We start from the raw sequence: 71,892 nt of genomic DNA on the forward strand, positions 1-71,892 counted from the left end.
GCATATGGAATCCTATACATCAAGTTCATGAAGCCGAGAGAGACAAATTAGAAGAATGTAATGGAGCTAAACACTATGAAGACAAAAAAAAAAAAATACAAATTACTTCAGAAGATCACGGACTTGGAAGATAAACTGGTGGATGCACAGCTACAATTGAAGAAGTTCTCAAACAACAAGCTAGCCCAAATGTTGACAAGACAGAAGTGCTCATCTGACAAAACTAATCTCGAGTATGTAGCTACTACTGATGCCTCCGACATTGCCTCTACTTCAAAAACTGTGTTTGTGAAGCCCTTAATTCCAAAGCCTCAAAATGCCTGTGAAGACAAAGGTAAGGCAATTGTGATTTCGTTTGAGAATGCTAACATTACACCTGCAGGACCTAAGCATTCCACAACAAAAAGCTTACTTACATGTCATCATTGTAAGATGGTGGGACACATCAGACCAAATTGTGGTCAGTTAAATTCTTCGAAGACTTGGAATAAGAAGGATGCTCCTAAGAAGGAAAAAGATGTTGAAAAGCTTTCCAAGCCAAAAAATGTCCCTCCACATAGGAGACAACCCACTCAAAGGTTTGTCCTTACCTGTCATCATTGTGGTATCTCTAGGCACATCATACCACAGTGTCCTCAGTTTCATTCTCAGAAGTCTCAAATCAAGAAGCAAGAGCCAAAGACAAGTAAGACTAGCTCTAATCCTTCCAAGCCTCATCATGCTCCTCGGCAAAAGCGGCAATTCCCCCAAAGGGCTCATCCTTCATGCTGCCATTGTGGCAAGATTGGCCACACTAAAGCTGAATGTTTCAAGTTGAAGCCTTGCAAGCCCAAGGAAAATCATATTTTTGAAGGGATTATCAGCATAATGAAGAGTGTCCTAGTTAGGTTGGACGAATTAGACAAGGCTCTCAAACATGACCCAAAGGTAAATAAGGTATGGGTAAGGAAGGATGAGACCATTCACCCCTTGAGAGGGAGTGGACTCACCTAGTTGGTGAGTACATGACATACCTAGGATTATAGTTCCTAATTCTAGGGCATGTCAGCATTTATGCATTGCATCATTCTATCACTGTCATTTTTTTGCCTATGCTTTGCATTCTTGGTTGAAACTATTTTATCCTCATTATTCTCTAGTTTTCTTTAGAGAATCTTCTGCAGATACTTATGAGGATGACAGAATAAACACGTCGAGCAGCTGCTTTTTTGTCTTGGTAATTTCAAACCTCTATATGAGGACAGCTTTGCTCTTACCTCACATGCTAGAATTAGATTTTATCTTTTTCCCTGATAGCATGTTTTTCTTTTTTTCTCAACAAAGAAAAAAAAACAAAAAAATTGAGGAGAAAGATGTAGTAATATTTATTTTTCCTTTGTGAACTTTTCAGATATCACATGTACTTTTACTTGATTTCTCAGTTCATTGTGCTTTGATAAAATATGTTTATATATGATTGAGATTTTGAGTCTAATATCTGCTAAGTTTCTTTGCTGCATCTAAATGCTAGATAGTCTATTTTTCTCATGCGATGAAATTGTGTACTATCCAAAGCTCCCCTAAGGTATTTTTTTTATATATGATTTTTAACTTTTGAAAATTCTTGTGAGATAGATTTTTTTTTTTTTTTTTTTTTTTTTTTTTGTGCAAAGATGGTCAAATTGACCAACTCGCTAGTTGAACTTAGAACCCATAAATTATGGCATTCTTTCTGGGTTGCAACACTAATAATGAAAAGCATTAAAATTCTCTAAAAAATTGGATTTAAAAGATCCACTGCTAAATGTGCTGTTAAGTAAATTCTTACATTTGTCCCTATAGAAAGAGTCAGTGACAAAATCATTGCGGAAATAGATGGTCACTAACGGACTAAGTAAAAAAAAAAGTGTTGCTTTTTAGGGGGAGTGTATCAGATGAGGGTGACTAGGCCCTAGTAAAATAAAGTTTCACTTTTGACTGATCTAACATTGAATATTTCTCTTGTTTAGAAAATTCAGTTGTTTTAAATCATATTAGCGAACATCATACCTTACTGAGAAAGCTTTCACATACAAACACGCACGCATAGCATGAGTTGAGTAAGCTATTTAAAATTTCTGTCTGCAGGGAAATTCATGCTCATTGATTACTTAATTTTCAATTATATGTTTGCATATTTTTGATTTGCTATTTGACTTTGATATCAGTTTTAAATACATGCGTGTTTTGAAGCTAACATTGGAAAAAAAAAAAGAAAAATTACTTTGCTATTTTTTCCTAAAAAAAAAAAAGAAAATTGGTTAGCTATTTAGTGTGTCAATTTTTGCTTAAACTACTCATTGTTTTTATTTGATAAACAGTTTTTTTCTTGATAGTTTTTTTTTTGGGACAACTATGATTTTTTTTCTCTGTTTGCTCTTTGTGGCCGTGATTTTTTTTGTCCCAAAATGGCCAAAGGGAGAGTTTCTTAGATCTTGGTTCTACAATATTCAAGGTTGCATATCAAGTGTTCTACTGTTCATGGTATTGCATGCATGGGTCACTGTTTTTATTACTAGCCACTGCGTTTGGTCTTCCTTTGTCATTTCATGACAAAAAGGGGGAGATTGTGTGAGTTAGTCTGATAGGTGGAGTAATTACTTTGATTGATCCATATAATGTTAATGTGTTCAATGATCCATCTTTATGGCAATCTAAGGTTTGCTACTTCAAAGCTCTATGCGTTTAATTGTTTGTTCATGTTTTAGAGAACAGGTTAGACTCAGAGATTGCCAGTTTTTGTTGGATCTTAATTGTTCTTAACTTGAGCTTCTTGTAATAATTAGTTTTGTCACCAAACTGCCAAAGGGGGAGTTTGTTGGGTTTTTAATAATTGGCAAATTCGATGTCAAAACTTAATTGGTTTATTCAAGAAAGGAAAGAGCTAAGTAAGGAAGAATATTGCAGAGTATTCCTCAAGAAAAGGAAAGAGCCAAGGAAGAAAGAATATTGCAGAATATTCTTCAAAAAAAAAAGGAAAGAGCTGAATGGTGAAAATATTGCAGAATATATTAATCAAGAAAGGAAAGATATGTGATGTGCAAAATATTCTGCATAATTAATTGTTGCTAATTGGTTCTTATTCTGCTGACAAAAAGATTCCTTATCTGTGCATTGATTAATCAGGGACACCGTATTTCAAAAGATATTCAGATATTATTGCAGAATTAATTCTCCAACATGGAAAGGACTGGTCGAGGCAAGATTTGCAATATACTGCTCAAGAAATGAAGGTTTCTGATACAGGGAAGATTCTGAAGACTTTACAGCTTAGAAAAGGTGATTTTCCCTAGTGACAGTCCGGACGGCCAGAGCAATTGTCTGGACGCTCACCAGTGTTCAAAGAAGTGTCCGACCACCTCAGCAGACACCAACCACAGGGAGCACATGTCCGTACAGATGTCCGGACAGCCCAGCGGACACCTAGACCCAAGAACTCCTGTTCGATGAGGAGTCCGAAAAGCAAACTAAAGGCTGTGAATAGTGAAGACATCATGCAACAGTCCAGACGTGCTATTGAAGACTTATGAAGAAAAGCGTGTTATTGGAAGTCGGTTGCTACTTGACGTCCGGACGTCCTCTGTCATAGTCCAGACACCGCCTAGGGAAATCCGAGTCTGTGTCAAATTAGGTTTTTCAAAGTCCATTTAAAGGGTCTTCTAAGCTATTGTTTTGTAAGAATTCGGTACTAAATTCCATTGTACTAAGAGATGGTGTTTAGGCAGAGATTGTGAGATCAGCTAGCTCTCTTAAAGTTTTATTTGTGTGATTTGATCAACCCATTGAAGTCTAGTTTAGAGAGGAGCCCTAAGCTAAATTCAACATCCATGTAAAAATCTCCCTCATCAAGGTCGAAGTCCACGAGTATATGGACAAGTTATTCTTTGAACAAGAAAGAAAAAAAAAAAAAAAAAAAAAAAAAAAAACAACAACAACAACAACAACAACAACAATGGTAGAAGAAGAAAAAGAAAAAAGAAGCACCAATGCATGGAGACATACTAAAGGCTATTATGTCGCACACCCCTGCATGTCACGTGTCCATCGCCTGGAAACGTGTCGTTGTCTCATCTCTTGGACGCTTCAACAAAATCAAGCACTGACTCATTGTCCACGCGCAGAGCAACTTGCACTCATACGAGACGACCGTGCACGCGTACGAGCCAAGCTCGCATGTGTGGGTGGAGATCCAACAGCCCTTGATTGACTACGTCTTCGCCCTCCGATTGTCTCACTTGACCCTCCTCTACATGCACTCGCCCTACACATTCGCCTACTCCATCGACCAGCTCCGCTAGGCGTGGCACCGAGTTAGTGCTCCGATCATGTGGCTGTCCAACCCGATCGTCGCACTAGAGGATCACTGCGCCGTGTTTGCATGTAGTACAAGCAACTTTGGGGACGAGCCTATCCCAATGGAGACCTACGACCTAAGATTTGTGAACCACTTGGTCAGAGCAACCGGACGGTGTCGGAGCAACTGGACAGTCGGGTTGGGTTGAATGGTTTTTTTTTTTTTTAATGCATGTGCAGGTATGAAGGTTGACAAGGACGAGGGCATTTTTGGATGGTGAAATGTCTTGCACGTGACTGACTTTCCGTCCAAACTAACGGGTAAGTGGACGGATGAAATTTATTGCAACAGGTTGACAAGTTCGGATGGGTCATCTACCAAGTTTTGTACATCGGGCACCAAATCGCTATGGGGTGGATACTTCAGGGGTAAAAGGTAATTTTCCCAAGTATTATTAACTATTTACTACTTCAAGTTGTGAGTCCACAATCACAGTCATTTCAGTCATCAAAGAGAAGATCTAGAGGTTGAATCAAGAACACAAAGAACACGTTCTTCACCATTCAACATGTAAGGAACAAATCAACCAAAATCAACTAGCCCTAGTGATGAGTGCCAAATATTGTGTATTTGGACCCCTTGATTTGCACTAGTTAGACCTTTAGCCTTGTTATTTTCTGATGTTTTGGTTAGTTTTTGTGTTTTTCTGTTTCTGTAGGTCAATAAGAAAGGAATGGCAAATTTCATAAGGAAATGACTGGAAATTCGGAGGTCCTGAAAAGTCGATCGATCGAACTTAAAAATCGATCGATCGAAACTTTGTCCGAAGTCGATCGATCGAAATAAAAGTCGATCGATCGAAATTTCCCAAAACCTGCTTTTGCAGAGCGCGCCAGAACGCCCAATCAGAAGCTCCTCCATGACAAAAAGCAGCTCTCCCTCTGATTTTCGCAACAGAATACGCTGGTTTCGTGTTCTTGGTTGTCTCTAGCAAGAGAGGAACCCTAGAGGAGGGTAGAAGAGTCATTCTACATGGGTTTCTAGCACTAGTTTTCTTCTATAAAAGCCATAGCCATGCCTCCTTGTAGGAGGAGGGAGAGAACAGTAGATAGGTTTAATTTCGTGCATTTTGTAGTGTATTTCAGTAGCTTTTGTTCTCAGACACTTCCTCTTTGTAAAGCTTTTCTTTTATTTCCATGGTTGTTCTTCATTCTCTTGTGGTGTTCTTAGTCATGGAAGGCTAGTAACCTCAACTAAGGTTGAGGATGAAACCTTTCCACTAATGACACTCACACTCTTGTTGTACCACTTGCATATTTAATGATATATCATATTTGTTGTTCAAGTTCCATTCATTTAATGCTTTAACTTTTGCAATGAATGTGGTTAGTGGTGGAAATAGGACATTTGATGTGTTTCAACCGATGGATACATTGTTTTATCGGTTTGAATGATGATATCCATTGTGATTGAATGATAGATTGGATGATTTGATTTCAAATTGGTACTCTTTGTGATTTGTCTTTGTGTTGGATTCATTTAATGGTTCTAGGGTTTATGGTTGAGAAACTTGAATGACACCCTAAGCTTAATGTTCTTTGGGTGTTCAAGTGGAAAACCAAGAGTGTGAGTTGTTGGATTTGGTTGGGTGGATTCCTTAGCCTTAGTTCCTTTTAATTTGCATATTTCATTCCATCTCTTTTATTTAGTCTTTTGTTCTTGAATCAATCCTCAAACCTTTGGAACTAGGTTAAAATGAAGTTGATTAAACAAGACACTAATATTTGACCATTTCCCTGTGGGATCGACCTCGCACTTGCATAACACTATGTTGCAAAACGATTCGTGCACTTGCGAGTAACATATTAAAATTTGCACATCACCTAGTAGACTAGGAGAGGTCGATTTCGATTGTAAGTACCCTAAACATGTTAGTTTAATAAATCTAGCCTCTTTACCTTGAAGAAATTTTATCTGGGATCGGTATTCCGCTACACATACTTTGATTAGTGCATTATCCCAACAAGTGGTATCACAGCCAATTTCAAGAAAACCTGGTTTAAATTTTATACATGTTCTTTGTATTTATCGGCTTTATGATTTATTACTTATTGAAAAATTGAATTGACTTCTAAAAATAAAGTGTGTGCATAAGTGTCAACAAAAATTAAAGCACAGCGGAAAGTAAATGACACACAGATTTTTGTTGACGAAGTGGAAACTCAGTTAAGAGAAAAACCACTCCAGGGCAGCCAAACCCAGGAATTCCACTATTCAGAAGACATAGCTAGATACAAGACAGTAACACTCACATGTATCGATGCAGTGGTCGTACCTTGATCTCTGACGTGTAACCCAACACGAATGCTTCCCAACCAGGTTCACCTACCTGAAGGGGTCTTCAATGGAACTCCTTACCTTAGAGCTGACCTCTAAGACAGACTTCGATTTACAGCACACCACACTTGTAAAACAGCTTCAGAGGGATTGATGACTTCTTTGAGCTCTAATGGAATTCACACCGAATTCTTGCAGTTCTCAGTGCCTAGGGGCCTCTATTTATAGGCTTGGGGCTCAAATGAGCATCAGGCAAAATATACCTGGGCACCGTCCGAACGGTGGACATGGGCCGTCCGGACAGACAACTGTGCAACAAGATTTTCTGAAAATTTTGCAGAGAAATCTTTCCTGTTTAAGGACGTCGTCCGGACAGGATGGCACATCGTCCGGACGGTCGCACATCCTCTGCAAGTAATTTCCTTATTAGGCTCTCGAGCGTCCGGGCCATGGGGGATGAGCATCCGGACAGCTATTCTTCAACACGTAATTTCCATATCAGTAATGCGTGCGTCCGGACCATGATAGGCAGTCGTCCAGACGGTTGAAGTCGAATCGGCAATTTCCTTCTTTGATGCACGCGCATCTGGACCATAGCTGTCAGACGTCCGGACGGTCATATTTGAATTGCAATTCTTGCCTTACGGAGACGGGCGTCCGGACGGGATACCACATCGTCCGGACGGTTGATTGATCTTCCCTTTCTTGGAACTTGGAAAGAAATCAGAAACTGATCGAGTACTGGGAGGGGTTTGGACATGCTGCTGAAACGTCCGGACGGATGCAAGCTAGCACAGAAACTTCTCGATACAGTATGTGTAATGCCTGGGAAAGACACCATACTTAAGTTATTGATATATGTGCATAATAAGTACAAGGTTTAAGAATTACTAATAGTCTAATAAAATTATATAGTTATGTAGAGAGTTAGATCAGTGAAGTTAAAATCGATCGAGCGACTTTCTGGTCGATCGAGCGATTATAGGTCGAAGTCGATCGAGCAACTTTATTATCGATCGAGCGACTTCACCCAGTGCAGTGCAGTTTCCGTTAAGTGCAAAAATTGATTTTTCCACCTAATAATTTGGGACCCACACGTTGTACTTGATACCAAATGATCATACCCATATTTAGTTAGCCTAGTTAGTCCATTTTGGTTGAAACCCAACTAGATTTCCTTGGATATCATGTAATCATAGACTAAGATATGGAATAGTCACCTATGAGATTTGAGCTATAAATTTGAGGTATTGGCTTGCTCAAATCCGGCCATTGAGGTGTTGATTTGTTGGTTTGATCTCAGCCCTTCAAGAGTACTATATATAGGATGCATGGGGAGTTGATTTTCATGAAGAAGAAACCAAATTTTAGCCTAAACTCTCTCTTGTTCTAGTGCTGAAGAATTAGCACGAAAATCCTCCCATTTCACCTCACTTTCCAGCACCTAGCAAGCCAAATTTAAGCTCCAAACCACCCTCATTCCCCCACAAAATCAGTAGTGAAATGTGAGTAGAAACCATCTTTGATTTGAGACTAAGAAGCCAAGCTTTACAAGTGGAGTTCTCTTGGACAGCAACTCTCCTTCACTCTTTAAGTCATTAGAAAACTTTGGGTGAGTATTTTCTCCCTTAAACTTCTCATAGAACAAGTAGTCCAATTGTTATTTTGAAATTATGAGTTACTCTTGCTTTTAATTATGCACATATATGTATGTTGTATGAAAAGTTGGTTAACTTATATTATGAATATATGGATATATGTGTAAGCATGTGGGTGAGTGTTTACTACATGAGATTAGTAATTTGGAATGAGTAAATTGTGCTCTAAAATGGATCAAGAAATGTAAGTGTGAGAGTATATGTGTTGAGGTTTTGATAAATATATAATAAGAAATAGGTGTTTAACTTTGTAGGAATAAATAAATAAATAAATAAATAAATATATATATATATATATATATATATATATATATATATATGTGTGTGTGTGTGTGTGTGTGTGTGTGTGTGTGTGTGTGTGTATGTGTGTGTTTGGATTTACTAACTTATAATGTGTAGATATATATTTATATAGAGAGGGAGAGAGAGAGAGAGAGAGAAAGAGATATATGTGAGTGTAAATATTAAGAGGAAAAAAAGATGAATTTGTATTTAAAGAAAGGAATGTGTTTCAAATATTTATGTATGTGTTATAAGGATGTGTGAATTAAAGGAAGGCAAATTCATATGTGTACTTGATTAAATGACATTTGTATTCTTGTTTTTAAGGTATGTTGTGTGTTAAATGATGCCCTAAAGAATGGATAATTATGGTAGTACTAATATAAGAATTGGTAAGTAAGCACTAAAATAAATAAATAAATACGAGATCATGTGTAAATCTGTGGCCGTTGTAATATCTAGGAAGAGATATGGTAATAATAATGTTTTCATAAATGCTTTATTAATCTATTATTATCACATGATGATTATTATGCAGTTGTAAAAGAAAATATTTGGAGCAGAAACTAGTAAGTATCTCTATACTTACTGAGGACGAAGCTGGTTGACTTTTCCTATAATATTATGCTTACTGTTTTATTTACTTGTTTGCGCATGTGGCTTTGCATATTTTATTATTTTTAATAATCTGTCTAATAACAAGCTGCTGGATCTAGATCCACAGTGGGTACATGAGGCTTCACATGAGTTCCTAGATTCTCAGTGAATGAGGAGGTACCTGAAAAGAGAATAATAAATACAAAAACTGGTGTACCTAGGTCACCAGGGAAACCGAGGTTTCCAGGAGCCTAGGCTCCCAAAGATTATAATTAAAAGTTAAAGGGATGAAGCCAAGGTTTCAAATAACACACTAACCGTGCCAAGGCCAACAGAGTAGTGGAAAGGGAAATACCCAAAACTCTACACTTAATACTATCATTGCTTTATGATTACGTTTATGTTCATTTTATGTCTATGATTCGCGGTCATAGATTATATTTTGTATATACATGTGATTATATGGCCATTGCATTGTGTTGCATTAATTAAATAAATCAGCACTCATATTATTATTGGAAACAGTGGACTCACTTTAGTGTTTATGTTGTTGTCTTCTCTTTGTATGGTATCTTGTAATGATTCAGGCTATAAAGAGGAAGAAGAATATCAGGACTATCCCGACTCATAGATGGTCTCTGGTTCAGTCTTTTTGCAAGGCTGGATAGCCTTTCTTTTTGGGACTACCCTGTTGTAGTTCACCCTACCTAGCTTAAGATAATACTTATGATCCTTCAGTTATATGTATATATTTGGCTTGTATGACTATCTTGCCCTGTGAGGCATGACTGTTATCACTGTTTGTATAATTATACTTACTGACTTAATATATATTTTGAGGTATTTCAGTAGTAGCTCTGAGGTGTCAATCTACTCCCAAATCTTTATTACATTTACATATATTCCGTTGCCAACATGTACCTCTGATAAGTTAGTAATGTCACGTGGAAATTCGAAAATTTTCACTTACGCTTTTTGTAAAAGCGGGGCGTTACAGTATGGGGTCCGGACGGAATGAACACTTCGTTCGAACGGATGATGCTGGTCTGTCTAGCGTCCGGACGGGATGACACGTCGTCCGGACGGATGGAACAGTGGACATATGGGTGTCCGGACGGGATGGCTCGATCGTCCGGACGGCTGACAGGGAACTTGAATTTCTTCTGACTTGCAGACTCTGAATAGTGGAATCCCTGTTTACAGCATCTTTACACTTAAATGATTTTGTCCAAACACAGAATGAGGCCAAAATACTAACACTTATATTGAATTTTAATTCAACTGCTCCGAGGATTTTTGATTGATCGTTCTCGATCCTAAAATATGTTTTTGATCATGTAAGGATTTGATTTGGAATGTTTCAATTAAATAGGAGCAAGTTTGGTATTTTTTTCATTACTTATATTGTACCAAACTGTTTTGCTGTCATTTTAATTTTAGGCATGTTGTAATTACGAATTTTTAAGGATATTTTAGACAAGTCCAAAAATTGTTTTTTAGTTTTTTAATGCATTTAAAAATCATGTTTGACGTAATGGTTCAAAGGGATTCAAGTTTCGATGAGAATCGAAAGAGATATGATCCGTTCTTCATTCGTAGACAGATTTGGAAATTTCTGAACTTCAGCAGCAGCTGCTGTAAGTTCAATTTTTTAAAGATGCTTTAAACAAATCCTAAAATTATTTTGAATTGTTTTCTGCATGTAAAACTCTTGACTGACACAATGGTTCAAACAGATTCAATTTTCGATGAGAATCGAAAGAGATATGATCCGTTTTTCGTTCGTCAATGAATCTGGAATTTTATGAAATCCAACAGCAACTATTTGATTTCAAATTTTTTAGCATGAATTGTGATTGTTTAAAAATTGAAGTGACAATTGATTTCACATTGAAAAAGGTTGGTTAACACATTAGAAAAGTTTTTTTTAATAAGTAAAAAATTCATTAGAAAGCGCAGAGGGGCGCAACCCTAGTACACAGGAAGTATACAAAAGTGCCCGTAATCAGAAGAAAGAAACGAACAAGAAAGTTAAAAATCAGCGAACGACATACAACCCGGGCTATGCGCCGACACCTAAAGATATAACATATTAAGTACATTTTTACAAAGAGCCCCAACCGGTACCTCCACATCCTCAAAAAGCCTAGAATTTCTCTCACGCCACAAGCCTCACAAAACACAAAAAGAAACCTGCTACCAAATACAGAAAACAGGACCACGACCCAGCAAAGTGCCCCAACCACTCAATAAATCCAAGACACTACTAGGCATAACCCACTCCACCCCGAACAAGCTATAAAAAGAACTCCAAACAACCAGTGCCACGTCACAATGAAGAAGAAGGTGATCAACGGATTCTCCATACTTCTTACACATAACACACTACTCTACCACCACAATACCACGCCTACGTAAATTGTCATGAGTTAAAATCTTTCCTGAAGTTGCTGTCCAAACAAAAAATGCCACCCGCTTCAGAGCTTTAACACGCCATATACCCTTCCAAGGAAAAGAAACCGCCTCGTGACAAACTAAAGCTTTATAGAAAGTCTTCACATCAAAATTCCTCCTCTTAGAAAGATTCCACACCACCCTATCAACCTCCCCATGCCGAACCCGAATAGAGTATAATTGTTCAAAGAAGGACATCACCATCTCCACCTCCCAATCCTGAGCAAAGCACGTAAAGAGAACATTCCAATGAACCACACCTCCTACCACAGACATATCATCCACCACCCAAGCATCAGGAGAACACGCAATAGTGTACAAAGCTGGATAACAGAGCTTGAGAGGCTTGTCCCCACACCATAAATCATGCCAAAAGCGAATATGAGACCCATCACCCATCTCAAAACGCAAATACTTGGCAACATTATCCCACCCCCTTCGAATAAACTTCCAAACACTAACATCATAAGGCCCCGTCACCGGTAATGAACACCAACCTCCCCTCACACTCCCATACTTCACCTCAATCAACGATCTCCACAAAACCTCCAAATCCACTTCCCCAATAAGGCTTGATTAAAATTAATAACATTACGAACTCCCAGTCCACCAGCCTTAATTGGAGTACAAACTCAATGCCAATTGACTAAATGAAATTTAGTCTCATCACCCATACCACTCCACATAAACTCCCTTTGAAGCCGCTCTAGTTTCTTAGCTACACTCACAGGAATAGGGAATAGAGATAAATAATAAGTAGGAATGCTAGAAAGAGTACTATGAATCAACGTCACCCTACCACCCTTGGATAAATAAAGTTTCTTCCAACTAGCCAACCTCTGTTCCACTTTCTCAATAACCCCATTCCAAATAGAAATAGATTTGAAAGATGCCCCCAACGGCATACCCAAATAAGTCATTGGTAGAGACCCAATTCTACAACCCAGAATATGTGCCAAAGACTCCACATCTTCCACCTTGCCAGTAGGAACCAATTTTGATTTGCCTAAATTGATCCTCAATCCTAACACAACTTTGAAACATAAGTAGGTACACTTCAAATTTCGAACATGCTCGGCCTGTGCTCCACAAAAAATTAAGGTATCATCCGCAAACAGCAAATGATTCACCACTAAAGCTTCATTATCCCCGAAGCCCACCGAGAAACCTGACAGCAAGCCTTAGAGCATAGATGCATTCAACATCCTACTAAGCACTTCCATAACACCACAAATAGCAAACGAGAAAGATGATCACCTTGCCTAATCCCCCGTGAGCTCTGAAAGAAACCTGTAGAGGCGCCATTAACCAAAATGGAAAATTTTACTGTAGAAACGCAAAATTTAATCCATTTCCTCCACCTCTCCCTAAACCCACACCTCTGAAGCATGTACAGTAAGATGCTTTCTCCAAATCCAGTTTGCATAATAACCTGGCCTCCCTTGACTGAATTTGGCTATCCATACATTCATTGGCTATAAGAACCGAATCCAAGATTTGCCGTCCACCAATGAAAGCATTCTGAGAGCTCGAAATAATTTTCCCCAACACTGATTTGAGCCTGTTGGCAAGGACCTTAGAAATAATTTTATAGACCTCTCCCACCAAACTGATAGGCCTAAAGTCCTTAACCTCCGCCGCGTCTACCTTCTTAGGAATTAGGAAAACAAAAGTTGCATTCAAACTCCTCTCAAATTGGCAACTATTATGAAATTTCGAAAATACCGCCATAATATCTTTTTTGAGAACCCCCCAACATTTCTGAAAGAAAGCCATAGAGAAACCATCTGGACCCGGCCCGTTATCCCCTTTCATTTCCCACACCTCATGCTCCTCAAAGCCTTGTTCTAACTAGAGACACTCATCCACATCAATGGAGGAGAAAGAAATCCCATCCACCCTAGGCCGCCATGAACTTTTTTCGGTGTACAGTGTGTCATAATAATTCACAATATGATCCTTAATTACCACCGGATCAATAAACATAGCCCTATTGATCCTCAAAACTCCCACATGATTGTACCTCAAATGCGAATTAGCCACCTTGTGAAAGAATTTAGTGTTATTATCCCCTTCCTTCAGCCACAGAGCCCTAAATTTTTGCCTCCAAAGAACCTCCTCAAATAGGAGCGTTTTCTCCAGCTCCTTGACCATGTCTGACTTTCGTACCCGCTCCTCCTCCACTAGCCCCCGAGCTTCTTCAAAACACTCCAGCTCTTTAATACCTTCCAATAATTCCTTCTTCTTCTTCCCCACATCACCGAAGACCTCCGCATTCCATTTCTTCAAGTCCAACTTTAAGGCTTTCAACTTGTCAGCCAACACAAAACTCGGCAGACCCTGAAAATCGTAAGACTCCCACCAACATTGCACTTGTTCCACAAAGCCATCGGAATTGAGCCACATGTTTTCAAATTTGAAGTATCTTTTCCCTTCTCTATGCGTTCCACAATCCAACATCAAAGGGAAATGGTCCGATAAAAGTCTAGGGAAACGACTTTATGACACATAAGGGTAATGTTCTTCCCACTCCGGAGATAACAGAAACCTATCAATTTTAGACCATACCTGATTATTGGACCAAGTGAACTGCCCTCCTTGGAGAGGAATATCCATCAAACTCTGCCCATGTATGAACTCCGAGAAATCTTCCATGAAAAATAGATGACTTCTAATCTTAACAAGTGTGTGCAATAGTGTGCAACAAAATATCACAATGCGGAAAATAAAAAGACAGATATTTTGTTAACAAAGTGGAAACTCAATTAAGAGAAAAATCAATCTGGGGCAGCCAAATCCAGGATATCCACTATTCAAAAGACAAAGCTAGTTACAAAGCAGTATCACTCACATACCCTTATGCAGTAGTCGTACCTTGAACTCTAACGTGTAACCCAACACGAACGCCTCCCAACCAAGTCACATATTTGAAGGGGTCTTCAATGGAATCCTTTACCTTAGGGCCAACCCCTAAGATAGACTTCAATTTCAGCACAGTAACAGCACTTGACAATGGCTTAAGAGTGAGAAAATCAGCACAGTAACTCTAAAATATAACTCTCTAAGGACTACAGAATTCAATACCGAATTCTGCAATTCTCAAGCCTAGAGACCTCTATTTATAGGCTGCAGGTTCAAATGAACGTCTATCTTGAAATACCTAGGCGCCGTCCGAACGGTAGACATAAGGCGTCCGAACGGACAACTGTGCGATCAGCTTTCCAAATTTTGCAGAAATTCTTTCCTGAATTGAGCCACGTCCGGACGGTGTTGCCCTGCGTCTGGACGGTCGCACTTTAGCTGCACGCAATTTCCATATCAAGGCTTCGCGCATCCAGACCATGACATCTGTCATCCGGACGGTGAATCTGATGCATGCAATTTTCATATATAAAGCTCGCGTCCGAACCATGAAGACCGTTGTCCGGACGTTTGAATTTTGAACGCACGACTTGCCTTATGGATGAGCGGGTCCGGACGGGAATCCATATCATCTGGACGGTTGCAACTGTCTTCCCATATCTGTGTTTTGGAAAGAAATCTCATAGCGGATCGAACATTGATTGGAGTCCGGACATGCTGATAAAACGTCCAGACAAATGCAAGATGGAGTAGTTCGAAGCTTCTCAACACAGAGGAAGGTCCGGACGGAAAGTTCTCGTCGTTCGGACGGATGATGCCTGGACAGTTGAGCGTCCGGACGGTTTATCACGTCGTTTGGACGGCTGCAAGGGATCCGATTTCTTTGACTTGGAATCTGTGCAGAATCTTCTAGAAACATATCTCTGGAGAAGACTTCTGAAAACTGACTGAACCCTTGATTAAAAATAACATTGTTTATGTTACTGACTGATGAGTGTCCAGGCGTTTCACTAGGTCGTTTGGACGATAAACTCAGGATCTGACTTTTGCTGAGTTGTAGACTTTGCAGAGTCTTCTTGGAGTCCGAAAATTCCTTTTTGACAATTGTGACACTAATCTTGTCATAATAAGGCCCTTTTCATATCAAAGAAATAAACTCTGAATATTTGAAGACTCTGAATTGATACGGCATCCCTGTGAAATCAGCAACAGTACATGATAGTGATTTTGTCCAACAAAATGCAGCCAACACAAAACTAACATTCCATAGTAGCAGAAAAACCACCAGCTCCCGATTGCTCACTCAGAAACCGCACCACATTGAAATCTCCCCCAAAGCACCACGGCCTATCCCACCAACTCATCAACCCGGCCATCCCATCCCACAATACCCTCCTCTCCCCATCAACATTAGGCCCATACACACCCCCAAATGCCCATATAAAATTATCATCAGCGTTACACAACAAAACAACGAAAGTATACCAACCCACGCATTCATCCACCTTTTCCACAGCCCTCCTATCCCACATAATCAGAATCCCACCTGACACCCCACTAGCCCCCATATAACACCAATCCACATGTTGGCAGCCCCATAAACTTCGAACTACCTCTCTAGTAATGACTTCCATTTTAGTCTCCATCAAACACACCAAATCAACCTTCCAATCTCTAATGAGCCCTTTAATACGCAATCTTTTATCCAGCTCATTAATCCCCCTTACATTCCAAGAAAGTATTTTAAGCTTCATTAACACATGACACGCCCCTACCCTTTCCTCTCCTTCTATAAGATTGTTCCCCCTTCTTATCAATCCAGCCGCTTAATCTCCCTCTGGCCTTTCACTCCTGAACCTGTGGTTACCTTAGCCAAAGAGTCAGCCAAAGATTGGAACCGCCGGGCTTCAATTAGTTCAAATAATGCCAACAATTTATCTTCATATTGGTCACATGACACTCCTACTAGTTTGTAGTAACTCTTCACCCTCTCCATCACCCATCTAGGAGACACCTTCGAACTGGAATCCTTGTCCATCTCCACTGCCAATGGTATAACCGATAACGGGCCCAAACCCCCCACCTCATCGCCTACACCACCCTCCACAATTTCATAACTGAATACAGATTGGACCACGAAAGAGGACAGCTCCTTTGAGCCCTCCTGCTCTCTAGGAATGCCCGCAGAAGAGACTCCCTCCCCCTCAAGGATTGAAACAAAATCCAGACCATTCTTACACCTCAAACTAGAAAATAACTTATGGGAGAAAGGGCCAGAAACCACCGAAGAAATAAAGGGAGAAAAATCCGAAGCAACCAAAGTGTCCAAAGGGTTTGAACCAGCCCAGACAACCATTGCACCTTCTTTATTCATTGGAGAGTCAACCAAAGCAACTGAATTTGTGAGATTGGCCTCTAGACCAAAAACGGAAGACACAACCCCAGAATTTGATCTCGGATGGGAGACCAAGCTAGCCAATTCAGGGACAACAGTGGAAGAAGACGACCCACCAGATACCTCTGGAATCACTGGAAAAGAACCCATCATCTCAGACGGACCCACTCCATCCTCCACAGCTGCAGTGACAAAATCAAGCCGAGGACCCCTCATGAGTCTGGAAGACCGATTCTCCAGAGCAGAGAAACCGGACATTAGAGACATAGGATACGACCCACCGGAAAGCTCAAAGACTGCCGGAGGTTTCTCTAACCCACCATAACCCAACATCGGCGACAAAACCACCTCAGGAAGCACTACCGGTTCAGCTAATAGGTCAAAAGAGATGGGCTTCGGGGCTTTCGGAACCCAACACAGTCTACTCTTATTCTTATTCTTATTTTTTTTTTAGAGCCAGGCCCAAACGAAAGAAGCCGTTCACACACCCTACTAAGAGCTTGGTCCACATCAGCCTTCAACTTTCCCAGCTGGCTTTTCCACAACAAAAGAGAGGGAAACGTGTGCTCCTCTCCTTTCAGCTGAAGATCTGCAGAATAATCACCAAAGAAGTAACCATCCTTGCCTCGAGCGGCAGAATTCTTAAACAACCGACTGACACCCATCCCTCCCTTCACGTTCTCTGCGCCACAACGGTCATAAAGGTTCTTGCCCAATGGTTTCTCTGTTCGGTGCCTCATCTTCTCCTTCACCTAGTGATCACGACGCTTCTCACCCAACGGAGCCACTGGTTGAGACAGCTTCTTCTCCACCTCCGGGCATTTATCACCTCTACGCAGGACTCCCACAAAGGAAGACACTCTGTTTTTGCCGGGAGAACCAACAAGAACAAAGGTTACATGACCTTCATTATCATCATCACCTGCTCTCTGTAGCCTCTCTGGAACTGAAGCTAAACTAACCATGCCATGCCCATTCGGGATTTTGAGAAAATCTCTGATCTTACCCAACTCAAGAACAAATTTACTCCAACCCCGCCCCTCATAACCTTCAAGAATGTAAATAATCCCTCTCCGGCCACCCACGGCATAAACTGCCACTTCGAGGAATCTACCAGCAACATTACCACCACGTCTAACAATGAGAACCTTTTACCCCTCCCTGAAAGACCTAACAAAGTCCTTTTTCCCCCGGAAACCACAGCAAACTCTCCATCGTTGAAACTAGCCACCCAAAACTATGAGCGCCAAGCAATACCAGCCCTGAAAAATTCATCCTTGATTCTTCCAATCTCTCCACCGAGGCTCCTTCTACCACCATAAACACAAACGACTTTGCCTCCACACAACACCACCTCACCATATTAAATCAAAGACTTAAAAGCAAGAAAAATATGGTTCTAAGAGAGAGAAAGTGTATGCTCGGGATTAGCCTCACAAAAAATCAAAGTGTCATCCTACATTAGAAAAATCGAAATGGTATTTTGAATTTTTTTCGCCACGTTTCATAATGTTTTCTAATGCGTACCAAGTCTGGAATTTTGAATTTCTTGTACATGTTAAGAACTTATACGTTTTCTTGTTGATGCACAATCAAGGAAATAAATTTCTTTGATTAGGAAATATGTTAAAATACATTTTTTTTTTTAAAAAAAAAAGTATTTTAGAAATTTCAACCGCCTCAGTTAGGATTTAATAACAAATCTTAATGGAGTGGTAAGATTAATTTTTTAAAAAAAGTTCAATAAACTAAATTGACAACTAATGAACTTTGAAAGATAATTGTAAAAGTGATAAAAGTTCGAGAGGTTAAGGTCAAGTTTTTCTTTCTTCTTCTTCCTCTTCTTCTTCTTCTTTTTTTTTTTTTTGCTAAAAAGAAATGCAATTCAAAGGACCGGAACACAATGATGTGTTTGGTAAAGATTTTTTAGGTAATTTTTTTTTAATAGTAGTAAGAAGTGATTGATGTGATATAATGTCAAACGAAATTATGAATTTTTTTAACGAAAAGGGAAAAAAAAAAAATGTGGTGAGTTTTTTGCTTAAAAAGAGTAATAAAAAATAATTGATATGATACAAAAAGTGAAAAAATAAATAAATAAATAAATAAAATTAGAATGTTTTAAAGTTGACTTATTTTTTTAGGAAAAAAAAAAAAAAAATCATATTTAGCCCATAAGTTTTCATCTGATTTGAATTTAGTCCTTAAGTTTTCAATTTAAAAAATAAGGTCCTTAAGTTTTGCCCAAGTTTTAAATTGATCTTCTATTAATTTAATGTAAAAGTTAAGGATTTTTCATTTGTCACACATGTATTTCATTTGACATTCTAAAATTCGAAAAATGTTAGATTTACAACACCAACACAACAAGTGCACAACAATTCCTCACATGAGGGTGGGCCCCACACACTGGGGCATACCCTCATATGAGGGTTTGTTGTGCACTTGTTGTGATAGTGTAGTGCATGAATCAAATCAATTTTTATTTTATTTTATTTTATTTTTTTCTATGGATGACTTGGCAATTAAATAATGTGGCATTGATATTAAGTATTGATATGGACGCTGATGTGTCAATTGAAAAAATAAGAAATATGACAAACTATTAATCTTGAGGAAAAAAGTGTAATACTCGAGAAAGACACCCTACTTAAGTTATTAAAATATGTGCATAAATATAAGATTTAAGAATTGCTCTTAGTCTAATAGAATTATGTAGTTATGCATGTAGAAAGTTGGATCAGTAAAGCGAAGTCGATCGAGCGACTTTTTGGTCGATCGAGCGATTATAGGTCGATGTCGATCGATCGACTAAGTTTCGATCGAGCGATTTTATCCAGTGCGACGCAGCTTACGGGTAAACAGCAGAAAAGTGATTTTTACCTTTGATCCAGTGCGACGCAGCTTACGGGTAAACAGCAGAAAAGTGATTTTTACCTTTGATTTTGAACCCATTGCTTATGGACGGTTCCAGATGATTGAAACTTATTTAGTTAGCCTAAGTTAGCTTAGTTTGGTTGAAATTGAACTAGATATGGTGGTACAATTTAATCATGACTCAAGATATGGAAGAAAATCTAATCTTGGATATTAGATGATCTTGCATGGATATTTCTCTCTCTTGCTGCCAAAGATCCGACCCTTGGAAGGATTTGTGCTGGATTGATCTCAGCCCTTCGTGGTTATTATATATAGCTTGCATGGGATACCAAAAATCAGCCTAAACTCTCCCCATACTACTCACGTAAGCTCCCCTCCCCTTCACTGTTTTGGTACTGAATCTCCCATGGAAAAATCTCTCTCATTCTTCTGTGGAAGCCAGCACCTATAGCCAGAAATAAAGCCTTAAATCTCCTCTTGTTTCTCAACAAAACACCAATAATCAACATCAGAAACCTGTCTCAAATTCTAGCTCGAAAGCCAGCAGCTTCCAACTCATTTCAAGCACTTTGCTTCGGAGTTAGACCTCCTTCTTCCATCCAATCTGTTGGGTACGAATCTTGGTAAGTGAATCTTCCTTTCTACTCTCTAAAATTCAGTATGTGTTCCCAAGAATCATGGGTAATTTCTCCTCTTGAAAGAATTACACTCATGAAGCTTTAAACAAGCAAGATAATAGCTTTGCTTTAATACTTTTGTGTGGAAGTGAGCTGTTGAAATATGGGTGTATTGATTTATGAAAAGGAAGGTGTGTGTGTGTGTGTGTGTGTGTGTGTGTGTGTGTGTATTATTTTGGCTACATAAGGGTATGAATGAGAGTTGTATATATATATATATCAACATACTAGTAGAGTTAATGGCTAGTAAAAAGGGATGTCTTAGTTTCATTATTCAATAACCTAAGATGGCATTCAATATCTTGATTAAGAGAACCAAAAATGGAAGTATTAGGACAACGGTTAAAATGATACTTTAAGGATAAATATAGTGAATATATTTGTAGCATCATTTCACTAATTTAGTATTACCATATGATTGGAATTATGCAGTTATAGAGAAAGACTTTTGGAGCAGAAACTAGTAAGTATCTCTATACTTACTGAGGACGAAGCTGGTTGATTTTCCTATAATATTATGTTTACTGTTTTATTTACTTGCTTGCGCATGTGATTTTGCATATTTTATTATTTCTAATAACCTGTCTAATAACAAGCTGTTGGATCAAGATCCACGGTGGGTATGCGAGGCTTCACATGAGTTCCAAGGTTCTCAGTGAATGAGGAAATACCTGAAAAGAATAATAAATACAAAAACTGGTGTACCAAGGTCACCAGGGAAACCAAGGTTTCCAGGAGCCAAGGCTCCCAAAGATTATAATTAAAAGTTAAGTGAGGAAACCAAGGTTTCAAATAACACTCTAACCGTACCAAGGCCAACAGAGTAGTGGAAAAAGGGAAATACCTAAAACTATACCCATAAAACTATCATTGCTTTATGATTACATTTATGTTCATTTTATGTCTATGACTCGCGATCATGGATTATATTTTGTATATACATGTGATTACATGGCCATTGCATTATGTTGCATTAACTAAATAAATCAGCACTCGTATTATTATTGGAAACAGCGGACTTACTTTAAGTGTTTATGTTGTTTTCTTCTTTTTGTATGGTACTTGTAATGGTTCAGGCTATGAAGAAGAAGAGGATTATCAGGACTATCCCGACACATAGATGGTTCCTGGTTCAGTTTTGTAAGGCTGGATAGCCTATATTTTGGGACTACCTTGTTATAGTCCATTAGCCTATCTTAAAACAATATTTATAATTCTCCGATCATATATATAGGTTTTGGCTTGTATAATTATTTAGTCCTGTGTGGCATGACTGGTATTACTGTCTGTATAATTATGCTGACTAGCTCATTATATATATATATATATTGAGGTATTTCAGTAGTAGCTCTGAGGTGTCAACCTATTCCCAATTTATATTACATTTATTCTGTTGCCAATAATTACCTCTGATAAGTTAGTAATGTCTTGTGGAAATTCGAAAATTTTCACTGACGCTTTTTGTAAAAGCGAGGCGTTACAAAAAGTGACAGAGAGACTTATTTAAAATTTGTGCAAAACTTAAGGACCATATTCTTGAAATTAGAAACTCAATGACTAAATTCAAATAAGATAAAAATCTAAGGGCTAAATATAAATTTTTCTTTTTTAGAGAAAAATAAAAATAGAAAAGGGTTACCAAACAAAGCCATGTGTTTGATGATCGATTTTATTGGAGAACCTAAAAGTATCCAAGTCACACATATATAAAGCTGAGGATTAGCATAAAATTCCAACTTGTTAATTACCATAATATTCAGTCGACACTCAACAGGGGTGTAAGTATCATCGGAACGTTTGATTTGGGAGTCAACTGACTTCTCCACCTCTTTCCTCTTGTTTTCTTTCCTTTGTTTCCCTTTGTTAATCTCCATTTCCACTTCCTCCTTCTGCAAGAATGAACTCAGCAAATTAGTAAGCTTTATATAGAGATTAGAGATCAACGCGCAAGATCAGGGTATAAGAAAGCTACGTTGAGGGTTTCAGTAACGGGCAGCTTCGATCCATGAACTGCAGCACGGTTGGACGCTTTGGTTACCATCAACCGCATCCCATGGCGCCTGGCACCGCCATGAGCCCCCGACCACAACCCAACTACGAGTCTTCCCTGCATGTTCTTCACTGCTTTTAGTCGTTTCTTTCTCCTAACTCCCAAAGTTCAGATTATTATTCTGGTTGATGACGGTCTGTGTCTAGCTATCCATTTTTACTTGCAAGCAGCTGATCTTCGTATGGAAAAAAGAAATTGGACCTTCTCGAAGTTGAGACGTGTGTGAAGATAATGGAGAAGAAAGCCACGTCATAACGATCAAAGGCATGCATAGCATTTACGTGTCGTCGTCAACCCGATTATAACTTTGATTCGGAGTGGCGTTTGGTCTCTTTTTCTTTGGACGAGTATTTTATACACGAGATTTGATTCCTAAACAACGTCACCATAATAATTGCATAACACCTCTTCACATGGAGTGAAATTCATATACTAGGCTCCATCCCATGTGAAGGGGTGTTGTGCAGTTGTGGTGGTGGTGTTGTAAATCTATCATTTTCCTTTATTCAGTAGAATTTTGTATAAGGAAAATGATGGATTTACAACATCATCACAACAATTACACAACAACCCTTCATATTAAAGTGGGGCCCAGTGTGTAGAGCCCGCGGGATTTGATTCTTGTACAACACCAATACAACAACTGCACAACAACCCCTCACATGAGGGTGGACCCCAGTGTGTGGGACCCACCCTCATGTGAGGGGTTGTTGTGCAGTTGTTGTATTGGTGTTGTAAATCTAACATTTTTCAGAGCCCACTCCCATGTGAAGGGCTGTTGTACAATTGTTATACTGGTGAAGTGTAGGAATCAAACCCCTTTGTATAATTGTCATGTAATTAAATGACATGGAAGCACTTAATTTCTTTTGTCTTTTACACATGCTAATTTAATGATTATTTTTTCTGTCAGGTTATCTAATTTTATGATATCATTCGATTAAATAATATTATCTGTTATATAATTATAATTTTGAAACTAATATTATTTAGTAAATTGTTATACGACTATCATACAACTAGAATGCCCTGAAAGTAAAAGTCAACTTAAAAAAAAATTAAGAGCTAATTTTCACTATTACACTACCATAATTATATAACAGTTGTATGGGAGTTTATTGAATATCTTTTCTCTACCTTTAATGGGATCTAAAACCTTGTAAATTTAAGAGTTGCAATTCGTGTTCACGTATCGGGTTCAGGTCGTGTCGAGACATGGATATAAGACTATATAAATCAACCATAATTCGACCCATTTAATTAAACGGGTCAAACTCCTCAACTTTAATCTTCTAATTTTTTATTGGGTTCGCGTCAGGTTTATGGGTCATTTCAAAAATTGACTGTTATTATGTCGCATATCAGGTTTGAATTGTATCGAAACATGAGTTATATAGATCAATCATAATCCATAATCCGATCAATTTAATTAAACAAGTAAAACTCTTCATCCCTAACCCTTTAACTTTACGCTAAATTCGCGAGTCGTTTAAAACATTATTAAACTCTATTTGTAATCATCGGTATTTTAACGGGTCAACCTGACATCGGTAGAGAGATGAGTCGGGCCGGGCCAACAGCCACTGGGTGAAACGTCATCTAACGAATGGGCTGGCAGGAGCGTGAGGTGGGCCGGTAAGCAGTCATTTTCATCCACCGACACCAATCGCAACTCGTCAGAAATTATTAGAATCATTTTTTTTTTTTTTTTGGCTTCCTTTCTTTCCTTCCCATAATCCATTTATACAAGAAAAATGCTACAAATCTGAACGGTCCTGCGTCACAATCTTTCTTCCGAATGAAAACAATGCGCCTTCGCTTAATCCTCCCATAATTCTCTGTTGCGTTCGTTGTCAGCCAGTCAATCGGTCACACAGTCAGTGGCTTCGGGGAAAGCGAAATCGAAATGGAGAGAGATTCGTCGTCTGACGAAGAGGACGACCGCCACAACCTGATCCCGCAGAACGACGACGTCAAGCACCACCTCCCCTCCCCCCACCGCTCTGCCTTCCACATCGACGATCTCCACTCCACAGTACGCCGCCGTTTTGCTCCCCTCCACTTCAACAAGAGGTACCTCCTCGCCGTCCTCCTCCCCCTCCTCATCCTCGTCCTCTACTTCTCCATCGACGTCCACAGCCTCTTCCCCACCCACCTTCGATTCGACCGCATGCGCGAGTCCGAACTGCGCGCTCTCTATTTGTTGCGACAACAGCAATTGGGGCTTTTCACGTTGTGGAACACCTCCCAATTGGGCACCGACAACAATTCCTTCGTTCCGTCGGCCGCATTGCTCGACGATGTTAAATCCGCCGTGCTCAAGCAAATTTCCTTCAACAAACAGATTCAGCAGGTTCTCTTGTCGTCCCACCGGACCGGGAACGGTTCCGTGTCCGAGTCCGAAGCCAATTTTCAGGATCCGAGTTTCGGCGCTGGGTATGGTTTCGATAGGTGTAGAAGGGCGGACCAGAAGTTGAGCGAGCGAAGAACCATTGAATGGAAGCCCAAATCGAATAAGTACTTATTCGCAATCTGCGTGTCGGGGCAGATGTCCAACCATTTGATTTGCTTGGAGAAGCACATGTTCTTTGCAGCTCTGCTCAACCGGGTTTTGGTCATTCCGAGCTCCAAAGTGGATTTCCAGTACAACAGGGTGTTGGACATTGATCGCGTTAACCAATGCTTGGGAAGAAAGGTTGTTGTCTCGTTTGAGGAGTTCTCTGTGGCTAGGAAGAATCACATGCACATAGATAGGTTTATATGTTATTTTTCGCTGCCTCAGCCTTGCTTCGCGGATGAGGAGCATATTAAGAAGCTGAAATCGTTGGGGATTTCGATGGGGAAGCCTGAGCCCGCTTGGGTTGAGGATATTAAGAAGCCGAACAAGAGGACCGTTCAAGATGTTCAGTCTAAGTTCGCTTCAGACGACGATGTGATTGCAATTGGAGACGTTTTCTACGCGGATGTGGAGCAAGATTGGGTGATGCAGCCTGGTGGTCCGATTGCTCATAAATGCAAGACATTGATCGAACCGAGTCGTCTTATTATGCTTACGGCCCAGCGTTTCATTCAAACATTCTTGGGAAAGAACTTCATAGCACTTCACTTCCGGAGACACGGGTTTTTGAAGTTCTGGTATGTTGTATGTTTTCCCTCTCCCTACTTTTCCAAATGGCGATATGCGTCTGTTACATTATCATTGACATCATGGAAGTAGGCGATTTTCTTGTTGCTATGCACATCTTGCAATTGTTTCGTAACATATGGTTTATTCATGAATCTTCAAATTGTTCTTTACCTCCTTAGCTTTACCCAGTTGCGCAACTTATTTTTCATCAAAAGTTCATTACCCAGGCAATGTTTTTATAGTAATATAGGGCTGTAAGGTCTCTCATTGTTTCCAATTAGCTATGGTTTATCTTCATATGCGTGGTGTATATACTAAGAGATCCTATGTTCTTAGGCTGGGAGGAAAGGCTGATGTTCACTCTGGAACCATTGGGTAGTAACTTGCATTGTATGTGCATATTTTTATTGCAAATATTGCCTTCACTTCCTTAGGCTAGATGTACCCTTTATCCTTGCCTGAGAAAACTGGAACATTTCAGGGTTGAGTTAATTACCTACATAGACTCTGTTTGAGCTTCCCTTATATTGAGACGTGACAACTTGGTGATATTTCACTATGCATATGGCTAAAAGAAGAGATTTTTTGAAAAAAAAAAAAAAAAAAAATTAATAATTTGATAAGTGATTCATTCTGCCATTAAGTTGCACTTTCAATGATTGGCTGGGGGGCTGGTAGCTTTTGAGCAAATGCAACTTTTATTTGCATATGGTGTATGTGTGTGTCTCTATATACTTGCTGAGAAAGACTTGCATCCCAATGCCTCCAATAATTCTTGCTTATTTTTCTTAGCAATGTTAAAACGCCGAGTTGCTTTTTTCCCATTCCTCAAGCTGCGGACTGCATCATTCGAATAGTTGAAAAAGGCAACACGCCAGTCATATATCTTTCAACTGATGCAGCAGAAAGTGAAACTAGTTTGCTGCAGTCGCTAGTCGTGCTGAACGGGAAGGCTGTACCACTTGTTAAAAGACCTCCTCGTAATTCAGCTGAAAAATGGGATGCTTTGTTATACAGACATGGCCTCGGGGATGACTCTCAGGTGAATTATGCTTCTTCTTTTTTCCTGTTCATATATTCTTTAGCTTGGGTTGTACTTACTAATCAGTGGTGGTATGAGGAACAAAGAGTTGAGCCAAATTTCTGACCCAATAGGGTATAGCCATTTCCCTACCCGTGAACCTCCTTAATAAAGGCGTGATTTGATCCCAATCTTCTGGTTCAAAACCCTTTAGAGAATTTGATAGTGGTACTACTTGGCACCTTCTGATTTACTCCTGTCTACTTGAGGGTCTTTATTCCACACATATGGGTCATGTGGGCAAACTCTATAGAGCACCACACTGTTTTTCTTGATTATATTTTACCAATAGATGCACATTGGTAGGCCCTTTTTTACATTGGCTGGTCCAAAGTATTGAGGATTTTTTTTTTCTTTTTTCATTTTAATGTTCTGAATTTGATGATTCTCTCTGTCTAGCATAACTTTTTGCTAATATGGTTATTCATACAATGAAGGTATGCGACCATTGGAACTTTTAGTACTTGAGTTTTTGTACATTCTACATGTTCTACATTTGTTTGATGGTGGATCAGTGCACAGTCTGTTGGTAGTTGTGTCATTGTTTACCACAAATGTTGTTGACATGACACTGATTCTAGATTGTGTTTTAGATGTTTTGCATGGTTTTGCACCCCAAATTAAAGCATCTTGATCTCCATGTGACAATCCTATCTGAGTACCTAGATTACTGACTCCCAAAATTCATATGGGGACGAGATCTTCTACATATTGGGCTTGAGCCTGTTGTCACCGGTCAGCCATGAAATAGTGCAAGTCAGTATTTTTTTCTTCTTTTGCTTGAAAAAGTGTAGGAGGGGGGCGATGGATAGGAGTAATCGGATGAGACCCCTCTCTTTGCAAGCCTACACTTGCGAGAGCCAGTGTATTGATCCGAGTGAACAAGAGCAAGAGCATGAAAAGAACTAGTGTCCGATAAACCAAACGGTTGTTTAAGCTAGCTTCCTGGCAAGACAACTTGCACAGACATTTTTTTGAATGAAATAGAACCACTAAGAAGGAAACAATTATTCTTGACTAGACTACTAGGTACCTTAGGATGCAGGTATCCTAACTGCATGTGTCATACTTCACCGCTCGCCTTGTGTTGAACAAGCCTCTGAGTATCTTCTTGTTGAACATAGGATTGGTGCTTTGGCACCCTAGTAAATTTCAATTAAGTGCTTAAACATTTGATTTACCCTGTTGGTCTGGACAGTGCAAAGAAATGATCTGAACCCAATAATCTTCAGGAGAGTTGTGATGGACGCACGATAAACACTATAGACACTTTAAGACCTTTGGTTGGTCCTAGCGTAACTGTCACTTAAAAGACATGTATTTACATGCATTATCTGGATTTTCATCTTGAAGGTGGAAGCAATGCTGGATAAGACAATCTGTGCCCTGTCTAGTGTGTTCATTGGAGCCCCTGGATCCACTTTCACAGAGGACATCTTGCGACTTCGGAAAGACTGGGGTTCGGCATCTATGTGTGATGAGTACCTCTGCCAAGGTGAAGAGCCAAACTTTATTGCGGATAACGAATGAAGAAGATACAGAAATTTAGTTATGTTGTGTGAATTCAGAGATCATCCGTTTATGCTCTGTTCGATGGTTTGCCTAGAAATTCCTATACATCTAGTGTATGATAATAGCATTTTTGTTCTATTTGGTGTTTTAACCTCGGCCGAGTATGATTTTTGTGCTGCACATGTTGCTTGTTAATCTTGGCTTCGTACCTCCATGTCACACCGAAATCAATATTGGGGTTGTAAACTACTCATCATTTCTGTAAGTAATAGTTTTTGTTTTTTTTTTGGTCCCATTTGTTCAGATTTTTTCAATTTTGTCTTTTGTTTTCTAAAAAACATTAATAAACAATCTAATCTAAACACTCCTAAAAACACAAAACAGTTTTCACCTTTATGTCATGCCATGCCCTGTCCGAACACCTTTTCAAATAAAACATATTAAAAAACAAAGTATTTAGTGTTTTTTTTTCCCCTGGTCAAAGATTGTCCGACGGAAACAACAAAGGCTAATGTGGCTTAATGGGGTGGGTCTTCATTTCATCAGCAGATTAAGACATCAGACCTGCTAAGCGCACCCCAGGAGATTTAACATAGTGGATAACAAATGAACAAAGGGTCCTCGTAGTAAAGATTCAACATAGTGGGTGTAATCCATGCATGTAAGATCTTATTGTCTCGATTGCTATTAATTTAAATAATAAATATGACATAATTAATATGAAACTCACTCGGTATGAACAAGTAAATTTCATGAAGGCTTTTTCATATCTGCAGTCTGAAATGACTGGAGATCCGGATCCGGGGACTTCTCTGTAAGCTTTGGCTAGATAGAAATCCAACGAAGCAGAAGCATTCAACCCTTATATTGGAAAACATTAGTGTAATGTTACATACCATATTTGTATTTCTCTTTTATCTCCAAAGCTGATGTTGCTTTTAATTCAATAATGATCAATTCTAAATTTAATAATAATTTTAAAAGTCATATAAACTTTAAAAAATAAACCGGAGATAAAATGATAAGGCTAGGGCTATGATTAGGAGTTGCAATTCGTGTTCGCGTGTTGGGTTCGGATCGTGTCGAAACATGTTTATAAGATTATATTGATCAACTCTAATCCGACCCATTTAATTAAACGGGTCAAATTCCTCAATCATTACTCTTTAATTTTGTATTGGATTCGCAAGTTATGCAAAAAAACTAATAGCTATTATGTCGCTTGTCGAGTTCAAATCTAATCAAACGAATTAAATTCTTTAACTCTAATTATTTAATTTCATACGAAGTTTATGTCGAGTTTGCAAGCTTCTTAAAAATTCACAGCAGATCCGAATATGCTTGGCAAGCGTTACGACTTACGAGCAAGTTCGGTTGAGAATGCGATGAGTATCCGCCCTCCCCCACGTGGAACTGACTCACATTCCACACGACTCGCAGTGGTGAATGGTAATTGGGCCACGACCTTGTCCACCACCCGCCGCTTCTTCACCTTTCTACTGTTTTTGCTTGTCTCCGTTTGGTCCTACAACCTGCATTCTTCGAAGCTCAACTGAAACTAAATACTCCATTGACCTTCGTCTCGTCTACATAGCCAGAGCTTTCGTAGATTCGTCTTCCTCTCCGTTGTGTGTTGACTTGGAATATACAGATCCCACCAACGACGAATCAGAAAATGTTTGTACCATTTAAATAATAAAAATAATAATAGTAAAAACCGGCCCTGTCTGGGTAGGGTTTAAAGAGGAGTGGAGGTAGTAAATCCAAAGAGAAAGAAGAAGAAGAAGAAGAAGAAAAGGCGAAAAGTGTTTGAAGGAAAAAGCATGAGAGCGAGATTGGTGGTGTTCCCGATACGAGGGACGAACTGGTGCTTTAGCAGATCCATTGACAATTCGGCTGCTTCTTTGGACTCGGCTTCTTCTCAAACACCGTCCACACTTAAAGAGCTATGGCGAAATATCTCCTCCAATGCCAAGCCCTTCAACGCCAATGCCGAACTCCTCGTCGACTTCGTCTCTCTCAAGGTGTTCCACCCACCAATCCCACTTCGCACTTGCTTTTCCCGTCTTCATATATTAGAATCGTTTTTGTTAGATTTTGATAAATGTGATTTTCTGTATTTTGAAAAAAGATGAATAGAGCCTGGATTGGTCTTGAGAAGGCGCCTCCAGGAACTCTTAAGAACAAGATTCATGGGTGAGCTTCTTTCCTCTTCTTCCCTGGGTTTCATTTTTTTATTTTTCTTTACTCACAGTTTACTACTATGTGATGTAGGTTGGGACTGCGGCTTTTGGCGCGGGTTAAGCCCTCTGAGATTTTCTTCAAGTCTATATCAAAGGAGGTTACAAATGTTGAAGTTACCTACCCATCAAGGTTTCATATCTTTTTTCCTTTTTTCACTTTGCCTTTACGTTTCTTGTTTCAAGAAATGCTTATCACTTTTTCTTCTTCTCCTGCTCCTTTTGATAGTCTATGCAATCACTTATAGTATGTAGTAAGTTACCCACTTTACCAGTCATTCACATTGGTTGCTATATCAAAAAATGGTTTAAAAATACTACATATTAACATAATATGTAGTATATTATGTTAATGAGAAAAGAGTAAAAAAAAAATGTCTTGACCAGAAATACCAATGACTATTTCAGATAACCTGTTATTTGCAAGAAAGACAATTATGTATGCTTCTTTTGCAACTTTGCTTCAGATTAGATGTCGGCCAGTAATGAAATGTAGAAGAATTTAAGAGGTAGACAAAGATGGATATAATCTTGTGAATAGGTTGGCGGCATTTTGTTACCAAAAAGTATTTTGATGGCATCTTTGGAGAAATTACTTGGTGGGTTTAGATCTGATGGGGGCACCAATTACATACATCAAAGTAACTAAAAATTACAACCTGCTGTTTCATAAGTAATAATCATGTGAATTTAAGAATTGTTACTTGATATAATTGTTCGATTTAATATTACTCTCTGGAGAGTTGTGGACTTAGAGCATGTGGTCCAGTGCTCCAAGCTTTCTTCCTTTTGCATTAGTTCCTTGTTCTGTAATTATGCCTTTTTGACAATATTCAACAATCTTGTAGTTTAAGCCCACGACTTGTGCGTCGAAGATTACGACATATTGCCATGAGGTAATTTCTTTTCCTCTCTTTTTTCTTGTCTATATGATAAGTCAGAAGTTGAAAGTTTTTGTTATCCTTGTATCAACATTACTTCTCAGTTGTAATAGACTAGATTTTTGTTGACCGCCAACAGATACCTTTTTTCTTTTTGATAAGTAAGAGAATTTCATTAAAAAAGCGTAAGGCGCCCCTAAGTACACATGATGTATACACAGAAGCAACTCAACTAGCCCACATAAAAAACCCAATAAAACCACAAGGAACCCACAAGAAAACCCCTAACAAGCATAATAGAAACCTTCACAAAACAAAAGAAACCCCCAATAGTAACCCCCAAATACCAAAAAAAACCCTAAAAGCACCCACACCAACCCCAAAAACCCCCCAACAAGACCCCCTAAACCCAAAAGAAAAAAAACCCTAGAACCCGAGAAAAACCCAAGAGAAACACCCCTCAAAATAATCCAAGCAAAAACCGAACCCGAGAAATGGCCCACAAACCCACCCAAGCACACAAAGGCACACAACTCTACAACATAAGGCCCTTTCCTTTCCTACACCTAGCGGAAGATTTAGCGTTGCCATAGTTGATAGAGCTATGCAGGTTTAGAAACTCCCTCTTGCCTTTGGACTTTTGGCGCGATATCATCTTGTCACGCTGAAATTCTTCTTCCATGGCATCCCGAATGGCCAACGCCTCGTCCCCAAAAGCGCCCTCTAACGCCCAATCCAAAGGAGAAACATCCCAAAGATCAACGTCCTCCTCCCAAACCAGAATCTCCCCGTTATGATCAAAACCGATCGGCCAATTCCGAGATTGGGAGAAACTATTACCCTCAACAGGTGAAGAAATGGAACAACCTCTAGGAGGGGAGGAAGGCCCAACCATCCCAACATCGAAGACCTTCTGAGGCGAAGCGGGAGTAGCTGGCATCTTTGGGCGAGGGTTAAGAAACCCCTTTCTAAGAATGCCCGTCTTCACTGGAGGCTCTGCAACCTTCTTCGTTGGAGGCTCTGCAACCGCAACCTTATTAAGAGCTAAGTCGGCAACCAACTTTGAGGCTTTTAGGGAATCTGATAGAAGCACATCGTTCCACTTCAACGAAACCCTTCCCTAAGTATCCTCGCCTTCTTGATATAACTTTGAAATGGCTTCGAGACCACGGGGAAAGAAGAGCGCAACTTCTCTCCCAACTCAGTGGCTCCAATGGAAGGAGGGGTCGTGAGTTGAGAGACCGTCCGAGAAGCACCATCAGGATTGCACCGCAGAGGAGGGGACACCTGAGCTGGCAAAGAAACAACCTGGACCACCGGAGGAAGGGACACCTGAGCTGGCGAGGGGGGAAACCCGAAAAGCTTAGGGGCAGTAACCCGGCTAGGAACTACCTTCAAACAGCTAGACCCTCCCCCCAGTAAGGAAAACGGCACCGGAAAAACCCCTGGAACAGCCGGCACCGCCAACAGATACCTTTTTGTGTTTATTAACAAGAACCCTCAACAGGGACTCTTTCTTCAGCTATGCTTACTCAATCCTTACATTCTCTGATGCTGGAAAAATCTGACCATTTAGCAGGGTCGACCTTGGATCTTCTGAATGAATATGATATGAAGATTAAGTATGCTCTAATAAATATTCCCCCCCCCCCCCCCCCCCCCCCCCCCCCCCCAACCCAACAACAACAACAAAAAAACAAATCAGTGCGTATGGTTGAATGCAAATAAGAAAATTATGTCAGCAGGAGAAAGTATTTACATTTTCCCAAACCATAAGTAGAATGTTACTTTTGATGTCTTTCTCAAACTATTCAAAATGATACACATGTTCTTTTGCAACACTCATCATTGTGAAAAATGTACTTATAAAGCAGTGAATGGAATCAAGTAGAATAGCCAGAAAGACTGCGCATGACACACTTAAAGTAGTTTGATCCATTATTTTCATGAGTACTTCTGAGAGTTTTTTTAGAGTAGTGACCTTTATGTTAAAGGGCATACGGAGTAGGAGTAGAGCAAATATAGAGGTTGCTGAGGTTTATTTATTGCAAAGACCATTAAGATCATCAGTAAAGCTTCCCTGATAATGACGCTCAGAGCTAACAAGGCCTATTGCTGTCTTGATACATTTATATTTATTGCTTATAGATCTGTTAAAATTGTGATTTCCATTTGGTGAAATTGATTTAGATTTTATTGGCTTTCTACAAGTGGAGAACATTGATACAAAGTGCTTTCTGATTTGCAGGGGAACTATCATCCACAAGAAGTACTTCTATGGTTCGGTTTCGTTGCTTCCTCTGACAACTGCATTTACAGTACGTATGTGTTTACTTATGAAATGTCAACTGTACTTCACTTGGATTCCGATTCTTAAGCTCTGAAGTTATATATATTGATATATCTCAATATCCATATAATTTAGTCCTATGAATTTTATCACCATTCTTACTTGTTCTATTTCTTATCCTATTATAGGTTTTACCTTTGCCTAACATTCCATTCTTTTGGGTTTTATTCCGAACTTATTCTCACTGGCGAGCTCTCCAGGTGTGTATGCATTACTTGGATATTGAAAGCTGCAACCTGATTTTTTTATGACCTATGCAACAATGTAAAATTAAGTTTAGGACATTCTAAAAAATAGGAGTTGGGAGTTACATTTTTTACATGTTAATACTTGTAGGTAACAGCTATACTGTAAATCTGAGAAGATTTGGTTTTTCCTATTGAAACTCAACACAACAAATTTTTCCCACAATGTTCATATGGCATTACATGAGTGATGTCTTGAAACCGCTCTAAATAGGGTAATATCTGTAAGTAAACTATGTGCTAGAATGTCTTTCTCGTTAATATTTTTCTTTGTATAGTCTAAAAACATGTTTCCATAGCTGTGGCAGTTTTTAGTGCACCCATTGGTCATTGGACAAATGCATGAAACTTTGCTTTTGATGGCATGTGCATGTTTCTTTATATTTGTTTATGTTCCTATACATGTAATTTTGACTCATCTAACTAGAAATATTTATACCTCAAATACTGATTTCATGTGCTTGCTGTTTCTTGGCTGTCAACCAGATTATCGTAGTAAAGCACAGGTGGGTCTTATAGCCACCTTGTTGTAGATGTCATGTCCAGCAGAAATTAATGAATGCACTAGTTATTTGTTTCAAGTTGACGAGCAGATGGCTTAAAAGAATGTGGTTTGAATTAGTGGAAAAAATATTATGGCCCGTAATATAGCAGATGATATTACAAGATCCAGTCAAATAGTAGAAAGAGGATCTCAGTAACTGATTCATAGTAGATGACTGCATTTGTTTCTTACATTTTGACTTTGGATGTTGACTTTTATGTTTATATTATTTTCCTTTCCTCTAGTTTATTGGTTTTTCCTATAGGATGGTGTCATCATTGACCGAAACGTCAGCTTTTAAAAAATTTAGAGTTCGCTTAATATCAATGTTTGGGTCCTGCTGTTGTATTATGCATGAAACTGCATTATTCTCATTACATCTTTTTTTGTTTGTTAATACTGACACTCTAGGGAAGTGAGAAGCTCCTTCAACTTGTCTCAGATAGCTCTTCGACTCTGAACTCTACCACAGGGAATGCAAATGAAACCAAGCATGATGATTCCAGGCATGGAATTCATAATTCAGCCAAACCTGCATGGGTAAGTAAACGTATGCATTTTTTATATGATGAAGATAACCAGGTTCTGCTTTTGATTGGTATGTGATATCAGTTTCAACAAAGAACACTTATCATATTTCTCATTAATTGTCCGAGCCTTAATTCCCCACCCCCGCAAAAGAAAAGGTATTATTTAATAGTGTTAAATAGTCATGAAGACCAAATTTGGTTATTAGATGGTATATAAAAACTACGAGAGTTAGCTAGTCTTCAACTTAGTTTTCTTATTATATTGAGCTTTATTTGGTTTAACCAGAGGTTGAAAATCATAAACATTCAATAAGTTTATATGAGGACCTGGTGCACTTTGGTACTCAATAAGGTTATTGATTTAACTGTATGATGTTGCTGTAAAGAGTTTGTGAGTACTTCCTCTTTGGTTGGTGGTCAAAAGCATCAAAATATCCAATTGATTGTGGGACTTCTGCAGTACTTGTGCTCGCGAATCTTTAGTACCTGTTATGCCCACATCTTAAACATATCAGCCATTTTGTTGTTGACTGATGTGAAGTTCTTTTTTGGTCTCCCAATCTTGCAATAGATCTAACAAACACTATTTGAGGCCTGCCTGCTTGGTTCATAATTTTCAAGTGGGTTAAATCTTTAAAACTGATAAGTCCATCTTTTACACTAACTGAATTTACTAAACCAAACAGGCATTCTATATTCCAAAAATTGTATTTGTCCATTTGCATTGGAACAATTCTGCATATGTAGAATTGGAATGTTTCAAACTGATCGATTTTCATGTACTTTTTCATTGGGGGTGCATGTGCTAAACTATGTTTTCACCTTTCTGTGATTAGGTTTTGCAGCCATCAAAGGTACTTGAGGAACTTCTTCGTCGTGGAGATGGGCATGATGGTCTTAGTAAATGTGCTATTTCAGATATCTGCAAGGTCTGTGATTTGAACACAAATGATGTTATGAAGTACAGGGATTCAATGTAACTAATTTTGTTGTATCCTTTGCCATCTCAAATGTAACATTATTTACTGGAATTGAAATACCATTTCAATTTCTTTGCATTTTTCTTAATATTGGTTTTAGAATAACTGTGCCATGTATGGGAACCTTGAACAATGGAACATTGAAGAAATTTTGAATATACAAGAAATGCTTGGATGAAAGCGTCCAACCACTCAAGGTTTTGTCCTGATATTGATCTATCTACTTGAGGCTTTGTGTTTGGCAATGTAAAGGATTTGATAAGACTTGAACATCATGAATGTATTTGGTGAAATGGGTGTGATGAAGGAGAATAAATAAAGCATGATTTAAAGTTTAACAAATTAGTTTGAGAAAGAGCACAAGAGAATAAGGAGCAATTATCAAGTTTAGCAAATTGGTTTTCTGCTTCTTGTAGAACGATAATTTGGTGAATTTTAGATTATTTGTGAACGAGAAATGAACATTAGCACTCACAGTAGCTTATGTATTTTAGAGTAATATGTAAATAGCTAACCAAAAGTCTAAAAAATGTGTTCATCCAATTCCCTAAACCAATGCATAAGTATTTTATGTTTCTCTCTCTCTCTCTCTCTCTCTCTTTATTATTTTATACATTAATGCATTAATATTAAAAAATAAAGAAATAATAAGAACAAAATAGTTAAATGACATAGAAAAAGAATACACTTGAAACCCCATTAAGTGCATTTCAGATCCCAATTTTATAGTTTTGTTCTAAATTGTCCCAAGTGTCCAAATTTGTGGTATAATGAGATATGATTAAATTGTCCTTAATTTTTTATATAAAAATATAATTTAATCATTTCATATATATATATATATATATATTTATCCGACTTAATAACAGATTTTGGTGGAAGAGACAAAATCACATTGAAACTTTAAAAATAGACTCGATTATACACTGATACACAAAAAGTTTTATGGCACTTCATGGTACAGGTTAAGCCGGGAAATTATTTACTCAAAAGAAAAAAGAAAAAAAGAAAAAAAAAGAGAATAAAATTAATAGAGAGTAAAAGACGTAAACGGCCACGGAGACAGGCGGCCTATATAAAGCAACCAAGGTGGAACAAAGAAAACGTAGTTGCGGGTTCTTTGTGCGAAAGTGTTGTTAAAAGCTCTTCTCTTCTTCACTCGCAAGAAAACAGAGACAGCATCGGCAGATCTCAATGGCGCCGGAACCCGAAGACGATGTGAAAGACGAGAAGAACCCTCGTCCACTCGACGAGGACGATATCGCTCTTCTTAAAACATATGTACGTATTATTTTTCTTTCTCAACTCAAACCCTAATTTATTTATTTATTTTTTACTTTTCCTTGTTTTTCTCGATCCATTCCTCATTGATCCGTAGGCTCGCTGATTTATGTACGTCTTATTATGGATCTCAGTTTGGTTTTGTTTTGGGTCTCCTTCTTAGCTTTGTCACAGCTAAATCCAGCTGTTCTTAGCGTTGTTCCCTCTCGTTGTTTGCTGATATAACATGCACAGTAGTTGTAATTGTAAGCTTTGCTGCAATTATTAGTGCCTTGATTGTCAATTTTCGGTTTATTTTTTATCTTGAAAGAAAGAGTTTGACGCTTTTTGTCGTTGCTGCTATTGTCGTTTGATTCCAAATTAAGAATAAAGGAAAAAAAAAATAGAAGATTGTTTACAAGAACTTTTAATTGCTATTTTTATATTATACGAGTTTACATTTGTTATTGAGCAAGAGTTTAAAATCAGGCGACCGCTTTTGTCCATTTTCAAGATTGGGGTTTCTTGTTCTTTCTCTGCCTGGTTGATAGGCGAGTTCTTGTTTTTGTGCTTATTTGGAGGGGTTCAGGCTGGCACGCAATGCTGTTAAGCATACTGGAATTTGGACTCTACGATAGGTTCTGCTCTGTGTCTCACTCTAGGGTTTTACTTTGTTTTAGTGGCAAGTAACATGTACTGTGATTTTGGTTATGTGAAATCTTTCATGAGGGTCAGTTTTTAACCCAATAAAAATTCCTATGATTGATATGAAGTGTGACGTGGGGAGCAAACCCTTGAAGGTAGCTTTTCCAGATTATTCAGTTTCAAATACGCTTATGTGGCAAATCATTCATAGCTTGCTAGTGACTCCCATCAATGGAACACCAATTTTATCATAGTGGCGTAAGACTGGGAGGTGGATTTCTTCACCTTCTTCGATCTTTTGCACTCCAGACTAAGATGGAGTGGTGAAGACAAAATTGTGATGGGCCCCTTCTAAGAGGGTCGTTTTATAATACCCATACCACCCATGGCAGCAACCATTTCCCAAGGAGTAGTTGGTGGAATAAGGTTTCCTCGAGAGTCACGTTCTTTGCTTGGTTGGCTGCTTTAAGGAAGATCCTGACGTGGACAACTTAAGGAAATGGAATTTAATTGTAGTAAATTGGTCTTGCATGTGCAAAAAAAAGTGGGAAATCTGTAGACCACGTTCTACTCCACTGCGATATTGCTTATGCCTTATGGAGTTCTATCTTTGACCTTCATGGGTTAATGTGGGTTATGCCTCTAAGGGTAGTGGATCTCTTCGCATGTTGGATAGGGTAGCAAGGTTCTTCTCAAAATGTAGCAGTGTGGAATATGATTCCGTCTTGTTTGCTTTAGTGTATCTAGAGAGAAATAAATTATCGTAGCTTTGACGACTGCGAGAGATCAATGGTGGATCTAAAGGCCTTTTTCTTCAAAATCCGTTACCAGTGGACAGCCGCCTATGATTCTCTTCATATTACTAGATATCATTATCTTTTTTGATCTTTTTTTCTTTTTTCTTTTTTTGGTTAGATGTTCTTCTTGTATACTTTTTGTGTACATTTGTTGCACCCTTTCGTTTTCAATAAAATTTCAATTATTTATCCAAAAAAAAAAAACCAATGATTTTGACCCAGAACAAGAAAAAGGCAATACCCTGCCCTGAGAGCATGTCATCTTCACATTTCTTCAACTATAAGACTGTTCAGTGGTTCACCTCCCTTCTGTTGCCTCCTAATATATGCATACCTTGAATTCTGCATGGGTTTAACATTTTACATTAATTCCAAACATCTCTTCTCCAATTATTTGGTGCATCGGTCTTGGGTTGAGTTACTCTATATATATAATTTTTTTTTTTTTGAGATACTATTTTATTATCTTAATGCTTTGTGCAGGGTTTGGGTCCCTATTCTACAAGTATCAAGAAAGTAGAGAAAGAAATTAAGGAAATGGCTAAGAAGGTCAATGATTTATGTGGTATGCTTCCCTTTCTCTTGTTTATTAACTGACTTGTGAAGAGATTGGTCTAAGTTGTGCAGAATTAATGGTTTAAGATAGTATGCTTGAGATGATTATAAGTACACATTACAAAAAGTACTTCAATTTAATAAGAGTCGGATAACTATTTGTGAAAGAAGTGTGGAATATTGTAGCGCTGTAGTCCAACTATAGTTATTTTGTTCTCTACATGCATTCTTCAGTACACTCTGCCTCAATTTCATCTCTTCTTAATTACCTGATGAATGGCTTTCAGTTTTACTTAGATTTATTAGAAAAATACTGTAACTGAGTTTAATATATTGTTTAATGTGCTTTATGAATTCCTTTTGATGATTCTTAGCATCTGTTTACTTGGTTGTTCCTTTTCCTTGTTCAATCGTTGTATGACTATCTGATAACAATGGATTCTTGTCAGTTAGTAGGATGTGTTGTTAATGCCTTCTTTGATATGTATTTTTGTGCTACAACTTGTTCTATGTGTGTCTTCTTTGTTGTTGTCTTCTTTTGATTCATGTCTGTACTGCATTGTCTGGCTGTTGTAGTTTCTGAATAATTAAAGTTGTAATGTTTATCTGCATTACACTATAGGTATTAAGGAGTCTGACACTGGCTTAGCTGCACCAAGCCAGTGGGATCTAGTATCCGATAAGCAAATGATGCAGGAGGAGCAGCCTCTGCAGGTATGTATTTTGCTTGATGTTATGCCTAGCAATAAAGTTTTTTATTTGTCCAATTTGAGAAGCATTGATTGGTTTGTCAACCAGGTGGCAAGATGCACAAAGATCATCAATCCAAACACTGAAGATGCCAAATACGTCATAAATGTTAAACAAATTGCAAAGGTAACTTTTATCCTTAATGTTTCCTTTACTTAATGTAGTACTTTGTTTTCTTGTTTTTTTTTTAAATATAAAATTTAAAATTTAAAATATAAAATTTTCCTTAACTCACAAAAAAAACTTTTCTTCATACTTGAAGTCCTGTCCTATTTTATTTTCATAATTTGAATTCTTTTCTGAGCTTAAATTTGCCAAGAATTTGTATCAGTGCCTTTTTCTCTGTTTTGTTGTAATATGAACAATTGAAAAACTAATTTTACTACAATTTTTTTTTTTTTTTTTTTTTTTTTTTTTTTTTTTTTTTATGATCAATTGGTCTTTTGGTGCCCAGCCTTTCTTAAATTGCTTTCAGTGTCTTATATTTTATGCCTTGCAGACATGCTACAACAGGATTTTATATGGATAATTTCACTGGCATTTTTTATTGAGAGTATTGAGACATGATCTTTATCATGTTTAACTCATAATGAGCCTGTAACTTTTTGATCTGAAATAATTCTACTTTCTCAACTGCAGTTTGTTGTTGGGCTGGGTGACAAAGTTTCCCCAACTGACATAGAAGAAGGCATGCGTGTGGGGTAGGTTTTCACAGATTTGCTTTAAACTTTATTAATGAACGTTTTCGATGCGGTCAATTTTAGAAATTCCAATTATTTCTTTTCTGCTTTTACATTCTCCAAATATAAACCGCATGGAGTTTATTGCCAAGGGGAGATCATTCGTTAATTTTTTCTAATATTTTTACTTGTATCATAGTTTGTATAAGAACAGGAGTATCCCTTTGAGATGGATGCGTGTGATGTGGAATTCCCCAAATTGTTGGCTTGTTAACATATATCTTTTTCTGGTGTGAGAGATAGATAGTATTAAGAACAGAACTTGTGGGTTCATTTGCATTTGTGGAATACAGCATTAGTTCTACTTGGATTGACTGACCTTCAACTTCTCATTGCAGTGTTGATCGCAATAAATATCAGATCCAGATTCCCTTGCCTCCAAAAATTGATCCAAGTGTGACCATGATGACAGTGGAGGAAAAGCCAGATGTGACATATAATGATGTTGGTGGATGCAAGGAGCAGATTGAAAAGATGCGGGAAGTGCGTATATCATTTTTGCTCTCATTTTATTTTTCATTGTGATGTATTTCTTCTTTGGTGAGAATATCGATAGTCATTATATGCTAGTAATTAGCAATTTCAGATTCAGGTATTGAGATCTAGACAGTTAGCATGTATCAATTACTGATGTAGATTGTTTTTCTAGGTTGTTGAACTGCCCATGCTTCATCCTGAGAAATTTGTGAAGCTTGGAATTGATCCTCCTAAGGGTGTCCTATGCTATGGTCCTCCAGGAACGGGTAAAACACTTTTAGCGAGAGCAGTGGCTAATAGAACTGATGCTTGTTTCATTCGTGTTATTGGGAGTGAACTTGTTCAGAAATATGTTGGTGAGGGAGCTCGGATGGTTCGAGAACTATTCCAGGTTACTAATCGTGCATGATCAGTAGTTTCAAAATTGCTCTTTGTTATTCTTATTGTTTTAATTATTGACTTATCATAAACTGATACATCTGCTGCAGATGGCTCGTTCAAAAAAGGCATGTATTGTATTTTTTGATGAAGTTGATGCCATAGGAGGTGCACGTTTTGATGATGGTGTAGGTGGAGACAATGAAGTTCAGCGCACAATGCTTGAAATTGTGAATCAGCTTGATGGGTTTGATGCACGTGGAAACATCAAAGTTCTTATGGCTACAAATAGGTTTGTGAAGTTGGCTATCTATCATGACTTTTCCTGTGTGACGTTAGAAGTGCTTTTGGCTCTTAGTCAACCTCGTTTTTCAGTTTTGAAAATAGAACTGGTGATCTCTCTTTGGGTTGTTTATTCATAAGCATCTAACGTTATACTCGCTTTTGTTCTGGATTTTGTTTGCTCCTTTCTTCAGGCCTGACACTTTAGATCCAGCACTTCTACGTCCTGGGCGATTAGATCGTAAGGTTGAGTTTGGCCTTCCTGATTTGGAGAGTAGGACACAGATATTTAAGATCCATACCCGAACGATGAACTGCGAAAGAGATATCCGATTTGAACTTTTGGCTCGGCTTTGTCCGAATTCCACTGGTAAGAATTACTTTTATTTATGGTTTACGTTTAAAATTTAATTGTCAATGCTATAAAATGCTTGTTATTATTATAGATGGATTAATTTGTGAGATATCCTTAGTGTGCCTTTCCATGGACATTTTTTTTTGTTTTATGGTAAGGGGTCAATTTCCACTTGCCTTCTTACCAGATGTTGTCTCACATAGAGTCTTCCATGGCATTTCTGTTTGTTTTTGTTCACTAAGCCAGTGGTATGTTTGGTGGACATTAGATATTCTGACATGAGTTTTCTCTCAGGAGCGGACATAAGAAGTGTGTGCACAGAAGCTGGAATGTATGCCATCCGAGCTCGAAGGAAGACCGTGACAGAGAAAGACTTCCTCGATGCAGTGAACAAAGTGATAAAGGGATACCAGAAGTTCAGTGCAACGCCCAAGTACATGGTCTACAACTGAGCGAGCTGTTTTACTCCTTGCCCTCCCAAAAACCTCAACTCTTGAGGTGGGGACGAGACGAACCGCATTATTCTTTTGGGGGGCTTTTAACTTCATGTTTATCAGTTGAATTTGCTGGGATCATGTAATTTATCACTTGCCTGCTTAACTTATAGACCACCTATACATGCGTGGGTTTCGCCATGTCATTGTGAAGTTGTATCCAGCTTTGTTTTTTAACTATAATCTCAAGCCATGACTTTTTGTTCTTTGGCTGTGGAAAATCTTCATAAACTACTAGAAATGTGCAAGCTTTTTTTGTTGGTTTTTTTCCCTGTGCCCTGGATACGAAAATTACATTGACTGTGTTTTATCTTGGGGTAGTGGGGGGCGGGGCGGGGCGGCTGTAAGAAATCACGTCAGACAGCCTCTATAGTTATCGCTTTGGCAAATTTCAAATGATTTTTTACGCCGGGATCCAAATCAAATGGACACCTGAAGTGGTGGACGGACGAGTTCTTTTAACTTTAATCTCTGCTGTCAGAAGTCATTGTCTATACACATGTTGTGGTCCAAAAAATTTAGTGGTCTACAAACGAAGCGGTTATAACCGTTCTGCAACCGCTGGTGTGATAGACTAATAGACCTGCAGTTGGCATCGTTTTGGAATTTAAAATACCAATACAATGTCGTTTTTATATCATTATTTCATTAATTACTCAACTTTAGGTTTTAGGGTTTCAACTTTCTCATCTCATTTCAATGTTTCACCTTCAACTTCACCCATGCGCCGTTTGACGTTTGCTTTGCTCTCCTGTCTCTTCAGCTCTCCACTGCTGTCGTTCCTCTCCGCTCAGCACAAGCTCGGTGGCTCCGCCATTATTGTCTTTTGACGTCATTATTGACTCTGGTAGACTTCTACTCCATAGTGTTTATTATTCTATTTAACTTCTATAGATCATCTATTTCTTTCATTCTCATCCTCAGCCCTCAGCATTACGAGAACAAAAATACTAAAATAAGTATGATGTAAAATAAATCATACGTATTTTAGATCTGTAGGGTATATAGCATGTTCTTTGCATTTTGATGAACTCTAGTGCCATTTTGGTCATAGTTGTTTATGATATATGCTTCGGATTATGCTCGACTCGTGGTTGTCATTTTTCCTTTCATTTTAAATTTCTAATTTGATCAATTTGGTTTAGATTTGTTGGGTATATAGTCAGATAGTCTGTTCTAAGTGTTCTTTGCATTTTGATGAACTCTAGTGCCGTTTTGGTCATAGTTGTTTATGATATGCTTCGGATTATGCTTTGATCGGTTTTTCATTAACGTCTTTCACAAATAATTTAATCCTTTATTTTCTTCTTTAATGGATAAGCAGAGGGTGTGATAGCAAGAGCTAAAACAGTCGTATAGCATTTTGTTATTTGGATTTGTAATGTTTTGGACTACTTTGTTATTTGGATTTGTAATGTTTTGGTTTTGGATTTATTTGTATTTGGTTATTTTGATCTGCCCAAAACTAACCCAAAGCCCAAATTAAAAAACGGTTTTAAAACCGCCGGTTATAAACATAATAACCGCTAACGGGTAGTTATAAAAGTAACCGCTAACTGCCTAGGCGGAGGCAGTTGCAGTTGATAAAATACAGTAACTACCTTAGGCGGTTGCGGTTAGCAATTTTTTAGCCAATAATCACTAACCGTAACCGCATGTACACCCTACTGAATATGATCACAAGTTCCCCATAATTGATATTATGGCCAGTTGCCATGCACCAACCTTCTGTTCGGATAGAGAGTTTTTTCCTCTTCATACAGTAATGTTATATAGAGTACTCTTTCGTCCACTTTTTGTACACGAAAATGATTTTCAGCCGAATAAAAAGTTGGCACGTAGCAATAGCATTACTCGAGGCTTTGACATCGTTGGCCTAATCAACAACGGACCGCATCCTTGACAAAGGATAAAGGAGTGATTTTGGGTGGAAAGAAAAAACCATTTTTAAACACTGGCTAGTGGACTTTCCACCAGCAATATTGGCAAGCGTTGACGGCTCGAAATTCATCTCAACTATGTGTTGATATGATGAGACTTGTCATTAATTAGCCAGTGATCCCTTATCAGGTATTATCCGGCGTTAGAATCTGATTGCACATGGAAGATCGGGAAAAAGCAACCATTCAATGGTACGGCTGGTAACCTATTGTGAGATGTTAAAAAGGTCTTTGAGGTTTACACTTCAAAATCTTGAAAACCTCAAAAAGAATCAAAAAGAATCAAAGGCCCCTCGAGGTAAGCTTCAAGTTAGTTTCAGCACCCATTTCAAATTTTTCAAATATTTAGCACTGATACAATTGTAATAATATTGACAAACACATCGCATCAAGCTTCTACTTCTGCCATCGGATGGTGCAGCAAAAGCGAAATATCTCATCAGCAAGTATAATCACCATCCAAGGACTCCCCCCCCCCCCCCAAAAAAAAAAAAAAAAAAAAAAAAAACAACTGGTACAACGAAAGAAAAGCATAAGCACCATCCAGGTAACTTTTCTTTTCTCATTTGTTTTATCAAACAGGAATTTTGAAGATTTTGAAGCAGGGAATCACTCATGCGTTTCTGGGTTGTCAGCTCTCTGGAATGATCCTCCTTGATCACTTCCAATTGTTCTCTTACTCATGTTAGCTCGTTGCACTAACCGAACAAGCGCTTGAACCACTTCCGACATAGGTGGTCGGAACTCAGGCTCCGGCTGTCCCAAACAATGAAAATGCGGGTTAGAAATTTAACATCATTACAGATTAATTATTGTTCCTATATCGTTTCCTTTTTTTCCAGCTATTCAATATGATGGGAAAGTAGCACACTTGGGTTTCATTCCTATACGTCTAAACTTTTGAATTTAGGCTCCACATTTTAACTTATGCATTACCTGGACGCAAAGAGCAATAACATCAGCAAACCGGGAGAGAGATTTAACCGGGTAGAGCCCTTTAAGTGCTGGATCAACCATTTTTCCAAGAGCATCAATATCATGGAGCTGAGGTGTTGCCCATCGAACCAAGGATTGCTCAGATCTTGGCCTCGAGCTGTCAAACAATGTTCATATACAAATCAAAAAAATTGCAAATTAACATATTTGTTTATTATCTTGAGGAACATGAACTATTATATTAATTAGATCATTACATTATTATTCGTATCTAAACACTTTTACCTATCGAATGGTTTACGCCCGCTAAGAAGCTCCAACATTACCACTCCAAAACTGTACACATCACTCTTTAGAGTATATAGACCAGACAAGGAAACCTCAGGTGCACCGTATCCAGATCCTGCATCCTGCACATGAGAACGAAAGACATTTCAGCACTTGCCCAACACATTTCTGCTACAAATTACAATTAATTTCCCTCAATCTGCTCTGTAAGGAATGACCTAGGATTTGAACCACTTAAAAATGTCGGTGAACTGTTGATTACTCGATACAATTTAATGCCACTTGTATAATGGAACTTTTGAACTGTTGATATGGTTGGAAAGACCAAGAACTGGTAAGCCTTAAACTATCTCAAAGTGTCTCTGTCATCAACACCAAGAAAATTTTCATTCGGATGGATTTATATAGGTGATGAGTCAACAATAGAATAAAGAACTACAAAAGAAAATGCAGCGGACTGTTAACATGCCCCATCCTGACATTAGAAACCAATTGTGATACGAAAAATCAGATCAGTAAAAGTTCCAACGGAGTTATCCAATAATGCTAGTGGTACATAAAATTCTTCACGTTACCAATTACTAAAAAGAGGCTCAAAATTTACCTGATCTGCATTTGAGACAAGGCTTGCCAGGCCACAGTCCGAAAGGTGAGGATTGAGTTCTGCATCCAGTAATATGTTGGCTGACTTTATATTTTTGTGAACCACCGATGGAGAGCAAACTTCATGTAGGTACCTGAACAGTTCCTTCATGAGTATAAGGAAACACATTGACAAGTATCTCAGAGAAAAATAAGTACTACGCCCTGTAAAATCTTGGTTGCCCCTGTTTATCTCTTTTCTGTATGGCAAAGTATAACAAATTAAATCTCACATAGTGCAGCTCCTAGATTCTGATATTAGAGTTTAAGAGAAATATATACAATTGGCAATATTATATAACACTTGTGTTTAAAAATAGCGGAACTGGATACACCATTCACATAAACTGAAATTAAATAAAAATGCCAAACACATGATATGCCACGTATCATACAAATATAAGTCATCCATGAAGTGCCTTAGAATTGTGGTTCATTTGATAAACTTACAAATAGAAACAATTAAAGCTCTGACATGGCTCATTGGTCAGAAAAGAAGAAATGGTAAAGTTGTTTGGTAAGTAATTGTGTATTGGAATATTTATTTGAATAGTAGTAAGAAGTGATTGATGTGATATAAAATTTGAGAATGTTTTATAGAGAAGTGAAAAAGTTTTGTTTTGTAGTGGATTTTTTTATTTGAATAGTAATAAAAAAATTATTGATGTGATGTAAAAAGTGTAAAAAAGTTAGAATGTTTTTTATTTGATTTTTTTAGGAGAAGTTAAATAGGAATTGGAAATTTTACATTTGGTTGCCAAACAGCTTCGGTATTTCAGGTAATGAAACTGAGTCCCATAAGCACCATTTTGTGACATAGCAAATAAACTTAACAGTCTCTTGATACAAGATTCTGCCCTTAAGAAGTATAATAAACACATAACAAAACTTGAAGTAAAGGGCAATATGATGTACTTCTGACAAATGTCAGTGTTCATAGAGTACAATTACTTGCAATCAACAGATAATAAGTTTTATATAAATATCTACATTTTGTTTTCATCCATAATAGAAGCACAAGGCCATTGAGTTCTTATGCTTTCTTTCAATTCACTGAAAAGGTGATGCTGTTGTGACACAGCCCTTATTTTAGAAAAGAGGGAGGAAAAGAAGAAGATCATGAAGCAGAAATAATAAAAGCAAAGAAATGAGGGGGAAGGGGAATATGATAGTAAGATCAAGGAAAATACAGGGGGGATTGTATACTTCATGTGTATTGGACTGCACCCTTTTTTGCTTTTTAATGAAGTTTCGATTACTTACTAAAAAAAAAAAAAGGAACAAAAGAAATCATGTAAATCTCTTTTCTTTTGCAGTTTTAATGGGAGCCGGGATTTCTTTCCCCAATATATCCACTATTAACTTACTCTAATGCACGTGCAGTTCCCAAAGCAATCTTGACGCGGGAATTCCATGTCAACGGCTTGCTGTAATCGTCAGATAGATGCAGGAAGTCATGCAGTGAGCCATTTTTGTGGAACTCATAGACTAGCAGGTGCTGCCCATGCTCTGAACAATAACCAACTAGCTCTGTGACATTTTGATGATGCAACTGGGAGATGTTTGAAACTATCTCTGTGAATTCTTCAGAAAATTCATTGGGTAGGACAGACGAATCTATTTTCTTCACGGCAAGAACCTTAAATGTTGTCAAATATAAGTAAAACACATAGAGATCAGTCACATCATAACAATCAAACTATAACTTCTCAGCTAGAAACATAAATATCAATACAAAAGGATGTGAGACTGAACCATTGACATGGCAAATGAAATTAGTAGTTAAGAACTATACCTTCCCATCATCAAATCGAGCCCGATAAACACGTCCAAATGTCCCCTCACCAAGAAGGTTGTCAACACTGAAGCTGTCAGTAGCCATCTGCAGGTCAGCTATTGAATATGATGTCACATTTATGAGAACAGTGTTAGCTTTTTTGGCAACAATGGGCTTCTGTGAGAAATCTTCCTCATCAAATGATTTGAGTCGATCGATGGGTGGGGGTCTAAGATTTATTGAGGCAGTAGTATCAAAAGCCTTCGTGCTGATTGTGGATGAAGTTTGTATAGACTTCATTTCTGCAATACGATGTTAAAGACAATGAGCATTGAAATCCAGATCAAGATAAAGACCAAAGTCATTGAAGCAGAAGTTCTTGAGCATGAAAAGCCAAGATAATAGCATTGAGTTTGATATAAACCAGATTAGTGAAGTAAAAATTTACCTGGTAAGCAAAGAAGTTTAAAACTTTGACAAAGTCTGAATAGGTTTAACTAGGAAACAGGCTAAATAACCGTCAGATCATCTTAAAAATATCGTTCACTGATACAAGTTTATGGTAAAGTTTGCGCACCAGACTCAATTTAAGCATGCATTATTCCCTTAACACCAATTCCTTGGCATATCTAATATCTTTACTCTCAGATCTGTATGTATGCTCCCCTGCCACACATTTGGACCAGAGTTGGATGGATTCGACGAGAGAGCCATGTGAAGGCGATGTCACCTTGGAGGATACCCCCCTGGACGGTAAAGGGCAGAAGGGAGCTTCTTAATTTAGAATGTTCCATCAACTACGACGCTGCGGTTGCATCCACTAGGCGGGGGAGAGGCAAGTCTCACATTTTCTAACATTAAGTGCCTTGGGGGGTTTTAAGCTTTGCTGTTTGGTGGGTTTTGGGCTTGGGTTTCCTCTTGTTTGGAACCTCTCATATATACTGCCTGTGTACTTAAGGGCACCTTACACTTTTCAATAAATTGTTACTTATAAAAAAAAATGTTTGTATGTTTTCTCAATTTTAAAATTGAAATAGAAATAACAAACTTTAAACCCAACTTATCTTATGATAAAAATAAATCTAATCGGCACAAGAAAAAAAAGTATAGGCGTTAGTAGCAAATATCACAGCCTCCATCCCATTTTACTTGTTTGTCTTCTTAAATTCAACTTTTGAATGGGACATCATTTAATAATTTCATATGAAAGCCATTAGTGTCAGAAACTACCCCTCTATTGCCAATGAATGCCTTGATAGTAGATTAAGATCTACGGAGCCAAGCATCATCTACAAAATGGATATGGAGAAAGCATACAATCATGTAAATTGGGATTTTCTTTTGTATATACTGAGGAGGTGTGGCTTTGGGGGAAAATGGTGCTTGTGGATAGCTCATTGTATTTTTTCTGTGCGGTTTTTAGTGTTAGTCAATGACTCTCCTAATGATTTTTTCAGTAGTTCCCATGGGCTGAGGCAAAGAATCCTCTGTCACCTCTGTTGTTTGTTTTTGTGATGGAAGCTTTGAGCGCCGTACGATTTCGGCAGCGATTAGTGGGGGTTTGCTGGAAGGTTTCAAAGTTAGTAATGCTACTTTTTCTCATCTTTTTTTTACCGATGATACTCTGATTTTTTGTAGTGTTTCATTCTTCTCAACTGAGTTATTTACAAAGTCTCTTCTTCAGTTTAAAGCTGCTTTGGGTTTGAAGGTTAATTTGGCTAAGTCAAATTTAATTCCTGTGGGGAAGGTAGATCAAGTGGGACGGTTAGGCAGAATCCTAGGGTGTGGGGTTGTCACTCTGCCGGTGAAGTATCTTGGTCTTCCTTGGGGGCCTCCTATAAGTCTGCTCATATTTGGGATGGTCTAATCGAGAAGATAGAGCATCGATTGGCCAGTTGGAAAATGTCATATCTCTCCAGGGGTGGTAGAGTCACAACCATTAAGAGTACCCTCGCCAATTTACAATTATTTGTCATTATTCCCTCTCCCAGGAAGTGTTGTTGCTCGCATGGAGAAGTTACAAAGGAATTTTCTATGGGGTGGGATTGATGAAGAGTTCAAATATCACTAGGTGAGTTGGTATAAGGTTTGTACACCAATTTCAGACGGAGGGCTGGGAATAGGAACTTAGTAATGTTCAACCGCGCTCTGTTAGGTAAATGGTTGTGGCGGTTTCGAATTGAGAGAGATGCTCCTTTGAGAGTTGCGATGGACTCCAAGTTTGGCAGTTTGTGGGGCGGGTGGTGCTCCTTTGAGCCTTTAGGTGCCTTTGGAGTGGGGTTGTGGAAGAACATCAGGAAAGGGTGGGAGATTTTCTCTGGTTTTGTTAGATTTGTGGTGGGGGATGAGGTTATGACAATTTTGGCTTGATCTGTGATGCGGGGATACAGTTATGAAGGAAGTGTGTCCTGTTCTCTTTCTGTTTTTTTTTTTTTTGATAAATAATGTCATATCATTAAAAAGCGCAAAGGAGCACAACCTTAGTACACAAAAAAGTATACAAAAGTGCCCCTAAAATGAGGAAACAGAAGAGTAAGAAATTAAAAACTCAGCAAATGTAACATGACTCAGGCTATGATGAGCCGAGACCCATACAAATAAAGTATTAAGCACGTTTCAACGCAACTGCAACACATGCATTTCTATGTCTTCAAAGTGTTAAGCATTCCTTCTTCTTTTTTAAGTAATATCATTAAGAACGCAAAGCGTAATCAAGTACACAGGGAGTATATAAGAAAGGCATCTAAAAAGAAGAAAACAAAACAAAGAAATTATTAAAGCTAATCACTAAAGCTAATCAAAAGTGTCTAGCATTCCTCTCACGCCAAAGGCCCCACATGACACATAAAAGAACATGCTTCCAAATTTGCTTAACTTGACCACAACCCAACAAATTGCCCCAACTACTCAACAATTCCAGCACCCGTCGTGGCATAACCCACTCCACCCCAAATAAATTATAAAAAAAGCTCTATATATCTTGTACAACATCACAGTGAAGTAAGAGGTGGTCAATGGATTCCCCACTCTTCTTACACATACAACACCACTCAACCACCACTATATTACGCCTACGCAAATTGTCATGCGTCAAGATCTTTCCTAAGGCTGCTATCCACACAAAAAATGACACCCGCGACTAGGGTTGGCAATTTTTGACACGACCCGTGAACCCGACACGAACACAACACGGGAAAATAGGGTTTGGGTTTAGTATAATCGGGTTCGGGTCATAATCGGGTCAACCCAATTATGACATGATTCTGACCCGATTATGTTATATATATATATATATATATATATATATATATATATTAAAAAAAAAAAAAAAATGAAAGAAGAAGAAAGAACTAGAAAGTAGAAAGTACCGGAACGGTGGAACACAAAATCCCAGAACCAAAAAGCAAAAATCGAAAAAGCTTTTGAGACTCAGAGAGACTGAGAGAGTTTCGAAACTTACGATCACTACAAAGTACAAAGCCTACAATCACAAATCAAAATACTTCCGCAGCCTGCAAGTACGTCTCTATTTCTCTCTGAGCTTTCTTTCTTCAATGCGTTTAAGATCCTCTGTTTTCGGTTCGATTCTTGAAAGTAAAAAGCAAAACTGAAAAGTGAAAAGGTCAAAAACAGCAACCATACTATGAAATTGATGTCGGGTCGGGTCGGGTTAACGGGTTACACGATTATTAATCATGTTTATCGGGTCGTGTTCGGGTTACCCGATTATTAATCGGGTCGAGTTCGGGTCGCGTGTCACAACCCGATTAATGATCGGGTCGGGTTCGTCAGACCCATTTATGTAATCGAATCGGCCGGGTTGACACGAACCCGACCCGTGAACCCGAATTGCCCACCCTACCCACGACGAAGCCTTAACACGCCAAATACTCTTCCAAGGAAATAAGGAAACCTCTTAGACTAGCTAAAGCTTTATAGAATGACTTCACTTCAAAATGCCCCCTCTTAGAGAGACTCCAAACTAACCTATCAACCACTCCATGTCGAATCCGATGTGAATACAACCGCTCATATAAAAAAAGGACCATCTCCACCTCCCAATTCTATGCAAGGCGCGTAAAGACAACATTCCAATGTACAACTCCATCTAGCACATACAAATTATCTACCACCCAGGCGTCTTTAAATCGAGCAATACTGAACAAAATTGGATAACAAAGCTTTAGCGGACTATCTCCACACTAAAGATCATGCCAAAATCGTACATTATACCCATCCCCCATCTCCAATCACAAAAACTTATAAAAAGTATTCCACCCCCTTCGAATATATTTCCAGACACACACCATAAGACCCCACAACCTTTGATGAACACCATTCACCCCTCAAACTCCTATAGTTAACCTATCACCGATCTCCATAAAGCCTCCCGCTCCAAAGCAAACCTCTGCATCCACTTCCCAATAAAGCTCGATTAAATTGAATCAAATTTCGAACTCCCAAACCACCTTCCTTAATTGGAATACAAATTGTGCGGCAGTTTACCAAATAAATTTTTACGTCATCCCCAATGCCACTCCATAAGAAATCTTGTTGTAGGAATGTTGGAGAGAGTACTTTTGATCAGAGTCAACCGACCACCCTTCGACAAATATAATTTCTTTCAACCAGCTAACCAACGTTCCACTTTCTCAATGACTCCATTCCAAATAGAATTAGCTTTAAGAGATGCTCCCAACGGCAAATCCAAATAAGTCATCGGCAAAGACGCAACTCAACACCCAAGGATGTGAGCCAAATTATCAACATCTTCCACCTCGCCTATGGGAACAAGTTCTTATGCTTTGAGGCATTTCCTGTTCTCTTTGGTATTGTTCGTGCGAACGATGCCTTAGTTGCGGATAATATGGAGTTTTTGGGCGGTTCTACTAAGTGGAACGTGAGCTTTGTTAGAAAGGCACATAGGATCCATATGCTCTTTCTCTCTCAATTTAGTTTAGAGAGAGCAGATATAACGATATAAAAATTGGGAAGTGGATGTCTTTGCTTCCTTCTTCCAGGTGTTGCACTCAGCCATTGTGAGTAGAGGTCGTGCAGATAGGCTTTGGTGGGTCTCTTCCAAGAGAGGCCTGTTCAAGGTCAAGTCCTTCTTTAGCTCATTGGCTTGCTCTGAAAGTAGTCGCTTCCCTTGGAAGAGTGTGTGGTGGATTCAGGCTCCTTTAAGAGCAGCTTTTTTTGCATGGTCGGAGGCTCTAGGCAAAATCCTTACAGTGGATAATCTCAGGAAGAGGCATATTATCATAGTGGACAGATGTTGCTTGTGAAAAAGAAATGGGAAATCAGTGGACAACCTTCTTCTTCACTACGATGTGGCTCTTACTCTGTGGAATTCTCTTTTTTTACTCGATTTAGTATGTCTTGGGCTATGCCTAGAAGAGTTATTGACTTCTTTGCCTGTTGGTGAAATTCTAGAAGGCCGAGGAGTGCTGCGATTTGGAAGATGGTGCCAATTTGCATTTTTTGGTGTGTTTGGAAGGAAATAAATCTTAGGTGTTTCCAAGATTTGGAGAGTTTCATAGATGATATTTTAGTTTCGTTCTTTCATACCTTGTATCTTTGAACGACGGCTTTTTTTGTCCCCACTGTCTCTTAGTTCAGAGCCGGCTTGTCCATAAGGCGAGTTAGGTGGTCGCCTAAGGCCCCCAACTGGAATAAGGCAACCAAAGACAGGTTTGTTCTCGAAAGAAAAAGAAAAAAAAAAAAAAAAAAAAAAAAAAAAAAAAAAAACCTAATCATATTCTGAAACGGTTTTTTCTAGTGGAATAGGGCTCCAAAGATAGTTTGTTTAAAAATAAATAAATAAAAATAATAATAATCATAAGCTGAAACAGTTTTTTCCTAATAGAATAAGGCCCCCAAAGATGGGTTTATTTAAAAAAAAAAAAAAAAAAACAAAACAAAACAAAAAAGCGCCCAATCATAATCTGAATGGTTTTGAAAAAATAAAAGAAGCATGATCTCTTCTTTAGAGACTCTTTAACTTCAATAGAAAAATAAATAGTTAGAGACCCAAGAACACAACAATTAATACCAACAAAAAAAAGTGCATTTTTTTTCATATTTAGAAGACTCAACTAAAAAAATGTGGGCTACAAGGAAGCCAATGAAGAGAGTGAGCCCATTAAAAGAGACTTGTTGAAATAAAGTCATAACTCTACAAAAACAACCATCACTGAGAGTGGGGCCCACGTAAAATGGCCTCGTTTAAAATCCTCGCTTTAGGCGCCAAATTATATTGAGCCGGCCCTGTGTAGTTTTGTCGATTTCCTTGTTTGTTTTCTCTTCCTAGTTAGGTATTTCTTTTTGTATACTTTTGATGTACTTAGAGACGCCTTACGCTTTCAATAAGACTAGATTTACTTATAAAAAATATATTTTCCTGAACCACCTCTTTCGTTCATTTCTACTTCACAATGACTAGGGCAATCTAGGAAAGTCCTTTTCAAAGTAGACATCTATATGGGACATCCCAAAGAAGAAATAAGATACAAAATGGGCTGGAGGGAGTAACAGTAAAAATCTCCCTGTTTCCAATCAGGGTATTCAAATATACACTATCAATCAACCTAATGCAACAGCATAAATTGCAAAATGAAGCATATGATAGGAGTGAATTTCAAATGATGCTCAACTGAAATGTAAGATGCAGACTTATATAATAGAAAGGGAAGAAAAAAAAAAATTGTAAGATGCAGATGCGGACCTTACCTTGCACTTCATTTGAAACAAGAGGAGCGAAGGGCTGATTATCAAACTTTTCAATGTCTGAAGATGACCTCCTGGATCTTCTCTTCATTAAAAAGAATGCAACAATTGCCCCAACAACAAAGATGGATATCACGATTCCTGCTATGCCACCAGCCCCTATCCCTGACTTGTTGCCGCCCCCACCCGCACTACCATCAGACGGGCTGTTATTGCCACCAGAGTTGCGATTTGGATTAGCTTTTCTGGCTGGAGGCGTGCCAGGTGGAGGGGGGGGTGCAAGCCCTGAGCTCCATGAGTTGCCATCCTTCCTGCCACGAAGATTATTCAGATTCAAATTGTAAGAACTTCTTTGTTTTCAAATGATGAATTGTTATGACAATTGGCAATACTGTCAGATGCTTACTGCAGATTAATGTTTTTCAACTGTTCGGGAATCCAGCCAGTGAAATGGTTATTTTCAACATTCCTACGAAGCATAAACACAAATACTTTAACAGGATGAGATACAGATTGCTCCAAGGAAAGGGAAATATATGAGTTTCCTACTTTTTTTTGATAAGTAGGAAATATATGAGTTTCCTACTAATCTGGACTTTTATACTATCTAGCTCATAACCCGCGGAATGTGCGGAATCATTAATTATAATTTAATTTTGAAACTTTAAAAAACATGTCCATTGCACATAGGACATTGCATGAATATATAAATCACATAAAATTTTACTATTAAAAGAACCATAATTCTAGTTTTAATCCAAATAAAATAAAACATTTAAAATATTCCCAGACGTGCAGTTTAAAATGGAAAGAAGTGTAAAGAGAAAAACCTAGATTCTGATTATCAAAGTATTAATAGTAGGATCAATAGTAAGAATCTCTGATATTGTTAGTGTGGTACGTATTACGTTTTTAAGCTAGAACTCGGCTTTTATATATATATATATATATATATATATATATATATATATATATGATATGTGTGTGTGTGATGATAAGGAAAAGCTTTTACTTTTAGATTTTTAGATTTTAAAAAAAAATTCTCACCACTTAATGCGAAAAAGCCTTTATTTTGGTCTCATGAAGATTCACACTCATGATATTTTTATTTAAGCACAATAAATTTATTAAAATCATGACAAACTGGTTCAACCTTTAAAATTCACCAGTTTTTTTATTTAAAAGACCGGTTTAGTATTTAAAAATGTTGGGTTCACGCCACATATCACAATTCTAGGCCAACTCTAAGTTAGAACTCAGCTTTTATATATATGATTACTCACAGATTTTCCAGGGGAAGATTAGCAACAACATCAATAGGGCCTGTAAACTGGTTGTTTTGCAAGTACCTGTGTAAAGATAAGGTAACCAGGGAAGTTTCAAGACTATTTACCAAGTACTTGTAGAAAGATAATTGTTCAACACTTACATTGAGGTCATACTTGAGAGGGAGCTAAAACTCTCTGGGAGGTTGCCCGACATAGTATTGAAAGAGAGATCCCTGAAGCAGGAAACGGAGAATGTCATTGCTCTTTCAAGCAAAACCAACTTGAAATTTTTTTTACATACCTTGCCACACTAACTGGGGAGGTTAGCAGAACTCATAAGAAAAAAAAAAGTAAAATACATATAATTAAGTAACAACAGATGGCCCAAGAATGTGGCCAAAATCAAAATCTTCAACAAAAAAAAAAAATCACTAAAAGCATATTTGAAATGAAAAGGAAAGGAAAAGGATGCCACTAGAGAGAGAGAGAGAGAGAGAGAGAGAGAGAGAGGAGAGAGAGAGAGCCAATTTGGTTTGAACTCTTCAGTTAAGCCAAAATGGAAAGACATCAAGATTACTTTGTTATTGGATACATGAGAGAGAAGAGATCTCACAATGTGGAGAGAGAGGAAAGTTGTCCAAACATGTCATTCAGTTGGTTTGGAATCTGATTGTGACTGATGTTTCTACATTCCAAAAGAGGGGGGGAAAAAATTGTTTAGTTTGAATATAGGGAAAATGTGTCAAGAAATGAACAAAATATAGTTACCCACAAGTATTTAAGAGAAACCATCTGCGAAACGGAGTAAGGGATAGCTCCATTAAAGTTATTGGAAGCAAGATTCCTGCATACAATAGCTTTGTAAATCACCATAAATCTGACGGTAAAGATTGAACGAAATAACTGGAAACAAGTGCACATATGAAGCATACAGTTGAGACACATTTGGAGGAAGCTGATAAGGTATCTCGCCTCCAAGATTATTATTGCTCATGTCCCTGCCAAAATTTTCAAATCACCAAGTCAAAATAATTAAGTGTCGAAAAGAATGGTCATGATGACATATAAGACTTTTGATCTTACAGGATGGTTAACGATGTCAAACTTGCAAGCTGGTATCCCATATTCCCAGAAAGTCCAAGCCCGGATAATTTACTGATAAAAATAATAGAGTACGTATAAAGAGATCAGCACTCATAGTGATGCTTAAGGACAAAATGTATTGGGGATGAAAGGGGAAATAGAGAATCACATTTCTGTCACCCGTGTGCCTGCACATGTAACGCCTTTCCAAGACTGCCCACATGGATCATCACCAGTTGAACTCCACTGGGTTAACTGATTAGGTGAATTTAAACCGCTATACATGGCCCTTAGAGCAGCAGCTGTTCATCAGACATGCCACAGGTTGAATAAAAAAATCATATATCAATAAGTTTGCATCAATAGCAGACTGGTCAAAAAATGCCTCCATAGCAGTTTTGTAAATGTACAAAACAGTACATTATCATCCCACTGTTACAAAGATGCATGTCCCTGAAATGATGATGTTTACATCATGATAAGTTATTCAAGCAGCCTTCTTGATATTTCTAAAGGTCAACATTAAGATGTTGGCTGAGCTAGCTAGGTTATGTATGTAATATATTACCATTTTATTAGAGCATTAGCTGAGGAGTAAAGATATAATAAGCATCCACAGCATGTTCCAATTGGCAATAGAGGAAGGGCAAATCTTAGAAGATGATTAACTACTCAACACCAAACCATAGTGAAACTATACCATATTATCTCAAAGGTCAATGATAGGCATGGACTGCACAAGTGCCTTTGGCATTCAGCCTCTTAAGTGTAATTATCAGCTTTCTTGCAGAACCCGAAATTCAAAGAAGCAAAAGAAAATATATGTTCACGGCATTTACAGTGAATTTGAGATAAATGTCAGAAATTAAACTTTAAATAACTTGTTAAGCATCTTTGAACCTACAAGTAATCAGCTGTCGTGAATGCCATTGGAGAGCAAGTAGCTCGAGTATGTACCGGTATCACACAAGCATACCTACTGATCATAATAATCCTAACTTTATGGCAATCATTTGAAGCATCAGTCACAGGTCAATGAAGCTTTGATTTTCTGTAGTTTCAGTGCCAGCAATTATATCTAACAATATATACCAATTAAAATGAAATTTTTGGTCCTAATCCCTGGCTATTGTGCCAATTTCAGTGTGCGTGAATTATTTAGTGAAGATCTAGCTATAGGCCTAAAGATTTTGAGTGGATCTCCACCCCTCTCTCTCCAATACCCAACAAATGACACCCGAAAGAAGAAAAAGTCAATCCCAAGTCCTTTAATCCGTCGGTAAAATGGTCGCAGTTCTGGCAAATGCCCACCCATTCCGAAGCGCATCAAGAAACTAGATTTATTAGATAAAAGAGTATGCAGATCGAGAATGGCAAGACTAGCAAAATACTATATTCCGCAAAAGAATTCCCAACTAGTATGGTTAAGATATAGAGTTACGCCACCACAAGCGAAACCTACCAATCATGTCAACACCCAGAACTCATAGCAAACGAATCACTAGCAAATAAAAAAGAGAAAAATGCAGGCAACAGCTCACATCACCAAAGGTAGGCCATAAGTTTTTACTAATCATGACCATTTAACCGTCTAATAATGATTGCTCTTTAACTAAAGGAAGCAACTTTCTTCACCAGCAAACTCTAACACCCTACATCTGCTTCTAAAATGACTCCAAACACTTCCTACATACGAAAAGAAATGGTAAATCTACAAAGACTCATTTTCGACTTAGCTGTACTGCAAACCAAATGGAACCCAGAAAAGGCAAGCAAAAGAAGCACAAAAAGAATGCAGATTTAGCTTAAGACTTTGCAGAATGGAATGGAGATGGGGGGCCAGGCACCGACCGTCTGATGGATCTGTGGCACCATTTGTAGTACTGGGCCTCCATCCCAAAATGCAGATGCTGAAGACCACCACCACGACCCTCCAATTCTCCAACATCTCTCTCCCTCTCTCTCTCTTCCTCTCCCTCTCCCTCTCCCTCTCCCTCTCTCTCAGTCACTCTCTGAGCCCAAAATTCTCCCACCCACTCGTCTATTCTTTATTTTCTTTTGAAGAGATTGTGTATTGTACTCCAACATACGCAGCCAATGCCCAAGAAAAGCTGGCAGGCACGAATTGCCAGAAGAATCCAAAGCCACAGAAAGTCAGAAAGCAATATATGTTATCTTTTTATCGCTGTTTTTTCTTTTTGTTTAATTTAAATTCATACTAATCGTCCCTTTTATATATATATATATATATATATATATATATATATATATTTTTTTTTTTTTTTTTTTCTAAGGAAATACGCAAAAATATGTCCTAGAAAGTTGGTGTAAAGAAAGAAAGAATCAAATAGATCATAAGTGTCACACGTCCGCTCAGAGAAAATAAATAAATAAATAAAAATGATAATAAGGATAACACGTCTTTTGAGTTTATTAATTTTATTCTTTAATTAATGGGGCATGGCAAGCTAAGTGTAGCTTTCATGACATGGTCTTAGATTACTTCCAAGCCATAACCAAGAGGTTTTTTTTCTCTTTCTTTTCTGGGATTTTGAAGAAGATTATTATTATTAAGATAACCAAATTGATAAATGATTATTATTATTATTAAGATCACGAGATTCTCACATACCAAATCCCGTGGGGGTGATGATATAATTCTTCACTTTTCTTTTTATTTAATTTCAAATTCAACTCATGAAGTGATGATTAGGTGTGGAGGGGGTAGTTTTCTTGACAAGTGTTTGAAGAGGTCGGACACGTGTCAAGTTCAGCTGCCCGTTGAGCATGACAACATTGACAAGGACACCAAAAAACTGTAGAACACAGAGAGTAATGAGTATGATAATTGGTAATATGAAAACAGAAGGGTGAAAAAGGGATTTCCGTTGACAAAATTGGAGGAGTGATGAGGGGCGCACGCCGTGTGGAGCAAGGAGGACCCACGCTTAGCTAAAGCCGCACTTCGCATGGCTCGAGTCGGTGGTCGGTCGGTCGGCAGCCTCGGCTCTCTCTTCTGACCAAAGCTGAACGAATCACTCTCATCCATCCACCGATTCGTCGGTCGTCAGGCTTTACCAACAACGTAATTAAGGATCACAGATCCGTAAAATTAGTGGCTAACTTTCTTTGAAAAATTCATATGTCTCATCCAAGATTCTTGTGACTTGTTTCAATGTCAATTTGGAGACTTCTTACAAATTTGGAAAGACAAAAATGGACACTCCCGTTTTCTTTTTCTTTTTTTTATTTGCAAATTCTTTAATTGCCTCTAGCTTATTTAAATCTCTCAAATATAAAGTTAAAATTTACTTCTCCTCTAAATTTATTTCACCTATTCACCGGTTGTATATTGTCTTCATTTTAATAAAAACTTGTAATAGAATGGGATAAATGTAAAATCAGTCTTTATAGTTAATCTAGATTACAAATCGTTCATTGCGGTATAAAAAAATAATTGATAAATTCTTATAGTAGGTTAAAATAACAATTTAGTTTCTGCAGTCAAATTCCGTCAAAACACTTAACGGATTTCATTAGTATACCACGTCAACACCAATAAAATAATGACACATGTCAACCATTTTTTTAAAAAAAATAATAATAATATAAAATAAAAAAAAATATTATTTAAAAAAAAAAAAAAAAAAAAAAAAAAAAAAGGTTAGGCAATCACCCCCAACCCATGGGGGTGGCTGCGTGCCACCCCTACCCTATTAGGAGTAGCTCGCGGGGCTACTCCTAGTCTGCTTTCGGGTGGTTCGGCCACTTCTCATTTGGCCAAAGAGAGTGGTCAAGCCAACCCTTCTTCCAATTTTTTTATTTTATTTTATTTTAGTTTTTATAGTTTTATATTTTATATATTTTTTTATTATAAGTGACATGTGTCATTATATAATTAGATTTGATAGTATGAACATATTTGTTATTTTTCTATAACACACGAAGCTCTCAAAACATTTTTATACTACAAAAAGCTTATTGCAAATCATTATAACTACAATAACTGATTTATTACATTTTTTCTCTAAAATTTATAAAACCTTATAGTGGGTAATGGGTTCATCTGGCAACACATTTTGAGATAGTGTTTTGCTTTTTAGTAAAAGAAAAATCATCAAAGCATTAACAAACAATTTTAAATACAAAATAGTCAGAATAATGTTTAATCGTATGTCACGTACATTACATTTTTTTTTTGTCAAAAGAAGTATTCCCAACGTTACTCTTCCTTATTGTCAATATTTTCTGTTCTTTTCTTTTTAATTTTCTTTGCTCCTTTCTTTGCTTAGAAAGCATGAAACAATGAGATGGGACACCATGTGGTTAATTTTGACACACTCCACACCGAAAAAGTTGTTCCGATAATTATTAAAATATGAAAAAGACGTTGTAGCCTGATCTTGAAAAGGATCTTATTCAATTAATTATTAATTCATTAAGAACACCCTACGGGGCAAACAGCTACAAATGTTTTACATAGTCCCATAAACGTGTCAAATGATCTGAGTTTGACATATATTCTGTTTTTCTTTTTCTTTTCTTTTTTTAGAAAAAAAATAATAATAATAAGAACAAATCCTTTGAGCATATACCCTGCTCAGCCTTTATAGGCGAGCTAATTAGCTGCAGCTATTCTCTCTTAGCCGTGTAATTCATAGTAAAAGAAAAAAGGCAGAAATTTTTTATAAATTAATTTGTAGAATTTTCTTACAAATCAATTTTTAAAAATAATGTGTTCGTATTCTTTAAGCATGTGAGAAAAAAAAAAAAATATATATATATATATATATATCAATAATATGTACTTCTCACATTCTAAGATAAAATTAATTTTATGTCGTTAAATTACAGTATTCACTTTATGCCCCCTTCAACGTTCTTTTTTTATTTAGTCATATGCACTCATGAGATCTTTTTCCTTATGTTAATGCCATATCATTAAGATATATCCATAAGGCCACAAACTCAATAGCCTATAATGGCGGCTCACCACCGAAAGATCGCTCTCTTCTCTTTTCTAAAGACACCTAAATCTCTCCCCATGGCTGTCCAATCCATTCCCTCCTCCTCCTCCCCTCCTCCTTCCCGCTCCCTTTCTCGCCTCTTCTGATGCTCAAAACTGTCTCTTCGGAGATCTTATCCATCGCTCTTAGCGATATATCTTGGTGCAACATCTCAACTAGCTTCCCCTCCACCACAGATGATTCGATTTCAGCATCCACATGTCGTTCTCAGCCTCAGATCCGCCTCCTTCTTGAAGTTCTTGGATTTGATTTTTTCAAAATCAGATCTATCCACTTTAGGAAGCTTCACCACAACACATGCTACTCCACCGTGATCTAGGCTCCCTCCACTCTGCTCTGCCATTAGCCCTTCTCCATCCGGCCACCACGCACCGGAGCGTGTCCCACATACGCTTGCGAGTAGATCTTACTCGGGGGTGAGTGTACCACACTCACCGACGTGGACAGCCCTGTGTTGCGCGTGATGGCTTCAACCGCCTTCCACAACTGCCACTGATTACATGTGGTGCTATGCTTCCTCCTGGCAACCGCGTGTGGTCCTCACGCGCCGGCGAGTGGCCTCCGCTACGCCAACAGCCAGTGTTTTGTTCCTCGATTTTTTTTTCGCTTTCCAGAGTTTTCTTCGGGCCGTTAAAGCTATCTCCACCATAGGCTTTGTTCTAACCCTCATTAGTGTCTTCTTTGTTGTAATGGTTTACCTTTAGGTATGCTACTACAGTTGTTTCTTTGCTGGGCTACATATTGGGTTATTGGACTTTTCGAGGTTTGTAGCCCTTCTTACGCTTCTAGGCTACGTCATTCGTGGTGCGCCTTACCAAACCGCCTTAATTGGCAACCATTTTTCTTGGTCTTTGTACCAAGAATGCATAGGGTCGCGTCATTTATTTGATGCATCCCCTTTTAATTTCTGTTTATCACCACTGATGAGGTTAATTCAAGGTTCTTTGTTGGGTTACCCAGTGTTGGAATAAGTGTCCAAAATTCCAATTGCATTAATTTGCTTTTCTGTAAATTATATAATATTAAACATTGGACATATATATATATATATATATATATATATATATATATATATATATATATATATATATATGTTTGAGTATTTTATATGATATACCTGTCAGCACCCTAAATTACATTGTATTTAACTAAGGTGTGAGTAACGAGATCATCACACAAATAATCATAGTCATAGGTCCTTGTAATTTGTAAAAGATTGTTCGTAGTCGTAAATGGAACTGAGAAATTCATCTAGACTATAACATGTCAAGCTTAGCAATCTATCTTGGTTGGGAGAATCAGGAAGGGCTTCGGGTTGATATGTTTGTATAAGTGCAAGGTAGTGCCATGCACCGAACGGTGATCACGTAAGTCATCATTCTTTCAACACTGTGATTAAGAATGATGTATGTGCATGACAACTTATAACATTTACTCTAAATCCTGGGACGATTGCGAACTTAGATGTGAAGTGTAGGTCACTTTGATGTACAAGAATGTGATCAAATCACTTGTCAAAACTTCTGTACGTTGGGTGATTGCATGTTGCATTGTGGGAACACCTTCTGAGAATACCATGTTATTTGACACTATTGATACACTTGAGAATAAATAAAAAGAATCTGAAGATCTCTTGAAAAAAAATTTCTAGTGATAATTTAAAGAGTATGCTTTGTATTCATTCAGATATTTCTAACAAGCCTGACTTAATTATTTATGATTTGAGTGCTTCTACTTCACATGCTTCTGATTCTGAATTAGATTCTATTGTTATTAAGCCTGTGATGGTAAATACTGCTTGTTTGGATAATTCTGAAAATTCTTACTTAAATAATTGTAAATAAGCCTAAATCCAAAGATACAGGTACACAAGCTCATGGTAAGTTTGTCCCTACGTGTCATAATTTTGGGAAGGTTGGTCATATTAGACCAAATTGTTTTCTGTTAAAAACCCACAGATTTTGGATTAAGCAGGATGTTCCAAGGAAAAGTAAAATTGAAAAACCTTCCTCATCCAAATATGTCCATCCACATAGAAGACATATAAAAGGTAATAAGGATAATGTTATTTGTAAGAATGCTAACCTAAAATTTGCAGAGATTGTCAAGAAGCATTCAAACAAAAGAATACTGCCCACCTGTCTTCACTACGGCATCACCGGTCACATCCGACCCAAATGTCTACAGCTCTAGGCTATATCAAGCACTATATCAAGCACTCTACCTCCAACGGCACATCATGTTCCATGGCATCAACAGAAGTTTGTTCTTGCCAATCAGAGTGGCAAACCAAAGAAGAACAAATCAAGGCGCTACAAGAGAAAGCGGCAGAAGCCCAATAGCATCCATGGATATGAAGGGTTGCTGAGCCTGATGCAAGGTATGCTAATGAGAATGGCTAACATCACTACAAAAAAAAAGGTGTTTTGAGCCCTTTTTTTAAAGTCGTTTTAAGGCCTAAAAACGGCTCTAAATGTTTTGAGCCGTTTTTTTTAGCCGTTTTCAAAATGGCTCAACATATCAAGTATTAAAGTCTCGTTTTGAGCCGTTTTTCACTAAAACGACTCTAATTTGAGTTGTTTTAATAAAAACGACTCAAATCAGTTTAAGCCGCTTTTTAAAACGGCTCCAATTATTTAGAGTCGTTTTGTCAAAAACGGCTCAAACCGGTTTGAGCCGCTTTTGTAAAAACGGTTCAAATCGGTTTGAGCCGTTTTGGACAAAAACGACTCTAAATAATTGGAGCCGTTTAAAAACCCTAAAACGGCTCTAAATTTTTTTTTTTTAAAAAAAAAAACATTAATTTTTTTAGAGCCGTTTTAGGGACCCTAAAACGGCTCTAAATTTTTTTTAAAAAAAAACATTAATTTTTTTAGAGCCGTTTTAGGGACCCTAAAACAGCTCTAAATAAAAAAAAAATTTACAAAAAAATTTGGAGTCGTTTTAGAGACAAACGACTCTAAATAAAAAAATTAAACAAAAAAAATAAAAAAATAAAAACCCCTTTTATGTACACTATATACATCCGATGAAAAATCCCTCTAGTCAGGAACACCAATGAGTTGGACTAAATGACTACAACCACACGCAGTTAACAAAACACCACAGAAACAAAACTCTGCCATGGCCAGAGTAAAAAACACCAACAAACAAATTTAGAGAAACAAAGAGGAAAATTAAGACTAAGGAGAATCCGAAGGAAATCAATGGGAGGGAGTCGGCTGCTACAGCGGGTTCGCCGGATCTGGGTCACGGGTTCGCCGGATCTGGGTCACGAGTTCGCCGATCTGGGTCATGGACGGGCCGATCTGGGTCACGGACGGGTTCGCCGATCTGGGTCACGGACGGGTCGATCTGGGTCAAGGACGGGTTCGCCGATCTGGGTCACGGACGGGCCGATCTGGGTCAAGGACGGGTTCGCTGATCTGGGTCAAGGACGGGTTCGCTGATCTAGGTCAAGGACGGGTTCGCCGATCTGGGTCACGGACGGGCCGATCTGGGTCAAGGACGGGTTCGCCGATCTGGGTCACGGACGGGCCGATCTGGGTCAAGGACGGGTTCGCCGATCTGGGTCACGGACGGGCCGATCTGGGTCAAGAACGGGTTCGCCGATCTGGGTCACGAACGGGCCGATTCGAGTCACGGACGGGTTCGCCGATCTGGGTCACGGGTTTGTCGGATCTCCTCTTTGCTCCTACCGGCGGCATTTCTCCTAGCTCCCAGCTCTCTCTCTCGAACTCCCTCACTCTCGATCTCTCCTTCTCCGTCTCACCCTCTCTCAGACTCTTTTCTCTCTCGATCTCCATCTCTCAGTCTCACCCTCTCTCAAACTCTCTCTTTTCAAACTCTCTCTTTTCATATCCCTGGGTTCAGGCGAGAAGAGGAGAAAAAAGAAAGAAGAAAAAGAAAGAAGAGAGAAAAGAGCAGTGTGGCCGTGCCAGCGGACTCATTTTATAAGAGAGAAAAAGAAATAAAAAAATTTTGAAACTGTTTGAAAACAAAATGATGAGGGGCGCGCGGGACACGAAATTTTAGTGTCCCGCACACCCCCCTCCAAAACGACTTGCAGTCGTTTTGGGAGAAAACGAATCCAAGTTGGAGTCGTTTTGGGAGAAAACGACTCCAAGTTGGAGTCGTTTTAGGAAAAAACGACTCTAAATTTGAGTCGTTTTTGCCTAAAAGGGCTCCAACAAAAATAATTTTTAAAAAAATAAAAAATTTATAAAAAATATATACAAAATAAAAATAATTAAAGAAAAAAGGAAAAACAAATTAAAAACAAATTTTTGTTTAAAAATAAACAGAAAATTATAAAAAATAAATATATAAGTTGGAACCCTTTTGGGTGAAAACGACTCTAACTTAGAGTCGTTTTCTTACAAAACGACTCTAAGTTAGAGTCGTTTTCACCCAAAAGGGCTCCAACTAAAACAATCTAAAAAAAAAAACAAATTAAAGAAAAAAAGGAAGAAAAAAAAATTAAAACAATTTTTTGTTTTAAAAAAAAAAAATTAAATAAACAAACGAAAGAAAATTAAAACAAGTTTTTTTTTTTTTTTTTTGTATAATTTTTTCTTATCTTATATATATAAAAGTTGGAGCCCTTTTGGGTGAAAACGACTCTAACTTAGAGTCGTTTTCTTATCTTTTATATATATATATATATATATATATATATATTAATTTTAACAATTTTATGAAGGGTATTTTTATCATTATGGTGAATATTAACATTTTTTGGTAGTTTGAGGGGGGTTATTGACACAATTGGTATTACCACGATCGATCGTGGTACGATCTATGCGATTGATTGTGGTAAGATCATGTGATCGATAGTTGTATGATCGTGGTTGGATCTAAGTGTGATCAATCATGGTACGATCAATGTGATCGATTGTGGTAGGATCTAAGTGTGATCAATCGTGGTACGATCAATGTGATCTATCGTGGTACGATCAAGGTGATCGAACGTGGTACGATCAATGTGATGGATCGAGATACGATCAATGTGATGGATCGTGGTACGATCTATGCGATCGATTGTGGTAAGATCATGTGATCGATAGTTGTACGATCTATGTAATCGATCGTGGTAGGATCTAAGTGTGATCAATCATGGTACGATCAATGTGATCGATTGTGGTAGGATCTAAGTGTGATCAATCGTGGTACGATCAATGTGATCTATCGTGGTACGTTCTATGCGATCAATTGTGGTACGATCATGTGATCGATCATTGTACGATCTATGTGATCGACCGTGGTATGATCTAAGTGTGATCGATCGTGGTGCAATCTAAGTGTGATCGATCGTGGTACGATCAAGGTGATTGAACGTGGTACGATCAATATGATGGATCGTGGTACGATTTATGTGATGGAACGTGGTATGATCAATCTAAGTGTGATCAATTGTGGTACGATCTAAGTGTGATCGATCGTGGTACGATCTATGTGATAGGTCATGGTACGATCAATGTGATAGGTCATCGTATGATCAATGTGATAGGTCGTGGTATAATCTATGTGATGGACGCTATGTGATCCATCGTGGTAAGATCATGTTCCATCGTACGATCTATGTGATCGATCGTGGTATGATCATGTGTGATTGATCGTTTTGATCAAAACGGCTCAAAATTATTTCAAGCCGTTCTAACCAAAATGGCTCTAATTAGAGCCGTTTTAACCAACACGGCTCAAATTAACTCCGTTTTAACCAAAACGGCTCTAATTAGAACCCTTTTAACCAAAACAGCTCAAAATTATTTAGAGCCCTTTTAAAAAAGCGGCTCTAATTTGAGCCGTTTTAAGTAAAACGACTCTAATTAGAGCCCTTTTAACCAAAACGGCTCAAAATTATTTAGAGCCCTTTCAAAAAAGCGGCTCTAATTCGAGCCGTTTTAAGGAAAACGGCTCTAATTAGAGCCGTTTTTGTTAAAAGGGCTCTAATTAGAGCCGCGTTTTTAAAACGGCTCGAATTAGAACCGTTTTTGTTGAAAAGGGCTCTAATTAGAGCCGTTTTGTTAAAACGACTCCAACAAAAACGACTCAAAAAGCCTTTTTTTTTTGTAGTGCATGGACAAGACCTGCAAACCACCTCCACGGGTCAAGCAGGTATGGGTCAAGAATGATGAGACCATTCAGCCCTTGAGGGGGAGTGGACTCACCTAGTAAAAGTGAAGTCTCACCATGCCTAGGATTTTGGTTCTTAAATCCTAGTGCATGTCAAGTATGTTTGCATTGCGTTGTTTATCATGTCACATTTTATTCTTGCATTGCATTCTGTTAGAGGAACCATTTATTTTATCCCCATATTTTTTCTTGTTGTCTTGAGAAATTTATGCAGGTACTATTTGCGGATGACAGAAAAAGCACATCAAGCTGTTGTTTTTCTGTCTTGGTAAATTCTGAACCTTTCGTGTGAACATGTTTGATTTTATCACACATGCTATGAGGTGTTTTTGTGTTTATTTTCATCTAGCATGTTTTTGTTGTTTTTCTATCTATTTTTTTTTTCAACATAAAAAATAAAAATAAAAATAAAAAATTGGGGGAGAAGATGTAGATTTTTTTTTTATTTTTTTTCTTTTGATAGCTTTTCAGATATTGCATGTGTTTTGCCTAATATCTCAGTTCATTTTGTATTGATTAAATATTCTTAAATGATTGAGTTTATGTCTGATATCTGCTAAGTTTACTTCTTGCATCTTAATGATAGATAGTTGTTTTTATCATGCGATGAAAAATTGTGTATTATCCAAAAACTCCCATAAGGTACATTTTTCTTTCTCTGATTTTTTAGCTTCTGAAAATTCTGATAAGGGAGAGATTTTTTTTTGTTAAGATGGTCAAATTGACCAACTCGTTAGTTGAACCTAAAACCTAAAAATTCTGGCATTCTCTCTAGGTTGCAGCACCAAGTGATAAAAAATATTCAAAAATCAATAAATATGGATAAATAAATAAAATCCACTGCTTATTGTGCTATAAATCTGTTCTTGAACTTGTCCCTATAAAAACAGTTAGTAACCAAATCATTGTGGATATAGACGGTCACTAAAGGACTAAGTAAAAGAAAAAGTGTTGCATTTAGGGGGAGTGTATCAGATGAGGGTGACTAGGCCCTATTAAAATAAGGTTTAACTTTTAACTAATCTCACAATAATTTTCTCTCTTGTTTAGAAAATTCAGTTGCTTTGAATCATATAAGCAAACTTATACCTTATTGAGAAACCTTTCACACGTACACGCATTGCATGAGTTAAGTAATCTATTTAAAATTTTTATCTGCAGGAAAATTTGTGCTAATTGAATACTTATTTGTCAATTATATCTTTGCATATTTTTGATTTGCTATTCGACTGTCTTATCAGTTATTTATACATACGTGTTCTGAAGCTGACTTTAGGGAAACTTATTATTTCTATAAATTTTCCTCTGTTTTCAGCTTTTCAGTGTGAAGTGTCCGGACAAACTTGGCTTACAGTCTAGATGCATGCGATTCTGTCGATTGCTAGTGTGGCAAGTGGACCGTCCGGACGCATTAATATCACGTCCGGACACGATCCTTACAGGTTTTTATCCGTTTCTTTGCTTTCTTTGCCATCTTCACACCACTACATTTTTATTGATTTATCATGTCATGTTGTGTGTTTGTCTCACGGATTTCTCTTGAGATTCTGGCATTTTCTACACATCTCTTCTCATTCCGTGATCTTCTCTGTGTCTTCCTTTGTTCTTTTAAGTTTTTGTGCTTTTTAGAATATTGGAATATTTCTTGAGATATTGTGCATGAAAATCATATTCTGTCTGTGTGTTGGATTATATTTGCTATATTTGGGTCTTTTGGCTTGCTATAGTTGCTTCTGTAATTTTTGCATCCAATTGACAGCCGTCATAATACCACATTTGTTTTTGGAACTAATAGGATCTAATCTTTCTTGGTAGTGGTATTTTTTTTTTGAAAATATTTTTGCTTAAATCTTTTCAGGAATATGTCATCTAGCGGCTCCTAGCAAAGTGTCAGACAGATGGATCTTTTGGAAAATAGACTGTTGTTGAAGTCATTTGTTTAATTTCCAAAGGTCTCAGGATTTAGATGAGCTTGTTCCCCTAGCTCATGTAGAGCATTCCATAACATCTTCCTCAGATATGTATTAGTTAGAGGTTCAGTGATGAATCTTCTCATTTATTTTGCAGACCAGTTGCTTGGAGGATGTCAATCTATGAATAACCAGTTTCAGGCTTTGCAAAATCTAGCGACTCAAGGTTTTTCAGTCTATGGTTCTCAGCTTCAAGAGCTAGAAGCTGAAGTAGCACAAATCCAGCTTTATACACGGATCTCTCTTCGTCACTTGCTTTTAGTAGATCAGCAGGATTTGGTACTTGGAGGATTTTGGTTCCTCTCTCTATCAGTTGTTTTACAAACTTCTAATTTATTTTTTTTGGGTTACTTGCAAATACTTCTCTATTATCCTTTTTTTAAAAAAAAAAACTTTTTGTCTATGGATTTTATATACTCTATTTATCCTTGTCCTTTTGAGACATCAAGGGGGAGTATTTTATAGGTTTTTCTATACTCTGTTTACCCTTTGTCCTTTTGAGACAAAAAAGGGGAGTATTTTATGTTTTGGACCGGAAATGTATTTTTAAAACCGGTTAAGTGATTTTTGTCCCAGAATGGCCAAATGGAAAGTTTGTTAGTTTTTGATTGGCTGCATTCTGTTGACAAAATCACTATCATGTAGTGTTGCTGCTTTAATAGCGATGCCGTATATTTCAAAGTCTTCAAATATTTAGAGTTTATTTCTCTGATATGGAAAGGGCCTTAATATGACAAGTTTTAGTGTCACAAATTGCAAGAAGGCTATTTCAGTGTTCAAGGAAGATTCTATGCAGATTCTAACTTAGAAAAGTCGGATCCTTTGTTTTCGTCCAGACGGCCCAGTAAAGCGTCCAGACGCTCATCAGTCAGCAACATCTGTCCGAACGACGTGGCAATACCGTTTGGTCGCCCATCCATGTCGAGAAGCTTCTGAACAATACAAGGTTGCATCCGTTCGAACGTCTTGGCAACACGTTTGGACGCATATTAATGTTCGACAAGTAATCAGATTTCCTTCACAAACACATATATGGGAAGACAGCTGGATCCATTCGGACGACAGGGCTACACCGTCCGGACGAGATCCTTAATAAGGCAAGACGTGCAAAAGAATTGCAACCGTTCGGACGTCAGGGAAACACTGTCCGAACGCGGTCTTTATTATGGAAATTATGTGCAGCAGAGATGCAACTTTCCGGATGCTAGGGCAACACCGTCCGAATGCAGCCTTTTATATGGAAAGCGTGAAGCGAGGTATGGAAAGGCGGTTGCAGTTCTCCGTCCTAACGCACTCAGCTTTCGTCCGGACACGGCCTAGAGAAGTTCGTTTCAGACTCGAATTAGGTTTTCTTAAGCCTATAAATAGAGGCA

At 38.0% G+C, this 71,892-nt stretch overlaps 4 protein-coding genes across 4 annotated transcripts; 3 read left to right on the forward strand and 1 right to left on the reverse strand.

Moving 5' to 3' along the window:
* The first annotated feature begins 24,221 nt into the window (after window positions 1-24,221).
* Window positions 24,222-28,519, forward strand: LOC133862896 (O-fucosyltransferase 36-like). Its single transcript, XM_062298806.1, has 3 exons — window positions 24,222-25,639; window positions 26,424-26,673; window positions 28,066-28,519. Exons 1-3 carry the CDS (start codon window positions 24,411-24,413, stop codon window positions 28,240-28,242), a joined length of 1,656 nt encoding a protein of 551 aa, XP_062154790.1. The 5' UTR covers window positions 24,222-24,410; the 3' UTR covers window positions 28,243-28,519.
* An 883-nt stretch (window positions 28,520-29,402) lies between these two features.
* On the forward strand, window positions 29,403-36,205 carry LOC133862897 (uncharacterized). The gene is made up of 8 exons (XM_062298807.1): window positions 29,403-30,248; window positions 30,356-30,420; window positions 30,499-30,597; window positions 31,313-31,360; window positions 33,594-33,663; window positions 33,824-33,895; window positions 34,896-35,024; window positions 35,851-36,205. Exons 1-8 carry the CDS (start codon window positions 30,048-30,050, stop codon window positions 35,992-35,994), a joined length of 828 nt encoding a protein of 275 aa, XP_062154791.1. The 5' UTR covers window positions 29,403-30,047; the 3' UTR covers window positions 35,995-36,205.
* Window positions 36,206-37,090: 885 nt separating this feature from the next.
* On the forward strand, window positions 37,091-42,993 carry LOC133863536 (26S proteasome regulatory subunit 7A). Its single transcript, XM_062299512.1, has 10 exons — window positions 37,091-37,275; window positions 39,180-39,261; window positions 39,874-39,965; window positions 40,050-40,127; window positions 40,641-40,702; window positions 41,080-41,224; window positions 41,391-41,609; window positions 41,707-41,888; window positions 42,073-42,248; window positions 42,528-42,993. The coding sequence occupies exons 1-10, from the start codon at window positions 37,189-37,191 to the stop codon at window positions 42,683-42,685; spliced, it is 1,281 nt and encodes a 426-aa protein (XP_062155496.1). The 5' UTR covers window positions 37,091-37,188; the 3' UTR covers window positions 42,686-42,993.
* Window positions 42,994-44,966: 1,973 nt separating this feature from the next.
* On the reverse strand, window positions 44,967-59,451 carry LOC133862584 (protein STRUBBELIG-RECEPTOR FAMILY 7-like). The gene is made up of 16 exons (XM_062298426.1): window positions 59,239-59,451; window positions 57,557-57,689; window positions 57,388-57,459; window positions 57,237-57,302; window positions 57,077-57,148; window positions 56,918-56,989; window positions 56,466-56,537; window positions 56,320-56,385; window positions 55,443-55,505; window positions 55,040-55,347; window positions 48,329-48,612; window positions 47,901-48,172; window positions 46,496-46,628; window positions 45,889-46,013; window positions 45,604-45,760; window positions 44,967-45,423 (listed from the first exon to the last, which is right to left on the reverse strand). The coding sequence occupies exons 1-16, from the start codon at window positions 59,333-59,335 to the stop codon at window positions 45,277-45,279; spliced, it is 2,139 nt and encodes a 712-aa protein (XP_062154410.1). The 5' UTR covers window positions 59,336-59,451; the 3' UTR covers window positions 44,967-45,276.
* Window positions 59,452-71,892: the final 12,441 nt, after the last annotated feature.

The sequence above is a fragment of the Alnus glutinosa genome, chromosome 3 (genome assembly GCF_958979055.1).
Source record: "Alnus glutinosa chromosome 3, dhAlnGlut1.1, whole genome shotgun sequence".
Classification (NCBI taxonomy): Eukaryota; Viridiplantae; Streptophyta; class Magnoliopsida; order Fagales; family Betulaceae; genus Alnus; species Alnus glutinosa.

What these genes read in the sequence shown, in the direction of transcription:
- LOC133862896 (XM_062298806.1), top strand. Translation starts at nt 24,411, where the DNA reads ATGGAGAGAGATTCGTCGTCTGACGAAGAGGACGACCGCCACAACCTG. An exon ending in CACGGGTTTTTGAAGTTCTG is followed by an intron (nt 25,640 to 26,423) that starts GTATGTTGTATG and finishes TATTTTTCTTAG; the next exon opens with CAATGTTAAAACGCCGAGTT. An exon ending in GCCTCGGGGATGACTCTCAG is followed by an intron (nt 26,674 to 28,065) that starts GTGAATTATGCT and finishes TTCATCTTGAAG; the next exon opens with GTGGAAGCAATGCTGGATAA.
- LOC133862897 (XM_062298807.1), top strand. Translation starts at nt 30,048, where the DNA reads ATGAGAGCGAGATTGGTGGTGTTCCCGATACGAGGGACGAACTGGTGC. An exon ending in CTCTGACAACTGCATTTACA is followed by an intron (nt 33,664 to 33,823) that starts GTACGTATGTGT and finishes ATCCTATTATAG; the next exon opens with GTTTTACCTTTGCCTAACAT. An exon ending in CTCACTGGCGAGCTCTCCAG is followed by an intron (nt 33,896 to 34,895) that starts GTGTGTATGCAT and finishes CTGACACTCTAG; the next exon opens with GGAAGTGAGAAGCTCCTTCA.
- LOC133863536 (XM_062299512.1), top strand. Translation starts at nt 37,189, where the DNA reads ATGGCGCCGGAACCCGAAGACGATGTGAAAGACGAGAAGAACCCTCGT. An exon ending in AGGAGGAGCAGCCTCTGCAG is followed by an intron (nt 39,966 to 40,049) that starts GTATGTATTTTG and finishes TTTGTCAACCAG; the next exon opens with GTGGCAAGATGCACAAAGAT. An exon ending in GCTTTGTCCGAATTCCACTG is followed by an intron (nt 42,249 to 42,527) that starts GTAAGAATTACT and finishes GTTTTCTCTCAG; the next exon opens with GAGCGGACATAAGAAGTGTG.
- LOC133862584 (XM_062298426.1), bottom strand. Translation starts at nt 59,335, where the DNA reads ATGTTGGAGAATTGGAGGGTCGTGGTGGTGGTCTTCAGCATCTGCATT. An exon ending in TTGACATCGTTAACCATCCT is followed by an intron (nt 57,303 to 57,387) that starts GTAAGATCAAAA and finishes AAATTTTGGCAG; the next exon opens with GGACATGAGCAATAATAATC. An exon ending in TTGTCTCAAATGCAGATCAG is followed by an intron (nt 46,014 to 46,495) that starts GTAAATTTTGAG and finishes TCTCATGTGCAG; the next exon opens with GATGCAGGATCTGGATACGG.